Genomic DNA, 72,089 nt, shown 5'->3' with positions numbered 1-72,089 from the left:
ACTAGGATTCACGTCCTCCCCCTCCTCCTTGGGTTCGGCCACACCAAGTAAGGTAATGGCCTTGCACTCTCTTTTTGGATTCTCTTCTGTATTGCTTGGGAGAGTACTAGGAGGAGTTTCAGTGACCCTTTTACTCAGCTGGCCCACTTGTGCCTCCAAATTTCTAATGGAGGACCTTGTTTCATTCATGAAACTTAAAGTGGCCTTAGATAGATCAGAAACTATATTTGCTAAGCTAGATGGATTATGCTCAGAATTCTCTGTCTGTTGCTGAGTGGATGATGGAAAAGGCTTGCTATTGCTAAACCTGTTTCTTCCACCATTATTAAAGCCTTGTTGAGGCTTTTGTTGATCCTTCCATGAGAAATTTGGACGATTTCTCCATGAGGGATTATAGGTGTTTCCATAGGGTTCCCCCATGTAATTCACCTCTACTATTGTAGGGTTCTCAGGATCATAAGCTTCTTCTTCAGAAGATGCCTCTTGAGTACTGTTGGATGCAGCTTACAATCCATTCAGACTCTGAGAAATCATATTGACTTGCTGAGTCAATATTTTGTTCTGAGCCAATATGGCATTCAGAGTATCAATTTCAAGACCTCCCTTCCTTTGAGGCGTCCCATAGCTCACAGGATTCCTTTCAGAAGTGTATATGAACTGGTTATTTGCAACCATGTCAATGAGTTCTTGAGCTTCTGCAGGCGTTTTCTTTAGGTGAATGGATTCACCTGCAGAATGGTCCAATGACATCTTTGATAATTCAGACAGACCATCATAGAATATATCCAGGATGGTCCATTCTGAAAGCATGTCAGAAGGACACTTTTTGGTCCGTTGCTTATATCTCTCCCAAGCTTCATAGAGGGATTCACCTTCTTTCTGTTTGAAGGTTTGAACATCCACTCTAAGCTTGCTAAGCTTTTGAGGAGGAAAGAACTTGTCTAAGAAAGTTGTGACCAGCTTATCCCAAGAGTTCAGGCTATCTTTAGGTTGAGAGTCCAACCATATTCTAGCTCTGTCTCTTACAGCAAACGGGAAAAGAATAAGCCTGTAGACCTCGGAGTCAACCCCATTAGTCTTAATGGTATCACAGATCTACAAGAATTCAGTTAAGAACTGAAAAGGATCTTCTGATGGAAGTCCATGAAACTTGCAGTTCTGTTGCATCAGAGAAACTAATTGAGGCTTTAGCTCAAAATTATTTACTCCAATGGCAGGGATTGAGATGCTTCTTCCATGTAAATTGGAATTTGGTACAGTAAAGTCACCAAGCATCTTCCTTGCATTGTTATTATTTTCGGCCATGTCTCCTTCTTTTTCAAAAATTTCTATCAGATTTTCTCTAAAGAGTTGTGCTTTAGCTTCCCTTAGCTTCCTCTTCAGAGTCCTTTCAGGTTCAGGATCAGCCTCAACAAGAATGTTCTTATCCTTGTTCCTGCTCATATGAAAAAGAAGAAAATAGAAAAGAAAATATGGAATCCTCTATGTCACAGTACAGAGATTCCTTATGTAAGTATAAGAAGAGAAGAATAGAGGAAGGAAAAGATAAGAATCCAAACACAGAGGGAAAGAGTGGGTTCGAATTCTTGGGTGGAAGAGAAGTGTTAGTAGATGAATAAATAATTAGAAGGAGGTGAGAGAGAAGAATTTTAAAAAATTAAATAAATTAAAATAAAAGTATTTTTGTTTTAATTTAAAAATCAAAGTTAAAATTCGAAACTAAGAAAAGAAATAAAATTAAAATTAAAAATTAAAATAATTAGTTAATTAAAAAGGAATTTTGAAAAAGAGGAAGGTGATTTTCAAAAATTAGAGAGAGAATTAGTTAGGTAGTTTTGAAAAAGATATGATTGAAATAGGATAAGATTAATTGAAAAAGATTTAAAAATCGATTTTGAAAAGATAAGAGGTTAGAAAAGATTTTGAAATTGATTTTGAAAAAGATGTGATTGAAACTTATTTTGAAAAAGATTTGAAAAAGAATTTTAAAAAGATTTAATTTTTGAAATCAAAGTTTATTACTTGACTAACAAGAAAATAAAAAGATATGATTCTAGAGTTTAAAGATTGAACCTTTCTTACTAGGCAAGTAACAAACTTAAAATTTTTGAATCAATCACATTAATTGTTAGCATTAATTTCGAAAATATGAAATAGAAATAAGAAAAAGATTTTGAAATTATGAAACAAAATAAGAAAAATATTTTGAAAATTAATCATAAAGTTTTCGAAAATATAAAAGAAAAAATGAAAAAGATTTGATTTTAGAAAAAGATTTGAAAAAGATATAATTTTTAAATTGAAAATTTGATTTGACTCATAAGAAACAACTAGATTTTAAAAATTTTTGAAAAAGTCTACTCAAATTTATGGTGTGTAGAAACTCTACCGTTGAAAATACATAAGAACAAGGTCCAGGCATGGCCGAATGGCCAGCCTCCCCAAATAGCATATGAATTCGAAAATTAGGGAAAAAACCCCTAGTACAATAGTAAAGAGTTCTATTTATCTTAAACTAGTTACTAGGGTTACAGAATTGAGTAAATGATGCAGAAAATTACTTCCGGGCCCACTTGGTGTGTGCTTGGGCTGAGCATTGAAGCTTTCACGTGTAGAGGTCTTCCTTGGAGTTGAACACTAGTTTGTAACCTGTTTCTGGCGTTTAACTCTGCTTTGCAACCTGTTTCTGGCGTTTAACTCCAGAATAGGGTAGAGAGCTGGTGTTGAACGCCGGTTTGTGTCATCTAAAAATGGGAAAAGCATAGACTATTATATATTTCTGGAAGGCCCTGGATGTCTACTTTCCAACGCAATTGAGAGCGTGCCATTTGGACTCTTGTAGCTCCAGAAAATCCACTTTGAGTGCAGGGAGGTCAGAATCTAACAGCATCTGCAGTCCTTCTTCAACCTTTGAATTTGATTTTTGCTCAAGTCCCTCAATTTCAGCCAAAAATTACCTGAAATCATAGAAAAATACACAAACTCATAGTAAAGTCTAGAAATGTAATTTTTATTTAAAAACTAATAAAAATATATTAAAAACTAACTAAATCATACTAAAAACTATGTAAAAATAATGCCAAAAAGCACATAAATTATCCGCTCATCAGTGGCCGCAAATGGCTCGTCAATCGGAGCTTCGGATCAAAAGTTATGTGGAATTGAAATTTGAGTTGAAAGATGAGTTAGGGTTTGAGGTTTGCTACTACTCCTCAACGTGTTTCAAGTGAAATGAAGGGGATGGAGGCTGAATTTGGCTTCTTATATGTTGGGCCATGGGCCCAATTCTGGCCCCGTCCAACCGGTTTAGCCCAATCTTGGGCCAAATTCTTTAAAATTAGTGTCAAGATTCTCGTTTTAATTTCCTCTATTATATTAAGCCATACAAATCACATTTTTAATTTTCTAGAATAAATTTTAATTTATGGGTTAATTGTTTATTAAATAACCGGGATTTACATTCTACCCACCTAATTAGGAATTTTGCCCACAAAATTCGAGTTCAGTTACTTGAAAATAGGTGAAGGTAGTCTATCCCCATTTCTAATTCAAATTCTTCGGTGTGCTCCTCTATCCTGACTTGATTTCCAAGTCACTTTCTCTTAATGAGACTTCTTTTTCTTAGAGTTCCTTATGTTTACGTCATCAATCCTGATTGGGGTTACCTGAGACTTCATATCCTTTTTGAATTAAACTGTTTTAAATTGTTCTAGCACTTCAGATGGCCCATCATCCTCGCAATAAACCCCGTTAGGTCGATCGTTCTTCTCTTACCGTTCACTGAAGTAGTCTCCAATAATACACAGCTTCCTCTTTTAAACTCTCTCTAGGCTCACTCCGTTAGTCTGCGTAACTTTTAGGTCGGCTTGCGCTGTTAGAACTTTAACTCGATTTTTGCTTACTCTTTCCACATAGTTTTCAGCTATTCGTTTAGAACCTGAGATGCTTGATCCCCTTGTTCAACATGCTTCAACATTCTTAGTAGCTCTTTATCCTCTTACTGCACATCTCAAACTCTCGGTTTTACTACTCCTTAAAATTTGCCACCGATTCGGTCTGATACCTCAAGCCACTGCCTCGACATCCAGCTTTAGACTACAACCTTACTTAATGGTTCTTTCTCCTTAATCATTCTCCAACAACACTCAGGATCTTTTTACTAAAGACGCTAGTCACCACTTTACGATGTTGTCTCCACATGCATCCAGAACCCCTTCGATGTTGCACCACAGCAGTTTTAAATGGTTCATTAGGCTCAAGTGTCGTGAGTACTGGTAGTGAGAAATTCAAAAGTTTTCTTTGCCTGTCTCCACACACACACACACGGTGCACCCTAGCGTGTCAATATAACTTCAGGCAATACGGTCGGCAAGAATTAAGGCTCCAAAAGTCCTCTTGATATTGCACGCATGCACGCTTCATCTCCCGCGTTCAGGAGTCTTGCTCTAAGGGACCAATATCTCGACGGTTACAACTAGAGGTTATACGTGATACTAGTTTAGATTTGAACTGATTCTTAAACCGATGTTAAGCTCGAATGGTAAACGATCAACACGAACGGTGTTCGCGAGAAGTCAGAAAGATGTTTTGTATAGTAATTAAACAAAAGTGGCAGGTGAATAACGAAATGCACAAGGAGAAGAATTCAAGGTGCATATCGAGAAAAGAGTTCAAATTAAAATCGTGATAGGGAGAACAAGGCATATCAAATTAATTTCAGACTCATTCTGGAAAAATAGGATTCATGCGAGTAAAAGTAGTATTGAAAGGAGGATCAATTCATTAAGAATGCCAAGAAGCTTGTGAAATATTTGCGATAATCTACAGATGTTTTGTATGACCAATTGATGAGAATTGATGAAGTTGGGAATCATGGGCGATAGCGAGTATGTTTGATTATGATGAGATTGATTCTAGTTGGTTTGATGGCATTGTAAGGGTTGAATTCGCGATTGATTACAATAAAAGTTGACTACATGTGAGTTGAGAACAAGTACACGATTGTATTTAAAATGTGTGTTTAAAATGTGTAGTTAAGGCATAGAGGTGTTGAGTAAATTGAAAGAACAATCAAGTGGATGAAGATGTGAACTAAGAATTAGGAATGAGAGTGAGATCGAATAGTCAACTATGGTATTGAAATGAGCTTGAGCAATGATTATGGGAACATTTGGATTGCTAAGTTGGGTTGTCACCATGGTACACGAACGATTTGACAAAGTTGATATTGCGAGTGGTTGTTATGGTGAATTGTGATAAGTTGATTATCAAAAGTCTTCTGTCTGTTAATTCGTTGAAAATTCAAGTAGGAATTTATAATAGAATTCCCAATGTAAGTTACAAAAGAAAGGCTGAGTTGGGTCGCACAGATTTCGTTGGCACACTCCCCCTCACATAAAGCCTTCTGCTGTTCTCTTCCTTCTTCACTGGCATAACCGGTGCACCTCACAGGAAGACACTTAGTCGGACAGTTTTCTCCTCTAATACTCCCTTCAACTCGATCCTAGGTTCTACCGATTATAATGGTGTCTTCAGTTACGGCATGATCAAAACTGATCCGGCTTCCGGCACTAAGTCTATCGCAAACTTACTTTCTCTTCGAGATGGAGGCTTTGGTACACCTTTAGGATTGTCCCGAAAACTCTCTCGCAATAGCGATTTGGTCTCATCTTCACTCGCCTCTCAAACGATTAGCAACTAAAGGTTAAATCCGTTCCATTCCTCTTCCTCGTTGTTCACCGTCACTAGGGTTTAAACAATAACTTCGCACAATTGTCAACACTTCTGATCCCTTAGATATAATCCAACCCGCTTCTGCTGCGTCACTCTAATTCTTAACCTTCAAGAGCCTAGCCACTCCTCTAAGTTAACTAAATATCGCTCCGTCTCAACAGCTAATAGTCTTCGACTAATCACCAACTTGGACTTTATGATTATCAAAACTTGTCATGCATCACGAATGAATGTTACATATCATTGGTATGCAAGGTAGTTAAAGATTCAACTGCTAATTGGCAATTACCTTGAGTCTGAGAATTAGATTCGGCTATGTCCCAGCATTTCCTGTGTGGACAATCTCGATCTATATCCCTTGGCTTCCCGCACTTGTAACACACACCTAGCCCGGCCCTGCATGGTCTATTTTGATGGTATTTCTTGCATCTCCACACTTTAAGTCTTCTGGTTGAGTACTAATCTGTCCTTCTAAATTCAGACTCTGACGACTGTCGTTCCTTCGGTCATTATTCCGGCATTGAGAATGTGAAATGGCATAACGGCCCCTCTTGAAACTTTAGCCCCTTGGTGTAATCTTCGTCCTCTTTCCCTCTTTCTTGGTGAAAGATTTTCGGCAGTCACTCCTAGCCAGCTCGGTCCTTCTTGAGCTTTCGCTCGCTGTTTGACCCGTGTTAGTTAACCTGGGATAACTCACTATTTCCACTGGTGCCACTGTACTCGGGACATCATTTCCGCCTTTATTTCCGTCACCACTTTCGCTGCCAACACTAACTTGTTTTCCCATCCTACCCCTTGCTCGGCTAGTCGCAGCAGCCACAGCGCCAATGACAGCAACAACACTCGCCATCGTGGTCATGAAATTGGTCAAGGTACCTACCGGTATGGTCACATCATTACCTCTCTGTCCTCTACCCCGATTACGCCCCGATCGCATCCACGAGGCGCCATTTTGTTCCTTTTCACACCAAACAAGTGATATCAAGGTGATCAGTCTCAATATCGCAAGTCTAGTGCCTCAAAGTTCTAAATATATGCTCGTGAACTTATGCTATGTATATCAAGCAGATATCCTAAATAGCACATAAACACGAATCAGAGTATGCTCAGAAGCATAGTCAGTCCGTCCCTTAGGCTCTATAGGAACGAACTGCTCAGATACCATAATGTAACACCCTACGACACAGAGCTTTACACCTAGGATGTAAAATAGAGGTGGCGAGGTGCTACGACCTACTAAAAATAAAAATTTAATATATAATATACTGAAAAAGACTCATATCTAGGAGCCTTTGAAGAAAGGGATAAAACGAAAATCGATAAATTGAAAAGCGTAACGCTCACGAAGCGATAAAGCAGACAACACAAGATAGAACAAGCTAAGGAGTTGATATACCAAGAGTTCCAAAATACATATAACAAAACTCAAGACTTGGCTCGCGAAGATAAACCGGCTTGAGCGAATAAGTGTATATACATATATTGATATATAGGACCCAAAAGAAAACCCAAAATACAGAGTTATAAAGCCTGAGTCTCCAAAATCACCTCTAAGAGGAATTAATACAACATATATATAATAGGCGGAGACAATAAGTATCTAAAAATATACGAATAACCAAAATAAACCCAAAAGATAAAGATCTTCGCAACATCAGAAGATCCCAGCATGCTTCAGTGACGTGCTGCCTATCCTGCATCTGAAAACCACAAAATCCGTATGGATGAGAACCGGAGGTTCTCAGCATGGTAACAGTGCCCACATATCTAACATATAATGTCCTGCGAAAGCTGAAGGCAATCCTAGAACTTCCAACATATAATTAAAGCTTAAAACATAACTAAACCATGAAATTAAAATAGGCAGCTAGTTAAGGGTCTTCAGAGCTATCTAAAACTCTCCGTTCCAACTCCTCCGAACCTCCCAACCACCAACGGAACCAAATGCAACAAACACAATTATTACAAACAGAGAAATCACAAATAGGAATCAAATATAGCTGATAATCAAGTAGCATTTAGTTATGCAATCACTTAGGCAATCCAAATAAGACATATAGATGCATATGATGCATGCCTATCCTAGTGGCTGATGAGTTTCATCTGTCGGTTATAGAGCCAACCCGACAAGTCCTAGTAGCTAACCTTTGGATGGTCCCTCTGTCGTGCCTCCTCAACTCGAGAAATTCTCAATCATAACATATTTATAATCATAATCATAATCACACTGATACACGAAAACTTGTCTCTCAACAAATTTCCACCGGCAAGTGCACCAGATTGTCGTCAAGTAAAAACTCACAATAGAGTGAGGTCGAATCCCACACGGATTGATTGGTTGAGCAATTTTAATTGAAGGAGTGTTCTAGTTGAACTAAATCAGAATTTGAATTGAGGATTGCAAAATGTAAATTGGCGAGAAACATAAAGAGCAAGAAATGTAAATGACAGAATTTAAATTGCAGAAAGTAAAGACAATAACTAAATGACAGAAGATAAATTGCAAGTAATTAAAGTATGGAAGCTTAAATTGCAAGAAATTAAATGGGAATGGGGATTGAGCATCAAATTAAACAACAGAATGTAAAAGAATGGGTGAGATCAGAATGGGGGATTCATTGGGCTTTAGGAGATATTAAATTCTCTAGATCAAATCATTTTCATCTCTTCGTCAATCAATGCATTCATTGACTTTGCTTGGCAATCTTAGGTGATTGGATCCCAATGTCTTGGCTCACCAATCTCTCTAAGCTTGAATAATTGCCCAATGTCTTGATTTAATTGCTCATGGGAAGAGATGAAGTTTGGTCACTGATTATACTACACAAATTCATAGATCAAAGTATTGGTAGGATTACATGTCTCGATATCCATCCAACCCCTAATCAAATCCAATGTGAGAAAGCATTTCTAGCATGATTTCCTCATCCCTCTCTCAAAGATCAGAGGAAATCCAATTATGAATAGCTTCTCTGTTAAGACAACTATTCAATTGAATTAAGATCGAAAGCTTTCTAACAAAATCAAGAGAAAAGATAGAAGAAGAAGATGAAAACTACTATTGATCCATTGAATTACAACAGAGCTCCCTAACCCAATGAAGAGGGGTTTAGTTGTTCATAGCTCTAGAAATGGAAATTGAAATTGGAAAGTACATTGCAAAATTAAACTAAACCTGCAGAAAAGAGAATTGTGCAGAGAGTTCCCCAAATTGGGTTCCTCACTAGCTAACCTCCCAACTAACTTAGACTCTAAGCTATTTATATACTTCTTCAATTGATCTTCAAGTCTCTAGATTGGGCTCTTGGGCTTTGTTGAAGTGGGTTGAAGTGGCTGATGAATGATTTTTGACGGTTTAGAATTTCACAAATGAAATCTCATTGCAAGTATAGTTTCTAAACCATCAATAATGCTTTCATACAAACATTTATTTGTCACAAGTAACAAACCCCTAAAATTAATAACCGAAGTATTCAAACCTCGGGTAGTTCTCCCTAGGAATTGCAATAAAGTGTTCTTGTTATTGGTTATGAAGTATGTTTGGGGTTTTTGAAGTAATAGACAAGGAATATAAATGGCAAAGGAAATAAACTAACAACTAACAAAGCTCTTGGCAAGGTATGAGAACTAGAAGTCCTATCCTCATTATCCTCCTCAATTGTGACAACAATTGTCCATTGCTCCCACTTAGTTAACCTCTAACTATGAAGGAAAGTCAAGTAGATGAATTAACTTGATTCCACAGGTCCTAGCCTAATCATGATGAAAGACTAGCTTTAGTGGCATTCAAGTTAATTAGCAACTTCTAATTATCAATCAACAAAGGGGTTTGATAACTCAAGAGTGACCAATTACTCTACCTAGGCCAAGAGGAATAAAATCTTACTCATAACTAAAAGAGGCATTTCATCAAACACATAAAAGGCAATAAAGATAAACAACATGAATTGCAAGAATTAAGGAGAGATCTAACTACAAAGGCAATAAATCCATAATAGAAATCAAAGCAACATGAAAAGACATGGAAATCATAAATTGCATTGAAAGAGAAATAGAGATCTACATAAGAATTCATAAAGCAAAATGAAATTTGAAGCAAAAGAAGAAGTAGATCTAGATCTAAGAAATTAACCTAAACCTAATCCTAATTCTAGAGAGAAGAGAGAGCTTCTCTCTCTAGAAACTAACTTTTCCTCCAAAACTAAACTAAACTAAACTAATGTGATAACTAGATTGTTGATCCCCCTTCAATCCTTGGGTTAAATAGCATCAGAGGTGAGTTGGGTTTATGCCTGGGAAGCCCAGAAATCGCCCCCAGCAGATTTCCTTGAAGTGAGTTGTGTGCAAGCACCGACGCGTACGCGTCGCTTGGCAATTTGCGTTCCACGCGTACGCGTCATGTACGCGTACACGTCGCCATGAGACCTCATCATTTCACGCGTGCGCATCTGCTGCGCGTGCACGTTGAGTGAATTTCTTCCAATCCTTGATTTTCCATGATTTGTCTACTTTGCATGCTTTTCTCTCCATCCCTTTGATCCATCCCTAGCCTTATCAACCTGAAATCACTCAACAAGCACATCAAGGTATCTAGTGGGATCAAAGGTGAATCAAAATTAGCAATTGGTGCACAAAATTGTGATCTCTAAAACGGTGCCAAAAACATGGTACGCACGAATATAATCTCACTTCTTTTTCCCAACTCCACACAACTAACCAGCAAGTGCACTGGGTCATCCAAGTAATAAACCTTACGTGAGTAAGGGGTAGATCCCATGGAGATTGTCGGCTTGAAGCAAGCTATGGTCATCTTGTAAATCTCAGTCAGGTAGATTCAAATGGTTATGAGGTTTTGATAATTAAAATATAAATAAAATATAGAATAAGATAGAAATACTTATGTAAATTCATTGGTGGGATTTCAGATAAGCGTATGGAGATGCTTGTTGCTTCTGAATCTCTGCTTTCCTACTGCCTTCATTCAATCATTCATACTCCTTTCCATGGCAAGCTGTATGTTGGGGGATCACCGTTGTCAATGGCTACCGTCCGTCCTCTCAGTGAAAATGGTCCAAATGCGCTGTCACTACACGGCTAATCATCTGTCAGTTCTCACTCATGTTGGAATAGGATCCATTGATCCTTTTGCGTCTGTCACTACGCCCAACACTCGCGAGTTTGAATCTCGTCACAGTCATCCCATCCCAGATCCTACTCAGAATACCACAGACAAGGTTTAGACTTTTCGGATCTCAAGAATGCTACCAATTGATTCTAGCTTATACTACCAAGACTCCGATCTTTCGGAATGGAGGCTAAGAAATACGCATTCAAGCTCTTTTTCATGTATAACGAAAGTGGTTGTCAGGCACGCGTTCATAGGTGAGAAGGGTGATGAGTGCCACGTAATCATCACATTCATCATCTTCTTGGGTGCAAATGAATATCTTAGAATAAGAATAAGCTTGAATTAAATAGAAAAACAATAGTACTTTGCATTAATTCATGAGGAACAGCAGAGCTCCACACCTTAATCCATGGGGTGTAGAAACTCCACCATTGAAAATACATAAGTGATAATGGTGTTCATTGGCTTCGGCTCCAGAGAGGGAACCAGAATGACCAAGACGTAAAAGTGGTCAAAAGACTCTAGAATAAATCACTAAAAGAAGTTTTTATACTAAACTAGTAGCTAGGGTTACAGAAAATAAGTAACTAAGTGCAAATAGTGCAGAAATCCACTTCTGAGGCCCACTTGGTGTGTGCTTGGGCTGAGCATTGAGCTTTACACGTGTAGAGACTTCTCTTGGATTTAAACACCAGGTTGCAGCCTGTTTGTGGTGTTTAACTCTGGTTTGTAACCTGTTTATGGTGTTTAACTTTAGAATAGGGCAGGAAGTTGGCGTTTGAACGCCAGTTTGCATCATCAAAACTCAAGGAAAGTATAGACTATTATATATTGCTGGAAAGCCCTGGATGTCTAATTTCCAACGCAATTAAGAGCGCGCCAATTGGATTTCTGTAGCTCTAGAAAATCCATTTCGAGTGCAGAGAGGTCAGAATCTAACAGCATCTGCAGTCCTTTTTCAGCCTCTGAATCAGATTTTTGCTCAGGTCCCTCAATTTCAGCCATAAAATACATGAAATCACAGAAAAACACACAAACTCATAGTAAAGTCCAGAAATGTGAATTTTGCTTAAAAACTAATAAAAACATAGTAAAAACTAACTAAATCATACTAAAAACTTGTGTTCTTCAATGAAAGATTTTCACTCAAATCAATTGGGATGTCAATGTCCTATAGATAATTTCTCAAAAAAATTTTATTATTTTGACTAAGTTTATTATGTATATATATGTGATGACTTGCATTATCTACCCCTTTTTCTTATCTAAAAGGACCACAAAAAGAGCATAATCTCATTGAATCAATGCAATTTCATGAACCAAATGATAGATATTATGGAACATTGCTTTGAAATGGGTTTGTGTTGAATTTCAGGTGAAAAGAGTAACAAAAAGGGAAGAAAACAACAAATAAGGTTGGGCGTGTGAAGCTGGGCGTGCCGCTTGAAGCTCTGGGCGTGCCGTGCCAAGCTTTTGAAGCCAAGTCTCAAAGAGGGCGTGCCACTTGGTGTTATGGGCGTGGCACGCAAAGTTTTTGAAGCAAAGTCTCAAAGAGGACGTGCCACTTAGTGCTATGGGCGTGGCACGCCAAGTTTATGAAGCCAAATCTCAAAGAGGGCATGCCACTTAGTATTTTGGGCGTGACACGCCAGGCTTAAGTTCCAGAGGAGTGATTTTGAGCCCCACTATGGGCGTGGCACGCCAAGCATTGGGAGTGGCACGCCAGGGCATATGCCAGCCTGACCTCCTCTCATTCAAACGAAAATATCATAAGCTGCACAACTCTAAATGAAATTATTCTAAAAACATTAGAAAGGGCTTTCCAACCATATATAACACTTTATGATGGACACTTAAATTGAGGAAGATATTGACCCCGAAAACACAAGGAGAAAAACACATCACTGCAGAGTTACCAGCCTGACCTCTTCATCACTGCAGAGGTCTAAATGATCTGAATTTGGTGGCGTTTGAAAGCTGACATCAAAAGCTTTCCAATGATATATAACACTCTAGGGTGGACGTTAAAACTGGAGGTGAAAAAGGCCATTATTTCAGCATTGCAAAACGTGGGCGTTCCACTTGATATCGAAGGCGTGGCACGCCAGCTCTATTTTCATAATGGGCATGGCACGCCAGGTTCTGGGCGTGGCACGCCAGTTCTGATGGCCATAGAGGAATATTTTGTGCATCATTGAAGGTGTGGCACCCTAAAGAATGGGCGTGGCATGCCAGTTTCATAACATATGGGCGTGGCACGCCAGATGGTGGGCGTGGCATGCCGGGGTACATGACAGACTGACTGATTCACCTTCAAATGGGCATAAGTTGAGCTACAGAGGTCCAAATGAGTTGCTTTCAAAAGCTTTGGAAAACTAACATCTAGGGCTTTCCAACAATTTATTATACATCATAGTGGACATTCAATTTGAGGCCTAAACAACTCCAACATTTCAGCGTGTCAAATGGGTCACAATTCAAAGAGCAAAATCAAGTGGGAGTGGCACTTGAAACCACACGCCAACTTCTCCCTGCAGCCTCCAACCTTCAACCAAGCTCACTCCAACTCTCATTCAAGGCACACTCATCAATCAATCAAGGCCACAAGAAGCATCTAGAATAGTTTATTTTTATTTTATTGTAATTTACTTTTAATTTCATTTAAGTTTGTAATTTAGGAGAGCCTATATAAAGGCCTTAGTTTCATAGAATTAGGATGCTAGGCTGGACACATTTGGAGGAGTGAGTCTTCATACCCTCCTTCCCACCATTCTCTTATCCTCTTCCACTTTCTTACTTTGTAAATATTTTAGTTATGAATTACTAACTCTTTCCATTGGGAAAGAGAGCTCTATTGCTATTTGATGGATTGATTGTTTTTATTCTTCTTCTTCTATTCATCTCACTTTGATTTACTAGAAAGAATTTCTTTCTTCATTCTAGCATTCAATTATCTTGGAAAAGAGATTGAATGTAATTGGGTTTTATAGGAACCTTGGAAGAGCAAACATAAAACCATGCTTGAAATTCTTTGTCACACTTGAATAGATTTGGGTTTTGGTGATTGGATATGGTGACATATAATCCACCCACTATTTGGGTCTAGGAAAGTGTGTGGTATAATCAGGGATCATTCTTCATCTCTTCTCATGAGCAATTAGACCAAGAAATTGGCTATTGATCAATATTTGAGAGATTGAGTCACCAAGGAATTGGGGCTCAATCAATCATAATTGCCAAGAGGTCAATGAGTTGCATGATTGAAGATGGGATGAAGTCAATTAATCTGGAGGATGCAATATCTCTTGATCCCAATGTTTATTTTATCTTTCTTTCTTTTATTTACTTTATGGTTATTTACATTTTCTGCACTTTACATTTCCAGCACTTTACTTTCTTGTACTTTACCTTCCTTGCCATTTACTTTCTTGCACTTTATTGCTTTCCTTTACTTTTATGTCATTTACATTTCCTGTTTGAATATCACTCCAATCTGAATAGTCTAACTAGAATAATTAATCAACTATTGTTTGCCTTAATCCGTTAATTTCTGTGGGATTCAACCCCGCTGCTAGTGGGTTATTACTTGACGATATTTGGTGCGCTTGCCAAAGAACGGATTCATTTTATATGGGGAGTGAATTCCGGTCATCAAGTTTTATGGCGCCATTGCCGAGGATTAATTGTGATTAACAAACTACCGGTTGATTGATTACCTAGATTAGACACTTTTCTTTTTGTTTTTGACATTTATTTTCGTTTAATTTTCTCTTGCTAGTAAGGTGTTTGTGTTATTGCCTCACTAAGAATCCCTCATCTGTGACAATGGGGATTCCAATTTCTTTTGGTGATTATTATTTGAGACAGAGCATTTTGCAAGTAAGAATGGAGTTTACCTCACATTTTGATCAATCATGTCATATGGGGTATTGCCCACCACTACAAAATGATTCTAGTCATTATCCTAATGGTGGCTGGGAATATCACCAAGGAATGATATAGTATGAGCAGTCAAATAAAATGGAATACCTTCCAGAGCCACAAAACAGTTCATATTGTTATGACACCTACAGAAATTTTGGCTTTGGAAGGGATTTTAATGCTGCATACCCCATTCTTCAAGGATTATCATCCCGTAATTGTCCAACCTATGGACCTCCACAAAATCTTCTAGAATTTGCAATAGAAGAACTCTCCAAGGGATATCTCTTCATTGCCCAACTCAGTGAGTTTTTAAGGCAAAATGTAAAAGAGGTGATTGAAGATTTGGAAATCTCAAGGAGAAATCAAGAAGAAAAAATTAGACAATTGGCACAACATTTTGTTGATGAACTAACCAATATCTTCCCTTGGCCAGGGGAAGAATATTATACCATCAGTCTAAGGAGTGGAGAAGTGCTTAATGAGGGTGGAAATGAGGAATTGGTAGAGCAAGAAGAAGAGATCCTTGTACCAAGTGAGCCACCATTACAAGAAGTTCTTGATAAAGGGGATACTCCAACCATCTCACAACACCCAAGTTTTGAGAACAAAGAAGTGAAGGCAATCAACCAAAGAACTGGAATAAGGATTGTGACCAAGAAACAAATGACTATATCCATGAAAAAGAGAGGGTCAAAGAACAATCCAACCTCTACTCCAACAAGCAAGTTCACTCAAGCTAATAACAAAAGAAAGCTTGCTGGGAGGAACTCAAAATAGGGGGCACCAAGCTTTTCCTCTGCTCCTTAGAGGTCATTTCTATTAATCAATTAGAAGAAGAGGAAGAAAGTTGAGAACAACATGTCAAGCTAATGACATTAAAAGAGCGCTTGTTGGGAGGCAACCCAACCGTAGGTAACATTTTCTTTTCTTGCTTAGTTTACTTTCAATAATTTGTCATATGATTGCATTCTAAGTTTGGTGTTGCGATGCAACATTTTGATTTTCATTCTTCACTGGGTACTTGCTTCATTCTAAAATGAAGGTATCACACTAAGTTTGGTGTTGCCACTTATCTTTCATGCTATGTACCACGCACACCACTTATTAATGCAATCACATTGTCTCTCTTTTTACTTCTTGTGCCTTTATTGTATCCTTAATTTTGCTTGCCTAAGCACATGCACTACTCACATTTCATTGTTTGAGACATTCATGACCCCTCATGAACCCCATCACCATTGTTTTATTTGTTGCTTGAGGACAAGCAATCATTCTAAGTTTGGTGTGGGAAGGGGAAGAATAGGAGAAAAAGGACAACAACAATGAAGATAAACTACAAGGTGGTAATGTTTCTTTTTCTTCTTACTTATTTCCATCACTTTAAATTGCATGATTGTCTTCTATTTTCTCTGTATGCATGTGTGTTGTGAATAAGCAAAGCTTGATTGTTGAATTGTAACATGTGCTATGACATTACGACTACCATCTTGAGTTTTCTGAGTTCAAAAGCAATTTAGTTTCATGATCAAAAACAAACAAGGTAATTAAAGAAGAAGTTAGCATGAGCTTATAAGCATTGGGAAGCTAGCATGACTATTGTTGCTCAATTGCATTTGAATTTATTTAATTGAAGTTTTCATCTAGGACATTTTATGAAATTTTTAAAATCATGAAAACCTTGAAGAAGCAAATGCAAATAAGGCAAGAAAAGAAAAGGGAAAAAATGAGAAAGCTGAAGGCTCTGAGTACCAATGACAATTCATTTGTTAAGTACTTGTGGTATTTATGTATCAAGCAAAAAGCTTGAAAACAAAACACTTAGAGTCAAGGCTAGGCTCAAGTGTAAAAGCACTCCCTCAAAGCTCAAGGCTCTGAGCATCAATGATTAGAGAGTAAAGAAAAGAAACAAATGAGCTTAAAGAGTCCTTTAGTTAAATGCTTGTGGTGCTTATGTATCAAGTGGTAATACTTGAAAACAAAGCATTTAGAGTCGTAGCTTTCAACACATGGTGCAAAGCACCTAAGAAGCTAAGATAAGAAAAGAATTAAAAGCTTGCTTCAAGGAAGGAACATAAAGAAAAAGATTTTATAAAATGAGCTAGATAGAGGCATCAATCACTTAAATCTCTTTTGTAATTGTAGCATGCATAAGAAACTATCCAACCATGAACAAAAAAATTGCTACTCTTCACACCATGGTTTGTCAAACTTTATTGCAAGATTCTTTATTTGCTTGAGGACAAGCAAAGTTTAAGTTTGGTGTTGTGATGACTTGCATTATCTACCCTTTTTTCTTATCTAAAAGGACCACAAAAAGAGCATAATCTCATTGAATTAATGCAATTTCATGAACCAAATGATAGATATTATGGTACATTGCTTTGAAATGGGTTTGTCTTAAATTTCAGGTGAAAAGAGTAACAAAAAGGGAAGAAAACAACAAATAAAGTTGGGCGTGTGAAGCTGGGCATGCCACTTGAAGCTCTGGGCGTGGCACGCCAAACCCAAGTCTCAAAGAGGGCGTGCCACTTGGTGTTATGGGCGTGGCACGCCAAGCTTTTGAAGCAAAGTCTCAAAGAGGGCGTGCCACTTGGTGCTATGGACGTGGCACGCCAAGTTTGTGAAGCCAAATCTCAAAGAGGGCGTGCCACTTAGTATTTTGGGCATGACACACCAGGCTTAAGTTCTAGAGGAGTGATTTTAAGCCCTACTATGGGCGTGGCACGCCAAGCATTGGGCGTGGCACGCCAGGGCATATGCCAGCCTGACCTCCTCTCATTCAAACGAAAATATCATGAGCTACACAACTCCAAATGAAATGATTCTAGTGCCATTAGTAAGTAGACATCCAGGGCTTTCTAACCATATATAACACTTTATGATGGACACTAAAATTGAGGATGATATTGACCCCGAAAACACAAGGAGAAAAATACGTCACCGCAGAGTTACCAGCCTGACCTCTTCATCTTGAAAGGAACATAACTTGAGTTGTAGAGGTCCAAATGATCTGATTTTGGTGGCGTTCGAAAGCTGACATCAAAACAATTACAACAATATATAACACTCTAAGATGGACATTAAAACTGGAGGTGAAAAAGGCCATTATTTCAGCGTTGCAAAACCTGGACGTGCCACTTGATATTGAAGGCGTGGCATGCCAGTTCTAATGGCCAGAGAGGAAGATTTTGTGCATCACTAAAGGTGTGGCACACCAAAGAGTGGGCGTGGCACGCCAGAGAGTGGGCGTGGCACGCCGGGGTACTTGACAGACTAACCGTTTCACTTTCAAATGGGCATAACTTGAGCTACAGAGGTCGAAATGAGTTGCTTTCAAAAGCGTTGCAAAGCTAACATCCAGGGCTTTCCATCAATTTATAATACTTCATAGTGGACATTCAATTTGAGGCCCAAACAACTCCATCATTTCAGCGTGTCAAATGGGTCACAGTCCAAAGAGCAAAATCAAGTGGGAGTGGCACTTGAAACCATACACCAACTTCTCCCTGCAGCCTCCAACCTTCAACCAAGCCTACTCCAACTATCATTCAAGCTACACTCATCAATCAATCAAGGCCACAAGAAGCATCTAGAATAATTTATTTTTATTTCATTATAATTTGCTTTTAATTTCATTTAAGTTTGTAATTTAGGAGTGCCTATATAAAGGCCTTAGTTTCATAGAATTAGGATGCTAGGCTGGACACAATGGAGTGAGTCTTCAGACCCTCCTTCCCACCATTCTTTTCTCCTCTTCTACTTTCTTACATTGTAAATATTTTAGTTATGAATTACTAACTCTTTCCATTGGGAAAGAGAGCTCTATTGCTATTTGATGTATTGATTGTTTTTATTCTTCTTCTTCTATTCATCTCCTTTTGATTTACTAGAAAGAATTTCGTTCTTCGTTCTAGCATTCAATTATCTTGGAAAAGAGATTGAATGTAATTGGGTTTTATGGAAACCTTGGAAGAGGAAACATAAAACCATGCTTGAAATTCTTTCTCACACTTGAATAGATTTGGGTTTTGGTGATTGGATATGGTAACATATAATCCACCCACTATTTGGGTCTAGAAAAGTGTGTGGTATAATCAGGGACCATTCTTCATCTCTTCTCATGAGCAATTAGACCAAGGAATTGACTATTGATCAAGATTTGAGAGATTGAGTCACCAAGGAATTGGGGCTCAATCAATCATGATTGCCAAGAGGTCAATGAGTTGCATGATTGAAGATGAGATGAAGTCAATTAATCTGGAGGATGCAATATCTCTTGATCCCAATGTTTATTTTATCTTTCTTTCTTTTATTTACTTTATGGTTATTTACATTTTCTGCAATTTACATTTCCAGCACTTTACTTTCTTGTACTTTACCTTCCTTGCCATTTACTTTCTTGCACTTTATTGCTTTCCTTTACTTTTATGTCATTTACATTTCCTGTTTGAATATCACTCCAATCTGAATAGTATAACTAGGATAATTAATCAACTATTGTTTGCCTTAATCCATTAATCTCTGTGGGATTCGACCCCACTCCTAGTGGGTTATTATTTGACGATATTTGGTGCACTTGCCAAAGAACGGATTCATTTTGTATAGGGAGTGAATTCCAGTCATCAATACGCAAAATAAGAAAATACAACTAGAAATCCTAAAAAAACTAAAAATAATACAAAAGTGTTGGGATTAGAAATTTGTCACCCAAAAGCGCCGACTGGTCGGACAACCTCCCCACACTTAAAATTTTGCACCGTCCTCGGTGCATCCAAAGATGAGCTAGGGGGTACGGTGACTCTCCGGATTGCCACCTTCAGCTTGTGGATCAACCGGTGCTGCGTGCTCTTTCTTCCGCTTCCGTTTTAGCTTATAGTGCATCATTCATGAAAAGTAGAAAATAACACCGTAAGATGAGAAAACACAAAATCAAGGAAGCATACGTTGTTGGAATGAGGTAAATCACTAGAATGAGGTGAGTGAATTAGTGTGACATTAATGACAAATAGGTGTGTGAATTCTAAGATGCATACAGTCTAGAACACACACTAGAATAAAAAGTGATGTCACCAAAGAAGCATGCATGTCACTCATCCTAATGTGCTTGAAATGCTCTAAACTTGTAGGTTAAGACACTCAAAAAAGCAATAAAGAAGCATGAGAGCATTCAAGCCAAAAGCATATGGATGTATATAATCAAGAAGCACAATGCATTAAGGTAAATGCACAACATCCAATATCAAGAAATTGCCCAATTAAAGAAAAGGATTCAAATAACATGATGGCTAGCTACAACATGCAATTCAAAAAGATTTAGAGTACTTGAAAGCAATTCTCATTCACTTGGTATGAAAAGATATCAAACATGAAAAACTCAAAACCAAGTAACAAAATATAACCTCAACAATGGAATCCAACAATGGATATTAACAACAATAATGTTAAAATAACATCTTATCAATGATTAGCAACAAGAAATAGTACACAAAATTAGTAATCCAACACTTATAATGAGAAACGAAAAGTTAAATGAAAATTAAACTAACTAAACAACTAATTATCTAAAAGGAATAGTTATAAATGGTGTTTGGTAGTGTTGGATGATGGGTAACAGAATGGAAGAAGAGAAGGGAAGGAAAGAAATGGAAAGTAGAGGAGAAAAGAAGTGTAGTGAAGGAAGGGCATCTATCCACATGCGCGCGTCATGTACGCAAATGTGTGGGCGGTGAAATAGGGCGCGACGCGTACACGTGTGTCACGCATGCGTGTCGATGGCTTATTTGGAGAGCGACGCGTACGCGTCGTGTACGTGCACGTGTGAGTTGGCTTGCGTGAAAGGCACAATGTTCGCACAATGCAGGCACAACTCTCGGGAAAATGGCTTGGAGGTGAAATTTTTGCATCCACGCGTACGCGTGGGTGACGCGTGCACATGGATGATTGAAAATGCTTGTGGCATGTGTACGCTTGGGGCACGCGTATGCGTGGATGCTGCTCTATTTTTCAAAATTTTTCTATGTTTTTGCACCAAACCAAGCCTTCCAAACCTCCAAACAGCTACCAAAACACCATAAAACCTTATTCAACATATTAGACTACCAAATGAACTCAACAAACTAATCAAAACATGAAATCAGGCTAATTTTACCAATATATACAAAAGAGAAAAACTGAAAAGATTTTACCATGGTGGGGTGTCTCCCACCTAGCACTTTTATTTATTTTCCTTAACTTGGACTTACGAGGAGCTCCTCTCAAGGTGGCTTGTGCCTAAATTTTTCTTGGAACTTCCAATAATGCTTGGTTCTCCATTGTGCCCCAAGATTTCTCATGAGTTGCACCAAGTCTTGATGGAGTTTTTCACAAGCTTGGAGCTCCCAAGGTCGATCCTCTTCTTGTAATCCAGGATCCCACACTTTATTTTCACACCCGTCTTGAAGTTGATCATTATTAGTCCATCCGGGTCTTAGAATTCTCAATTAAACGACCAAACAACTTCCTAAACCCCTTCAATGTAGCATGACTCCAACCTTTACGATTCAACTTTGATGATCCAACCATAATGAGCCGAACATCATTTTTCCAACTACTACACCACTCCCTCTTACTCTTAATTCCACAAAGAGTTCTAAGTTGCCCATCCGTTTCAATCAAACCATATTCAAGGAGGATAATAAAGCTTAAGTATAAGGAATTTACCCACTTGAATGAAATAATGGATGGTGATGGCTTGGGGAGAGGTATTTCCAATGTTCTTGCAAGCTTAACTCCCTTGTGTTCTTCCTTGGTTACCTCCACCTCTTCATAAACTTCTTCACTTCCAACCCTTTGTTCATCAATTTCATCTAACTCTTCTCCATCACTCAAATCATAAATGGGAGGATGAGAAAAATCTACCTCCACATTGCTTTCTATCTCATTGGGAGAAGGTTCTTCAAGTTCAAAGGATTCACCACCAAGAAGATTAGATGCATGATCTTCATCTCCAAGGGAACTCAATCCTTGCTTCATTCCTTCCAAGTCTTCATTCAAGAATTGTTTTGGAGGTTGTGCACTCTCCTCCTCAACATCAAATTCAATCTTCTTAGAGGACTTCTTTATGATTTTAGCTTCCCATGGAGGTTTCGCATCTCCTAGGTCTTCAACCACTTCTCCCTTTTCTTCAACAAGCATAGGTTCCTCCAATTGTTCTAATATAAAGTGGCATACCTTATCACCCACCGGAGTTTCCAATCTTTCCTTCATGCTATGCTCCTCAATTGATTCTCCACATGTGGCTATGGGAGTGCTTTGAGTGCTCAAGCATTGGAAGGCTAATCGGCTTACTACCTCGGTCAAGGTAGCCACAAATTCTAATGTCTCCCTTTGCATTTCTCCTTGCCCTTGAAGTATAAGGCCAAGGGTTTCATCCATTGAGGATTGGGGTGGGTAGGAGGGTTCATCATTTTGGAAAAAGGGTTCATGGTAGGAAGGTGGTTCATTATGATAAGGATGTGGTGGTGTATATTGAGGTGGTTCTTGGAAGTATTGATATTAGGATGGTGGTTCCATGTATGGCTCATATGGTTCAAAAGGTGGTTGGTATGGTGGATATAGGTCAAGATCATATGGAGGTGTTTGGTGAAAAGAGGCTTGTGAGTGTGGTAGATGGCTATGTTGAGGATATGGCTCATAGGCATATGGTGGTGGTTCTTGAAAGTCACAAGGAACTTATCATCAAGATGCTAGAATAATTGATGAGTCCATACATGTTAGATTTTGTGACACTAACATGGTTCAAAGAATTTTAGAAGATTGTGATGCAGGTAATCAGGTTCAAAAGGATGACGAAAAAGGGCAAAATCATGATAGTGAAAATTTTAAACGAAATGAATCTGAAACTGCAGCTGCAGAAAATCATGTAGGAGACAATTATGTTTTGTCTCATGAATCAGGTGAACATCCTGAAACCACCAGTTCATTGAATCCCTTAGTGACCGAATCTGGTTCTAAGTCCACAAAACCTCGTAAATGGAGATTCCTCAAGAACTATCCTCAGGAGTTTGTCATTGGGGACGTCTCACAAGGTGTCAAAACTCGTTCCTCCACTAGAAAAATAAATGAAGAAACAAACATTACTTTTCTCTCTCAAATGAAGTCTCAAATCATCAAGGAAGCTCTTGATGACCCCTCTTGGGTAAAGGAAATGGAGGAAGAGCTTCATGAGTTTGAAAAGAACCAAGTTTAGACATTAGTTCCAAAGCCAAGAGACAAGAAAGTGATAGGCACCAAGTGGATATTCAGGAATAATTGGGTGAAGATAGAACCATTGCTAGAAATAAAGCAAGATTGGTGGCACAAGGATATGACCAAGAAGAGGGAATAGATTTTGATGAATCCTTTGTCCCTGTTGCCCAAATGGAAGCCATAAGACTTCTTCTTGCTTATGCTGCTTATTGTGGTTTCAAATTGTATCAAATGGATGTGAAATCTGCATTCTTAAATGGTGTGATAGATAGAGAAGTGTATGTGGCACAGTCACTTGGTTTTGAAAATAAGAAATTTTCTAACCATGTTTTCAAACTTTCTAAATCTCTCTATGGATTAAGACAAGCTCCTAGGGCTTTGTATGAGAGACTTAGTTCTTTTCTTTTGAAAAATGGTTTTCAAAGAGGCATCAGAGACACTACTCTATTTATTAAGAATTCTAATGATTCTTTCATTCTAGTCCAAATTTATGTTGATAACATTATTTTTGGATCAGTAAATGAATCCCTTTGTACTGAATTTGGAAAACTCATGATAAGTGAATCTGACATGAGTATGATAGGTGAACTTAATTTTTTCCTTGGGCTTCAAATTAAGCAAACAGAAAATGGTATTTTTATTCATCAAGAGAAGTATGCCAAGGAACTAATTAAGAAATTTGGTATGAAAAATACCAAACCTATGGGAACTCCCATGCACCCTTACTCAAATTAGAAAAGGGCAAAACAGAGAAAGATGTAGATGAGACTAGGTATGGAGGAATGATTGGCTCTCTTATGTACTTAACTTCCTCTAACCTGATATTGTGCAAAGTGTTGGGATGTGTTCAAGATTCCAATCAAAACCAAGAGAGTCACATCTTTTAGCAGTTAAGAGGATCATTAGATATGTTCGTGGCACATCTAATTTTGGCTTATGGTACCCTAAGATTGATGATTTTTCTGCAATTGGTTACTGTGATGCAGATTTTGCTGGAGATAGAGTGGATAGAAGGAGCACATCAGGCATATGCTGCTTTCTTGGGAAGTCCCTAAACGTTTGGTCAAGTAAGAAGCAGTCCACAGTAGCCTTATCCACTACAGAGGCTGAGTATATTACCATTGGATTGATATGCATCATAGAATGGCTCTTGTTCATAGTGTATTGGTGGAGGTTGTTGCCATGAAGATTGATCATATGCATATGGCTCCTCCCACCTCTGATTGTCCCATCCTTGATACACATCCTCATTGTAGCCCTCATTTCCTACAACATAGTTAGAACTAAACTCAAGCCAAAGTGAGAATTCATAATGAAAAGAGAAAATAAGAAACAAAAGCTAATAAGAAATAATGAAACAAAGTCCTAAAACTAGCAAAAACTAACAAGCGATCCAAAAATCAAGCTATTCACAATATTCACATATATACAATAACCAAAACATAACACCATTGCAACTCACCGGCAACGGCGCCATTTTGATGAATGATTTTTGACGGTTTAGAACTTCACAAATGAAATCTCGTTGCAAGTATAGTTTTTAAACCAACAATAATGCTTTCATACAAAAATTTATTTGTCACAAGTAACAAACCCCTAAAATTAATAACCGAAGTATTCAAACCTTGGGTCGTTCTCCCTAGGAATTGCAATAGACAAGGAATATAAATGGCAAAAGAAATAAACTAACAACTAACAAAGCTCTTGGCAAGGTATGAGAACTAGAAGTCGTATCCTCATTATCCTCCTCAATTGTGACAACAATTGTCCATTGCTCCCACTTAGTTAACCTTTAACTATGAAGGAAAGTTAAGTGGATGAATTAACTTGATTCCACAAGTCCTAGCCTAATCATGATGAAAGACTAGCTTTAGCGGAATTCAAGTTAATTAGCAACTTCTAATTATCAATCAACAAAGGGGTTTGATAACTCAAGAGTCACCAATTACTCTACTGATGAACGGATAATTTATACGCTTTTTGGCATTGTTTTTAGGTAGTTTTTAGTAGGATCTAGCTACTTTTTAATATATTTTTATTAGTTTTTATGCAAAATTCACATTTCTGGACTTTACTATTAGTTTTTGTGTTTTTCAGTGATTTTAGGTATTTTCCAGCTGAAATTGAGGGACCTGAGCAAAAATCTGATTCAGAGGTTGAAAAAGGACTGCAGATGCTGTTGGATTCTGACCTCCCTGCACTCGAAATGGATTTTCTGGAGTTACAGAAACCCAATTGGTGCGCTCTCAATTGCGTTGGAAAATAGACATCATGGGCTTTCCAGCAATATATATTAGTCCATACTTTGCCCCAGTTTTGATAACACAAACTGGCATTTGAACGCCCACTTTCTACCCTATTCTTGCGTTAAACGATAGAACTGGCATAAAAGCTGGAGTTAAACGCCCAAACTGGCACCAAAGCTGGCCTTTAACTCCAAGAAAAGTCTCTACATGTGAAAGCTTCAATGCTCAGCCCAAGCACACACCAAGTGGGCCCAGAAGTAGATTTCTGCATCATTTATTCATTTCTGTTAACCTTAGCTACTAGTTTAGTATAAAAACTACTTTTAGAGATTTATTTTATGTCTTTTGACCATCCTTGATCAGTTTTATGCTATCATAGATCATATTGTACACGTTTGGAGGCTGGCCATTTGGCCGTGCCTGGACCTTCATTACTTATATATTTTCAACAATGAAGTTTCTACACCCCATAGAGTAAGGTGTGGAGCTCTGCTGTTCCTCATGAATTAATGCAAAGTACTATTGTTTTTCTATTCAACTCAAGCTTATTATTATTCTAAGAAATTCATTCACACACAAGAACATGATGAATGTGATGATCAAGTGACACTCATCACCATTCTTACTTATGAACGCGTGCCTGACAAACACTTCCGTTCTACATGAAAGCAAGCTTGAATGCATATCTCTTGGATTCCTGATCCATGCGTTTGATTGTCTCTCCTGACAACAGAGCCTTCAATTCCTTGAGATCAGAGTCTTCGTGGTATAAGCTAGAATCAATTGGCAGCATTCTTGAGATCCAAAAAGTCTAAACCTTGTCTGTGGTATTCCGAGTAAGATCTGGGATGGGATGACTGTGACGAGCTTCAAACTCGTGAGTGTTGGGCGTAGTGACAGATGCAAAAGGATCAATGGATCCTATTCCAACATGAGTGTGAACCGACAGATGATTAGCCGTGCGGTGACAGCGCATTTGGACCATTTTCACTGAGAAGACGGACGGTAGCCAATGACAACGGTGATCCCCCAACATACAGCTTGCCATGGAAAGGAGTATGAATGATTGAATGAAGACAGTAGGAAAGTAGAGATTCAGAAGCAATAAGCATCTCCATACGCTTATCTGAAATCCCACCAATGAATTACATAAGTATCTCTATCTTTATTTTATATTTTATTTATATTTTAATTATCAAAACCTCATAACCATTTGAATCTACCTGACTGAGATTTACAAGATGACCATAGCTTGCTTCTAGCCGACAATCTCCGTGGGATCGACCCTTACTCACGTAAGGTTTATTACTTAGATGACCCAGTGCACTTGCTGGTTAGTTGTGCGGAGTTTTGAAAAGGAGTTGAGATTACAATCGTGCGTACCAAGTTTTTGGCGCCGTTGAGATCACAATTTCGTGCATCAAGTTTTTGGCGCCGTTGCCGGGGATTGTTCGAGTTTGGACAACTGACGGTTCATCTTGTTGCTCAGATTAGGTAATTTTTTTTTTATTTTTAAAGCTTTTTATTTTCAAAAAATTGTCAAAAAAATATATTATTCTTTGTTCTTCAGAATTTTTAAGAATGAATTCTAGAGTTTTAGATGATGCTTTTATCATCACAGGAGCTAGTTGATTCCCATCAAATTGGCTGTTGTATGTAATGTCCTGCTGAAGCTTGGCTAGCCATGTCTAATCTTTTTTAGACTGAAGCTTTAGACTAACATTGCATGATTCCTGGAATTCTTATTAAAAATTTTGAAATCCTTATTTTTTCCTTTTCCAAATTATTTTCGAAAAATCCAAAAAAAATTTTAAAATCATAAAACCAAAAAGAATTTTGTTTCTTGTTTGAGTCTAGTGTCAATTTTTTAAGTTTGGTGTCAATTGCATCTTTCTAATTTTTCTTAAAATTTTTGAAAAATACATACATTGAGTTCTTCATAATCTTCAAGTTGTTCTTGCATATTTTCCTTGTTTGATCTTTACATTTTCTTGTTTTGTGTCTTTTCTTGTTTTTCATATGCATTTTTAAATTATTAGTGTCTAAAGTCCAAAAAATTTTAAGTTTGGTGTCTTGCATGTTTTTCTTTTCTTAAAAATTTTCAAAAATAAGTTCTTGGTGTTCATCTTGACACTCAAAGTGTTCTTCGTGTTCATCTTGACATTCAAAGTGTTCTTGCATGCATTGTGTGTTTTGATTCATAATTTTCATGTTTTGAGTCTTTTTGTTGTTTTTCTATCTCTTCATAAAAATTCAAAAACTCAAAAAAATATCTTTCCCTTATTCTTCTCATAAATTTCGAAAATTTTGAATTGATTTAGTAAAAACGTTTTAAAACTTAGTTGTTTCTTATGAGTCAAGTCAAATTTTCAATTTAAAAATCCTATCTTTTCAAAAATAAAATCTTTTTTCATTTTTTTTCGAAATTTTAAAAAATTGACTTTCAAAATCTTTTTCTTATTTTTATGTCATATTTTCCAAAATCTTTACCAACAATTAATGTGGTTGATTCAAAATTTTAAGTTATTACTTGCCTATTAAGAAATGTTCAATCTTTAATTTTAGAATCATATCTTTTTGTTTCTTGTTAGTCAACTAATCAACTTTAATTTCAAAATCAAATCTTTTTAAATTTCTTTTTCAAATATTTTTCAAAATAAATTTCAATCATATCTTTTTCAAAACTTAATTTCAAAATTTTTTCTAACTTTTTATCTTTTCAAAATTGATTTTCAAAATCTTTTTCAATTAACCACTTAACTTTTTGTTTGATTTTAAAAAATTTTCTATTTCAATCATATCTTTTTCAAAAACACCTAACTACTTTTCTCTCTCTAACTTTCAAAAATCCCTTACCACTTTTTCAAAATTCCTTTCAAATTAACTAATTATTTTAAATTTTAATTTAATTTAATTTAATTTCTCTTTTTAAATTTCGAATTATAACTAATATTTAAAATAAAAACAAAATTTTTTTATTTTATTTTATTTAATTTTAGAATTCTTTCCTCTCTCATCTCTTTCTATTTATTTATTTATCTACTAACACTTCTCTTCTACTCATAATTCGAACGCCCTCTTCTTCTCTATGTTCGAATTTTTCTCTTTTCCTTCTTCTATTCTTCTCTTCTTCTACTCACATAAAGGAATCTCTATACTGTGACATAGAGGATTCCTCTTCTTTTCTGTTCTCTTCTTTTTCATATGAGCAGGAACAGGGATAAAGGCATTCTTATTGAAGCTGATCCTGAACCTGAAAGGAATCTTAACATGCTTTAACTTTGTAAAATGTCTATTTTTTTTACATTATTTTTAATATATACCTATTAAACTAAATCACAATTTTTTATGAATTGGGATCGTAGATAACTAGAAAAATACAAATTGAGAAGTAGCAATTGAAAACGAAATGAGTAGCGAAACTAATAAAAATTGTCGGAACGCAAAGTTTTATTAAATTCAATGAATTAAACGTGCTTATTGATACAATAATGTAATGTAATTTTGCTGATAAATGAAACCTACTGCTGGGGCTCCCACCCGAACAATAATAGAGCACTAACAACAGCAACTAGCAGTATTTGACGACAAGAAATTGGAAACACTACTAGCGCAATTATAGCTATACATGATTTAACTCTACCCTAAAAGGTATTAGTAAGTCCTAATTAAGGGTGCACTGATGCTCGGCTTCTCACACGGTATAGAATTTCCTCAATTTAATGAATTTTCGTTGTAAGTATAGTTCTACACCGACAAAGAATCCTCGCATACAAAAATTTTGGTTGTCACAAGTAACAAACCCCAAATAAGAATTAACCGAAGTATTTGAACTCCGGGTTGTCTCACAATGAATTGCAATGAAGTGTTCAATTATTGGCTATGAAGATCAAGGGGGTTTGATTTGGAAATTGGCAAGAGAAGTAAATAACAAGAAAGTAAAATGATAAGAACTACTAAAGAAATAAAAAGTACTCTTGGCTAGACATAGGTAATTGAGATCACCATCCTTGTCTACTGATGAGCGGATATTTTATACGCTTTTTGGGGATAATTTCATATAGTTTTGAGTATGTTTTAGTTAGTTTTTAGTCTATTTTTATTAGTTTCTAGGAAAAATTCATGTTTCTGGATTTTACTATGAGTTGTGTGTTTTTCTGTAATTTCAGGTATTTTTCTGGCTGAAATTGAAGGAGCTGAGCAAAAAATCTGATTCAGGCTGAAAAAGGACTGCTAATGCTGTTGGATTCTGACCTCCCTGCACTCAAAGTGGAGTTTCTGGAGCTACAGAACTCGAAATGGCGTGCTTCCAATTGCGTTGGAAAGTAGACATCCAGAGCTTTCCAGTAATATATAATAGTCCATACTTTGCACAAGAATAGACGACGTAAACTGGCGTTCAACGCCAGTCCTCTGCCCAATTCTGGCGTCCAGCGCCAGAAAAGGATCAAAAGCTGGAGTTGAACGCCCAAACTGGCATAAAAACTGGCGTTCAACTCCACAAATGGCCTCTGCACGTGAATTGCTTAAGTCTCAGCCCCAGCACACACCAAGTGGGCCCCAGCACACACCAAGTGGGCCCCAGAAGTGGATCTCTGCATCATCCATCATAGTTTATCCAATTTTTGTAAACCTAGGCTACTAGTTTAGTATTTAAACAACTTTTGGAGACTTATTTTGTATCTCATGACATTTCAGATCTAAACTTTGTATTCTCTAACGGCATGAGTCTCTAAACCCCATTGTTGGGGGTGAGGAGCTCTGCTGTGTCTCGATGAATTAATGCAAGTATTTCTGTTTTCTATTCAAACACGCTTGTTCCTATCTAAGATGTTCATTCGCGCTTAACTGTGATGAAGGTGATGATCAGTGACATTCATCACCTTCCTCAAACCATGAACGTGTGCCTGACAACCACCTCCGTTCTATATATGATTGAATGAGTATCTCTTAGATTCTTTAATCAGAATCTCCGTGGTATAAGCTAGAACTGATGGCAGCATTCATGAGAATCCGGAAAGTCTAAACCTTGTCTGTGGTATTCCGAGTAGGATTCAAGGATTGAATGACTGTGACGAGCTTCAAACTCCTGAAGGCTGGGCGTTAGTGACAGATGCAAAAGGATAGTAAATCCTATTCCAACCGGATCGAGAACCAGCCGGTGATTAGCCGTGCTGTGACAGAGCACGTGAGCGTAGTTTTCACTGGAAGGATGGAAGGTAGCCATTGACAACGGTGATCCACCAACACACAGCTTGCCATAGGGGGACGTGCGTGCGTGAACAAGAAGACAGAGGAAAGCAGAGATTCAGAAGACAAAGCATCTCCAAAACTCTAACATATTCTCCATTACTGCACAACAAGTAACTTTTAATTTATGCTCTACTGGTTACTCACAATTCAATTGATAAACATAATTGACTTCCTGACTAAGATTTACAAGATAACCATAGATTGCTTCAAACCAACAATCTCCGTGGGATTCGACCCTTACTCACGTAAGGTATTACTTGGACGACCCAGTGCACTTGCTGGTTAGTGGTACGAGTTGTGAAAAGTGTGATTCACAATTCGTGCACCAAGTTTTTGGCGCCGTTGCCGGGGATTGTTCGTGTTTGAACAACTGACGGATTATTTTGTTGCTTAGATTAGGAAAAATTTTTCTTTTTTTTTGGTTTAGAGTCTTTTATTATTTATCCCTTGTTAAAATACTTTAAACTTATAGCTCAGTTGTTTAGAACGTGGTGTTTATGTTCATGATAATTGGCTATCATATTTTTAAAAAAAAAAAAACCTTTTGCAAAAATAATTTTTCTATTAAATCCTGTGCCAAACTTTAAGTTTGGTGTTTTCAAAAATAATCTTTCTTAAAATTTTTGAAGGTCCCATAACTCATTTGGCTAGAGCGTTAATCTGTGTTCTTGGTAATTGGGTTAGAATCTTTTATACTCTTTTCAAAACCTTCTTTTTCAAAAATATTTTTTTCTATTAAATCTTGTGCCAAACTTTAAGTTTGGTGTTTTCTTGTTGATTTCCCTTTGATTTTCGAAAATTTTGGTTTGGTTTTCTAAAAATTTTAAGTTTGGTGTTCCTCCTTCATGTTCTTGTGTTCTTGTGAGCCTTCAAAGTGTTCTTGAGTTTTCTTGTGTCTTGATCTTAAAATTTTTAAGTTTGGTGTTCCTTGGTGTTTTCCCTCCAAAATTTTCAAAAACAAGGAGCATTAGATCTAAAAATTTTAAATCTTGTACTATCTTATTGTTTTTCTCTCTCCTCACTAAATTCAAAAATATCTTTTCAAAATTTGTTTCAACTAACTAACTAACTTTTTGTTTGTTTCTTAACTTTTTCAAAACTACCTAACTAACTCTCTCTCTCTAATTTTCGAAAATATCTTCCCTCTTTTTAAAAAATTTCCTTTTTTTTTTAACTAATTATTTTTTATTTTTTTTACGAAAAAAAAAATTTTTTTTTACTTCAAAATTCAAATTCTTTTTAGTTATTTTATTTTATTTAAGTATTTACTTCTTATAAAATAAAATAAATAAAAAGGTAAATCAGTCCAAGTTATATCCATAGATCCATCATGGACATAAGTGGAAATGAACAGTCCAGGAGGACTCTGGGGTCATATTCTAACCCCTCTACTGCTTCATATGGAAGTAGCATCTGCATACCCTCCGTTGGAGTCAGTAGCTTTGAGTTGAATCCTCAGCTCATTATCATGGTGCAGCAAAGTTGCCAGTATTCCGGTCTTCCACAAGAAGAACCTACAGAGTTTCTGGCACAATTTTTACAAATTGCTGACATAGTACATGATAAGGAAATAGATCAGGATGTCTACAGACTATTACTGTTTCCATTTGCTGTAAAAGATCAAGCCAAGAGGTGGTTAAATAACCAACCTAAGGCCAGCATAAGAACATGGAAACAGCTGACAGAAAAATTCCTGAATCAATATTTCCCTCTAAAAAGGATGACACAGCTAAGGCTGGACATCCAAGGCTTTAAACAAGGAGATAATGAATCTCTTTATGATGCCTGGGAGAGATACAGAGAGATGCTACGAAAATGCCCCTCTGAAATGTTTTCAGAGTGGGTTCAGTTAGACATCTTCTACTATGGGCTTGCAGAAGGAGCTCAGATGTCTTTAGATTACTCAGCTGGTGGATCTATCCATATGAGAAAGACAATTGAAGAAGCTCAAGAGCTCATTGATACAGTTGCCAGGAATCAGCATCTGTATCTAAGCAGCAACCCTTCCATGAATGAAGAGGTTAAAACAGTAACTGCTGAATTCAGTACTGTAAAACAAGCTGCTGAATTCAATCAGCAATTAGATTTTCTAACAAAACAGCTAGCTGAATTCAAAGACAGGTTACAGGAGACAAGGATAGCTAATATACATATGGACGAACAGTTTAAGCAAACAAAGCAGCAGCTATCAAAGCAAATAGCAGAAGAATGCCAAGCAGTTCAATTAAGAAGTGGGAAAACATTAAATACCCCACCTCAAGGCATCAAAAATTCAAGAAATGAGCGACCCACCAAAGATTCCCCTGAGGACAGTAAGAGCCCAGGGAAAAATAATTCTGGCACTAAAACGCCAGAAAATGGGTGGAAGGCTGGCGCTGAACGCCCAGACCATGCCCAAAACTGGCGTTCAGCGCCAGAAACAAGGCAGGATTGGCGTTCAACGCCCGAAATGGGCAAGAATCTGGCGTTAAACGCCCAAAGGGGGCATAATCCAGCGTTGAACGCCCAAAATGGGCACATTTCTGGCGTTCAGGCGCCAGGAACAGACAGTGAGTTGGCGTCTAACGTCACTCCAGCTTCTGACTCTGGTACTCAATTGCCAGTGAGGGATCAGACACACACAAGTGCTGATAACAATCCCTCTAAAAAGGCTTCTTTAACCACTAAGGTTGAGGAATATAAAGCCAAGATACCTTATCCTCAAAAACTCCGGAAAGAGGAGCAGGATAAGCAATTTGCTCGCTTTGCAGATTATCTAAGGACTCTTGAAATAAAGATTCCTTTTGCAGAGGCACTTGAGCAAATACCTTCTTATGCCAAGTTCATAAAAGAGATCTTGAGTCATAAAAAGGAGTGGAGAGAAACAGAAAGAGTTCTCCTCACTGAAGAATGCAGTGCAGTCATTCTGAAAAGCTTTCCTGAAAAGCTTAAAGACCCTGGGAGTTTTCTGATACCATGCATACTGGAAGGTGATTGCACCAAGACAGCCTTATGCGATCTTGGGGCAAGCATCAACCTAATACCTGCATCCACTATCAGGAAGCTTGGCTTAACTGAAGAAGTTAAACCAACCCGGATATGTCTCCAACTTGCTGATGGTTCCACTAAATACCCATCAGGCGTGATTGAGGACATGATTGTCAGAGTTGGGCCATTCGCCTTTCCCACTGACTTTGTTGTGCTGGAAATGGAGGAGCACAAGAGTGCCACTCTCATTCTAGGAAGACCCTTCCTAGCAACTGGACGATCCCTCATTGACGTCCAACAGGGGGAAATCACCCTGAGAGTCAACGATGACGAGTTCAAGTTGAACGCTGTCAAAGCCATGCAGCATCCAGACACATCAACAGACTGCATGAAAGTTGACCTTATTGACTCTTTGGTAGAAGAGATCAACATGGCTGAGAGTCTCGAATCAGAGTTGGAAGACATCTTTAAAGATGTTCAGCCTGATTTGGAGGATTCAGGGGACATGAAAGAGCCTCTGAACTTTCTTCTGAAAGAGGAAAAACCTCCTAAACCAGAGCTCAAGCCACTGCCACCATCCTTGAAATATGCATTTCTAGGAGAAGGTGACACCTTTCCAGTGATCATAAGCTCTGCTTTAAATTCACAGGAAGAGGAAGCACTTATTCAAGTGCTAAGGACACACAAGACAGCTCTTGGGTGGTCCATAGGTGACCTTAAGGGCATAAGCCCAGCTAGATGCATGCACAAAATCCTACTGGAGGATAATGCCAAACCAGTGGTTCAACCACAGAGGCGGCTAAATCCAGCCATGAAGGAAGTGGTGCAGAAAGAGGTCACCAAATTACTAGAGGCTGGGATTATTTATCCCATTTCTGATAGCCCCTGGGTGAGCCCTGTTCAAGTCGTCCCAAAAAAGGGAGGCATGACAGTGATTCATAATGAAAAAAATGAACTGGTTCCTACAAGAACAGTTACAGGGTGGCGCATGTGTATTGACTACAGAAGGCTCAATACAGCCACCAGAAAGGATCATTTTCCTTTACCATTCATAGACCAGATGCTAGAGAGACTAGCAGGTCATGATTATTACTGCTTTTTGGATGGCTACTCAGGCTATAACCAGATTGCAGTAGATCCCCAGGATCAAGAGAAAACAGCATTCACATGTCCATCCGGAGTGTTTGCTTATAGAAGGATGCCCTTTGGGCTATGCAATGCACCTGCAACCTTCCAGAGATGCATGCTCTCTATTTTCTCTGATATGGTGGAAAAATTTCTGGAAGTCTTCATGGATGACTTCTCAGTATATGGAGACTCATTCAGCTCCTGTCTTGATCACCTGAAACTTGTTCTGAAAAGATGCCAAGAAACCAACCTAGTTTTAAACTGGGAAAAGTGTCACTTCATGGTGACTGAAGGAATTGTTCTTGGGCATAAAATCTCAAACAAGGGAATAGAGGTGGATCAAGCAAAAATAGAGGTAATTGAAAAATTACCACCACTTGCCAATGTTAAGGCAATCAGAAGCTTTCTGGGGCATGCAGGATTCTATAGGAGGTTTATAAAGGATTTTTCAAAAATCGCAAAACCTCTAAGCAATCTGCTAGCTGCTGATACGCCATTTGTGTTTGACACAGCATGCCTGCAGGCGTTTGAAACGCTGAAACCTAAGCTGGTCACAGCACCAGTCATTTCTGCACCAGACTGGACATTGCCATTTGAGTTAATGTGTGATGCCAGTGATCGTGCCATTGGTGTAGTATTGGGACAGAGGCATGACAAGCTTCTGCATGTCATTTATTATGCCAGTCGCGTTCTAAATGATGCCCAGAAAAATTACACAACCACAGAAAAAGAACTACTTGCAGTGGTTTACGCCATTGACAAGTTCAGATCATACTTAGTAGGATCAAAAGTGATTGTGTATACTGACCATGCTGCTCTTAAATATCTACTCACAAAGCAGGATTCAAAACCTAGGCTCATCAGATGGGTATTGCTTCTGCAAGAGTTTGATATAGAAATAAGAGACAGAAAAGGGACAGAGAACCAAGTGGCTGATCATCTGTCCCGGATAGAGCCAGTGGAAGGGACGTCCCTCCCCTTTCTTGAGATCTCTGAGACGTTCCCTGATGAGCATCTATTTGCCATTCAGGAAGCACCATGGTTTGCCGATATTGCAAACTATAAAGCTGCACGGTTCATACCCAAGGAGTACAATAGAATACAAAAGAAGAAATTAGTAACTGATGCAAAGTGCTACTTGTGGGATGAACCCTATCTCTTTAAGAGATGTGCAGACGGAATTATCCGTAGGTGTGTCCCCAGAGAGGAAGCACAGAGAATCCTATGGCATTGCCACGGATCTCAATATGGAGGCCATTTCGGAGGTGAGCGAACAGCCACCAAGGTCCTCCAATGTGGCTTCTATTGGCCCACACTCTATAAAGATTCCCGAGAGTTTGTACGTGATTGTGACAGTTGCCAAAGAGCTGGTAATCTGCCTCATGGTTACGCCATGCCTCAACAAGGAATCTTGGAAATTGAGTTGTTTGACGTATGGGGAATTGACTTCATGGGACCTTTTCCACCATCATATTCAAACACTTATATTCTGGTGGCAGTTGACTATGTATCAAAATGGGTCGAGGCTATTGCCACACCCACCAATGATACTAAAACAGTGCTGAAGTTCCTCCAGAAACATATCTTTAGCAGGTTTGGTGTCCCTAGAGTGTTAATCAGTGATGGGGGCACTCACTTCTGCAATAAACAGCTTTACTCTGCCATGGTTCGGTATGGAATTCGCCACAAAGTGGCCACACCATATCATCCACAAACCAATGGGCAAGCTGAAGTCTCTAACAGAGAATTAAAGAGAATCCTGGAACGGACAGTAAATACCCGTAGAAAGGATTGGGCAAGGAGCTTGGATGATGCTCTGTGGGCTTACAGAACAGCATTCAAGACCCCTATAGGGACCTCTCCATACCAACTCGTGTATGGTAAGGCATGCCACTTGCCCGTGGAACTGGAACATAAGGCCTACTGGGCAACCAGATTCCTAAACTTTGATGCCAAATTAGCAGGAGAAAAAAGATTGCTCCAGTTAAATGAGCTAGAGGAGTTCAGATTCACAGCTTTCGAAAATGCCAAGCTATATAAAGAAAAATAAAAAAAGTGGCATGACAGAAAGCTGTCATCTAGAATCTTTGAACCAGGACAGAAGGTTCTGTTGTTTAACTCTAGACTCAGGCTATTCCCCGGGAAACTGAAATCCCGGTGGAGGGGACCATACGTGATTACAAGTGTATCACCATATGGTTATGTGGAGCTTCAAGATATTGATTCTGATAAGAAGTTCATTGTCAATGGACAGAGAATCAAGCATTATCTTGAAGGCAACACTGAGCAAGAATGCTCAAGGCTGAAGCTAGATTAAAAGCTCAGCAAAGTCCAGCTAAGGACAGTAAAGAAGCGCTTGTTGGGAGGCAACCCAATTTTTATTTATTCTTATGATTTTTCATGTTTTATTAGGTTCATGATCATATGGAGTCACAAAATAAATATTAAAAATTGAAAACGGAATCAAAAACAGCAGAAGAAAAATCACACCCTGGAGGAAGCACCTGTTTGGCGTTCAACGCCAGAACAGAGCATGGTTCTGGTGTTCAACGCCAGAAATGGCTAGTAAATAGGCATTGAACGCCCAAAATGGGCACCAACCTGACGCTGAACGCCCAGAGTTGTGTGCAATTCCCTCTTCTTTTGCTCGAGGGCGAGCAACAGTCTAAGTTTGGTGTGGTAAAACAATTATGTAAAGGATCTATAGCTCAGTGGTAGAACATGTGGCTGCAAATCAAGAGATACCTCAGGGGATGCACTTCCCTCCACATAATTATTGGAAGCAACTGAGGATAGAAATACCAAAAATCACTAGGAATCAAGCCACAAAGGCAAGGAAGAGACATAAAAGAGCTCAAGAACATCATTGGTGCCTCAAGAAGGAAATGCCATCATCACTAAGGTGGACTCATTCCTTGTTCTTACTTTCTCTGTTTTTCGTTTTCTCTATGATAAGTGCTTATCTATGTCTGTGTCTTCATTACATGATCATTAGTAGTAATTAGTGTCTAGTTTGATTTTATCCCCAATTAAGTTATAGTCTATTTTTCTCATCATCAGCAAACATGAATAAAATAGTAGATCTTTTGAATAAGAGGCAATAAAATTTCGAGTTTAATAAGAGAAATTCTAATTAGTTAAATGTGGTGGCAATGCTTTCTGTCTTCTGAATGAATGCTTGAACAGTGCATATGTCTTTTGAATTTGTTGTTTAAGACTGTTAAATATGTTGGCTCTTGAAAGAATGATGAACATGAGACATGTTATTGATAATCTGAAAATCATCAAAATGATTCTTGAAGCAAGAAAAAGCAGCAAAGAACAAAGCATGCAAAAAAAAAAAAAAAAAAAAGCAAGCAGAAAAAGCCAAAAGCTCTTAAAACCAAAAGGCAAGGGCAAATAAAAAGGATCCCAAGGCTTTGAGCATCAGTGGATAGGAGGGCCTAAAGGACTAAAATCCTGGTCTAAGCGGCTAACCCAAGCTGTCCCTAACCATGTGCTTATGGCGTGAAGGTGTCAAGTGAAAACTTGAGACTGAGCGGTTAAAGTCAAGGTCCAAAGCAAAAAGAAGAGTGTGCTTAAGAACTCTGGACACCTCTAATTGGGGACTTTAGCAAAGCTGAGTCACAATCTGAAAAGGTTCACCCAGTTATGTGTCTGTGGCATTTATGTATCCGGTAGTAATACTGGAAAACAAGGTGCTTAGGGCCACGGCCAAGACTCATAAAGAAGCTGTGTTCAAGAATCATCACACTGAACTAAGAGAATCAATAACACTATCTGAATTCTGAGCTCCTATAGATGCCAATCACTCTGAGCTTCAATGGATAAAGTGAGATGCCGAAACTGTTCAGAAGCAAAAAGCTACTAGTCCCGCTCATCTAATTAGGATCTGAGCTTCAATCAAAAACTCTGAGATATTATTGCTTCTCAACCTATTAGTCTTCTATTTTATTTGTCTAGTTGCTTGAGGACAAGCAACAGTTTAAGTTTGGTGTTGTGATGAGCGGATATTTTATACGCTTTTTGGGGATAATTTCATATAGTTTTGAGTATGTTTTAGTTAGTTTTTAGTCTATTTCTATTAGTTTCTAGGAAAAATTCATGTTTCTGGATTTTACTATGAGTTGTGTGTTTTTCTGTAATTTCAGGTATTTTTCTGGCTGAAATTGAAGGAGCTGAGCAAAAAATCTGATTCAGGCTGAAAAAGGACTGCTAATGCTGTTGGATTCTGACCTCCCTGCACTCAAAGTGGATTTTCTGGAGCTAAAGAACTCGAAAAGGCGTGCTTCCAATTTCGTTGGAAAGTAGACATCCAGGGCTTTCCAGCAATATATAATAGTCCATACTTTGCACAAGAATAGACGACGTAAACTGGCGTTCAACGCCAGTCCTTTGCCCAATTCTGGCGTCCAGCGCCAGAAAAGGATCAAAAGCTGGAGTTGAACGCCCAAACTGGCATAAAAACTGGCGTTCAACTCCACAAATGACCTCTGCACGTGAATTGCTTAAGTCTCAGCCCCAGCACACACCAAGTGGGCCCCAGCACACACCAAGTGGGCCCCAGAAGTGGATCTCTGCATCATCCATCATAGTTTATCCAATTTTTGTAAACCTAGGCTACTAGTTTAGTATTTAAACAACTTTTGGAGACTTATTTTGTATCTCATGACATTTCAGATCTAAACTTTGTATTCTCTAACGGCATGAGTCTCTAAACCCTATTGTTGGGGGTGAGGAGCTCTGCTGTGTCTCGATGAATTAATGCAAGTATTTCTGTTTTCTATTCAAACACGCTTGTTCCTATCTAAGATGTTCATTCGCGCTTAACTGTAATGAAGGTGATGATCAGTGACATTCATCACCTTCCTCAAAACATGAACGTGTGCCTGACAACCACCTCCGTTCTATATCTGATTGAATGAGTATCTCTTAGATTCTTTAATCAGAATCTCCGTGGTATAAGCTAGAACTGATGGCAACATTCATGAGAATCCGGAAAGTCTAAACCTTGTCTGTGGTATTCCGAGTAGGATTCAAGGATTGAATGACTGTGACGAGCTTCAAACTCCTGAAGGCTGGGCGTTAGTGACAGATGCAAAAGGATAGTAAATCCTATTCCAACCGGATCGAGAACCAACCGGTGATTAGCCGTGCTGTGACAGAGCACGTGAGCGTAGTTTTCACTGGAAGGATGGAAGGTAGCCATTGACAACGGTGATCCACCAACAAACAGCTTGCCATAGGGGGACGTGCGTGCGTGAACAAGAAGACAGAGGAAAGCAGAGATTCAGAAGACAAAGCATCTCCAAAACTCCAACATATTCTCCATTACTGCACAACAAGTAACTTTTAATTTATGGTCTACTGGTTACTCACAATTCAATTGATAAACATAATTGACTTCCTGACTAAGATTTACAAGATAACCATAGATTGCTTCAAACCAACAATCTCCGTGGGATTCGACCTTTACTCACGTAAGGTATTACTTGGACGACCTAGTGCACTTGCTGGTTAGTGGTACGAGTTGTGAAAAGTGTGATTCACAATTCGTGCACCATCTACAAACTATATATTGATAATTATGAGAGGTCAACCTATTAAGTCTACTTCCAAAAGCTTCAAGTACGTCAAATAGGCTTGATCACATCAACCCATAAGTCCTAACCTATCTACTAATTAGATTAGTAGTGGGTTAGTGTCAATGAGTATCAAATTGATCACCAAGAGTTCTCAAATCACCAAATCATTGAGACCCAATAACTCAAGGTCACTCAATTCTCTTAGCCTAGGCCAAGAGCAAAGAAAACTACTCAAAAACTAAAGGAAATATTCTATCAAACACCTAGTATGCAAGAAAAGTAAACATCACAAAATGCAAGAATCAATAAAATCTATCAACTACCAATTGCAAGAAAAGTAAGATCACAACTCAAATCAACAATAAAAGAACATCAAACCTTAAATTGTATTAAAGAAAAGATCCAAATCCAACAATAGTTTATGAACATAAAAGATGTATGAAAGTAAAATTAACACTACAAATTATGAGAATGAAAGAGTAGAAGCAAGAATTCATAAAGAAAATAAGATGAAAACATAAAATTGAACCTAGATCTAGAAGTGATTAACCTAACCTAATTCTAGAGAGAAGAGGGAACTTCTCTCTCTAGAAACTAACCTACATGATGCTAACACTTCAAACAATTACTCCCCCTTACTCAAGCTTGAATTCTATATGAAATAGCATCAGAAATGAGTTGGATTGGGCCCAAAATGAGCTGCAAAATCACTGGCCATGATTTCACTTTAGTGAACCACGTGCTCCATCAGTGCGCACGCGTACATGGCACGTGCGCGCCCCTATACATCAAGCAACTATGTCAAATTTTATATTATTTTAAAGCCCCGGATGTTAGCTTTCCAACACAACTGAAACCGCCTCATTTGGACCTTTGTAGATCAAGTTATGGTCGATTGAGTGCGAAGAGGTCAGGCTTGACAACTTTGTGGTTCCTTCATTTCTTCATGAGTTCTCCCACTTTGCATGCTTTTCTCCTCGCTTCTTCCATCCAATACTTGCCTTATGAACCTGAAATTACTCAACAAACATATCAAGGCATCGAAGCCATAGTTGATGTCTGTCCATGGTGGCCAATGTTGTTCCCACGGATGCCTTAAGGTACGTGGCTCCTCTATACATCCACTCATTCATTTCGTGCCTGTAAAACTCGTCGAAGCCCTCTCCACGCAGTGCACATCTACTCTGATCCTCTTTAGCAAGAACGCCTAACTCTTCCTCATTTTTCATTTCCTCTGTCTCCTCGGGAGCCAAAGACCCTGGAATCGATTCCTTTCCCGAAGACTCTGCACCACTTAGCCACATGCTCCCACTTACAAACTACTTTTGAGACCCCTTCTACTTCTGGCATTTTGACATTCAGTTCCTAGTCACGTGCCAATTCATATGTATACTATGCTCATCTTGCCTTTTGAATTGGAGACCGCAGCTCGTGCATTGTCTAGGAAGCTCAACATATAAGGCACTAATTACACCTTCATAACAAACCTTCAAGATATCTGCATCAAACTCCGTCACAATGGAATCCTAAAACACGAGTTCATTTAAATTACTATCTCAAATTAACAAACTAAAAAGGGAGGGAAACTAATGAAAGTATAGTTACCAGTCCAGTGGGTGGATTGGTGAGTGGATTAGTTACCGAGATCACACCATGGTTCACTAGTGAACTATTCAAATCAAGATATGCAGGTGAAGGTTGACTTATCAATGAAGCATCAGCATGGGGATGAGATGGGCGTAAAGGTGGCAAGGTTCCCCCATGTAAATGTAAACTTTGGCCCTACATATCAGGTAATGGATTTGAGATGGGTGTACTTATTGAGGCACCATCTCCTTGCAAAGATCTCCCAAGACTAATTTGTGTTGAAGATGGAACTTGAGGTGGAAGAAACTGTAGCTGAGGCGCTTGTCCATGATTTTGCATGTTAGAGGAAATTGGTCCAGGTTGATTAAGCAACTGGTCATGTATAAACAAAGTTCTATTTGTAAGAACCGGAGTTTTCACGAAAAATCGTTTAACTAGAATAGACTAATTTAATTGCCCGGAATAGGTCTGAAAATATAAAAATGTTTTTCTTAAAATATAAATCTGAGATTCGGATTCAGTGGATTTTTCTGAGTGGAAAAATATTCTCTTTTGAAAATTTTTGCGTAAAAATGCATACCGATAAAGTAGCCGGCAGTACCGGCTTAAGTCTGTCCAGTACCATATGAGAGAGAGTGAAAACAGTTGAAAACCTTAGAAATGTTTTTGGTTCAGCAAACCGGGCACCTATCCAAAAGGTTTGGCCCAAAGTTAGGCCAAACGAACCAAAAATCCTTCACAGTTGGACCGGGCCTAAGTTGAACCCAAGCCCAACATATATATAAGCTTAAATGATCCCAAATGAGTTCATTTACTCCCCCACAAACACAAAACATAGCTGCACATTGAGAGGAGAAGGAGAAGAGAGAAGCACTATTCACATAAAACTTCTTTCGCTTGTATCTCGAGCTACGGTGCTCCGATTTGTGTGCCGTCAGCGGATACGCGAAGCTCTCGCTGAGCTTGTCACATCTAGCTAAAGAAAGTAGGTAACAACTCGAATTTTATACTCCTCCTTTCAGCCCTAACAGATTTCACTTTTTGGGTATGGTGTTTGAGTAAATTTTGTGGATTTAGTTGTTTAGGTGATCTCTAGTGGTGGATAATTGTTGGGCTTTGCCCCAATCCCCTTTGGACAAGGTAAAGTTCCTCATATACCCTCGTAGTGTTATATGTTGTGGTTTCTAGGTTTTGATATTAGTGATATATGTGATATTAGCTTGAATATTTGAGCTTGTTGGTGATTGCTGATGCTTATTGGAGTGATTGGTGACTTGGATTGTAGTTGGAAGCTTAACTTGTGCTCATTTGGGGTTATGGTACATATTAGGAATCAGCCAAGGTATGGTTTTGATTTTCTCTATGTAATATATAACATTTCTGGACACTTAGGCTAATGACCCATAGGATAGGTTTGAATAGAATTGGATGTTGAGTTGTTGATTGATGATTTATGATGAATAATGATGAATTGATGATTTTTGAATATGTTGATAAATTATGATGTGAAATTGATAAAGATGGTGTGAAAGATATAGATTGAAATTAAATGAGATTAATTAAAATGCTTGGTATGGATAGATTTATGATTAATAAATGTGTTAGTCGAGGATTGTTTATAATGTTATGAATTTTATTATTGAGATTGAGAATAATGAAGTGTGAAGGAAAATTTGGTATGAATGGTGGAATGTGATACAAAGGGTAGATTTTGATGTAAGTTGGAGTTGGGAAGGGTTTTGGTTTGATTTTGGTGGAGGATTGTGGAAAATTGAAACTTTGTGAACTTTTGGTAAAACTAAAATTTTGGTGAACTTCCATGAATCATATCTTGAGCTACTGTGCTTGATATTCAATGTATTTTATATTAAATGAAATAAAATTGAATAAGCTTTAAAATGGTTTAAATTTTTTGGAAATCCGAATTTGGTAGAAAAAGATATGATTGTGGAAAGTTTGGTGTCAACATCTGAAATTCTACAATGTTGCAGAATTTTGTGATTCTGGTTTGTATGCGCACGCACAGCCTTGATCGTACGCACACACAGGGGAAAGCCTTCTTTTGAGAGCGCTAGCACAACCTGTGCGCGCACATAACCAATGAAGTTTTACAACCTGTGCACACGCACAGCCCTGTACGCACGCATACGTTGGGAGGTGCATTCTGTTGAGGGCGCTGGCACGCTTTGTGCAAGTGAACAGAATTGAATAATTTGGTACTTGTGCGTACGCACACTTTTTGAAAATCTCATTGGGCATGCAAACGCACACCCTTGTGCGTACGCACAGGCCCTGTTTTTCAACTAAAATCTTGTTTCTAACTGTTTCACCTTCCCAACAAGCTTGTAAACCTCTGTGACACCTATTTAAGACTCTTTGGCTTATTTTCGGGTATCGAAACATGGGAAAGGTCCTAGGAGATTTAATTTGGGTTTTACTTTGAAAAGTTAGAGAACGGAGGTTTAGGTTTCTGGTGTACTGAGGATGAGTTTGGTTGAGAAAGAAGGAAGAGTAATGAACTTGGTGATTATTGACAACGAGTTGAGAAACTGATGTACTAATGAGTTCGGATTAGAATTAAGAACTGATGATGGTTATTGTGATCTTGATGGATATTGAAGAAAAGTGTGCCAGGCACTAAATCCTTGGAATGTTGAGAATTGATAATTGAAAGTGATTTGAGATGAGAAATAGTGATGACTGGTGATGATTTGAGGTCAATGGAAAGTGGTTGAGATGAGTCGAGGACTCAGAGTTGTAATGATGAAGTTATTGGATTATATGAGAGTGTGCGGGGCCTATATTCCTGGCGTAGCAGATTCCTTTACTGCATGAGTAGATGTTGTTGAGAGTGTTCATGGCCTATATCCCTAGCGTAGCAGATTTCTCTACTGCATGAGTAGTTGTTGTTGTTTCCTTCTCTGCTGCATGAAGTATGCGGAGCCTACATCCCTGGTGTAGTAGACTCCCTAGTACATGAGTGTGTAGGGCACTATATCTCTAGCGTAGCAGATTTGCTACTGCATGAGTGTGTAGGGCACTATATCCCTGGCATGGCAGAAAAGACTACATCCGGAAAGATGCGTCGGGTTGGCATTTACGGACCGAAAGGTGATATCACGAGCCAATAGGACAGGCATTCATCATATATATGCATCTCTTATATGTTTGTTTGCTTTGATTACTTGAGTTTCCCTAATTGTATAATATTCTCTATTTGCTTCTTGAATTACTTGTTATATATGATTACTACCTGTGTATTACTTGCTTGCATTATTTGTGATTGTCTGGTGGTGAGGAGGTTAGGTAGGTGGTGGAGATGGGATCACACGGGGGTTAGGATGGCGAAGGCTGTGGGACAGCGGTGACTAGTTTTAGTTAGAAATTCCCTATGTTTAGATACCTTGTCCATTAGTTACTGTTTAAATTATTCATTTTGTTAGGCTTGAATATCTGTTTGGTATGAAGCTCCAGGATTGCCTCTGGCATCCAGGAGTCTTATATCTTACATCACTGGGCATTATTACCATACTGAGAACTTTCAGTTTTCATACCATATTCTGTTGTTGTTTTTCAGATGCAGGTCGCAACCCACCTCGATGAGTTATTTTGATAGTGACAGAGCGGAGGATCCTGGATACATTTTAGATGTCTTTTTTTGTTTATTTTATATCTCTCATATTTTGTATTTACTTTTTCCTAGAGGCTTATCTTTGAGAGAAACACTTGTATAAGCTGTTTTAACTTGTCAGGATTCTGTATGATTTGTATATAACTAGCCGGCTTAAACTCTGCGAGCTGTGGCTAGATTTTTATATTATTATACTCTTATCTTTTGTTATATTTTATCTATTTTCTTGTGCGTTAAGCTTGTAGCTTTGTGAATACGTTTTGCACTTTTCAAATCCTGATTTTGAGTTGTATCCTTCATCGGGCTTCTAGAATATATTATCTCTCCTATATAAATATGTATAAGCTTTAGAATTGTTGTAACCTTTGATTAACTTTTGCTTTATGACGCGAGGTAAGGGTTACGGTAATTAGGGAGTTACATTTAGTGGTATCAGAGCGGTTCGTCCTCGTGAGCCTGAGGGATGGACCGATTGTGCTTCATTGCATACTCTGTGTGTCTTTTCTTTGATGCTATTAGGTTATCTACTTGATATTGCATAGCATGCTTGTTTGTGAGTGCCTTTTGGGATAATTGAAGCACTAGGCTTTTGATATTGAGACTAATCACCTTGATATCGATTGTTTGGTGTAGACAGGAACCCTAATAGCCACTCGCAGATGAGGTCGTACACGTTCACGAGCCAATAGTAGAAATGCGCAACCGGCCGATAACCATGCCGAATTTATGGTAGAAATGGCGAATCTCACGAACACCATGGAGGCTAATGTTGCTGTGACTCTGCAAGCTGTGCAGAGGTTAGGCCAACCGGCTGGAAACGAGAACGGGAATGTCGAAGGAAACGCGAATGAAAATGTTGAAGGGAACGGTGATAACATGGGAGGTACTCCGATTACCTTGGCGACTTTTTTCAAGGTTCATCCGCCAAGTTTTCGAGGTTCAACCAACCCTACGGAAGCAGACAACTGGTTCCAGGCCATGGAGCGTGTGTTACAAGCACAGCATGTCCCGAACAACCAGTATGTAGAGTTTGCTGCGTATTAGCTTCTGGGAGAGGCTCATCATTGGTGGTAAGGAGAGTGTCGCTTGCTACAGCTTCAGAATGCCGATATCCCTTGGGATGTTTTCCAAACGGCTTTCTATAAGAAGTACTTTCCTGAGTCTGCAAGGGAAGCAAAGGAGATGTAACTTATGCAGCTGAAGCAAGGTTCCTTGTTTGTGGCAGACTATACTAGCCAATTTGAGGAGCTCTGTAGGTTCTCTAGGGCGTGTCAGGGTGCCCCGGAGACCTACGAAAGCTGGAAGTGCATTAAGTATCAAAGGGGCTTGAAGGATAACATCATGACTGCTGTGGCTCCTTTGGAGATTCGGATCTTCTCCGATCTTGTAAACAAGGTGAGAGTGGTTGAGGAGTATGCAAAGATGGTAGCCTCGTCAAGGGACACTCATGAAAGAAATACTAATAGGGAACGTGACGATTACCTTGCACCGAGGGGACAAAGCCTTACGAGAGATGGGAACTTTGGAAGGGACAACGATGCTCAGTTTCAACATATAAGGGGAGGTTGTCTGTGTTTTACTTGTGGGAAGCCTGGACATGTATTCAAGTATTGTCACCGTCGGAGGAACCGAGATGAGGGTCAGAATCAACAGCCAGGCCGTGTGTTTACCTTGGATGCACGTGATGTGACGGGGTCAGATCCTCCGATGAGAGGAAAGCGTATGCTTTGGATATTATCTTGCCTGGACCAGAGGGTAGCTTAGTTCTATCATTTGGAAAGTCGTTGTTAGGATTACAAGAGTTTAGAGTTTTGGTGGAAGTAAACCATGGGGAAGGAAGATTCTAATGGCAGTAGCCGAGGATTCCGAACTTGTGATGACGAACGATCAGAGTGATGCAGCGAAAGCATGTTGACAAGCATTTTCGAGGGCGAAAATCTTTTTAAGGAGGGGATGATGTAAGAACCGGAGTTTTCACAAAAAATCGCCTAACTAGAATAGAATAATTCAATTTCCTGGAATAGGTCCGAAAATATAAAAATATTTTTCTTAAAATATAAATGTGAGATTCGGATTCAGTGGATTTTTCGGAGTGAAAAAATGTTCTCTTTTAAAAATTTTCGCGTAGAAACGCATACCGATAGAGTAGTTGGTAGTACCGGCTTAAGTCTATCCAGTACTGCGTGAGAGAGTGAAAACAGTAAAAAACCTTAGAAAAGTTTTTGGTTCAGCAAACCGGGCACTTATCCAAATGGTTTGGCCCAAAGTTGGGCCAAACGAACCAAAATTGCCTCACGGTTGAACCGAGCCCAAGATGGGCCCAAGCCCAACATATATATAAGCTTAAACGAACGCAAATGAGTTCATTTACACCCCCACAAACACAAAACACAGCTGCACATTGAGAGGAGAAGGAGAAGAGAGAAGCACTATTCACATACAACTTCTTTCGCTTGTATCTCGAGCTACGATGCTCCGATTTGCATGCCGTCAGTGGCTACGCGAAGCTCTCACCGAGCCCATCACTACTAGCTAAAAAAAGTAGGTAACAACTCGAATTTCACACTCCTCCTTTCAGCCCTAACAGATTTCACGTTTTTGGGTATGGTGTTTGAGTAGATTTCGTGGTTTTGGTTGTTTAGGTGATCTCTAGTCGTAGATAATTTTTGGGATTTGCCTCAATCCCCTTTGGACAAGGAAAAGTTCCTCATATACCTTTGTAGTTTTGTATGTTTTGGTTTCTAGATTTTGATTTTGGTGATATATGTGATATTAGCTTGAATATTGGAGCTTGTTGGTGATTGCTGATGCTTGTTGGACTGATTGGTGACTTAGATTCTGGTTGGAAGCTTAACTTGTGCTTATTTGGGGTTTTGGTACATATTGGGAATCGGCCAAGGTATGGTTTCAGTTTTCTCTATGTAATATATAACATTTCTGGACACTTAGGCTTATTTTCATTAGTTTCTAGGAAAAATTCATATTTCTGGACTTTACTATGAGTTTGTGTATTTTTCTGTAATTTCAGGTATTTTCTGGCTGAAATTGAGGGAGCTGAGCAAAAATCTGATTTAGGTTGAAAAAGGACTGCTGATGCTGTTGGATCCTGATATCTCTGCACTCGGAATGGAATTTCTGGAGCTACAGGAGTCCAATTGATGCGCTTCTAATTTCGTTGGAAAGTTGACATCCAGGGCTTTCCAGCAATATATAATAGTCCATACTTTGCTCAAGGATAGACGATGTAAACTGGCGTTCAACGCCAGTTCCCTGTTGCAGTTTGGCGTCCAGCGCCAGAAACACGTTACAAGTTGAAGTTCAACGCCAGAAACAGGTTACATCCTGGCGTTGAATGCCCAAAACAGCCCAGGCACGTGAGAAGCTTTAGTCTCAGTCCCAGTACACACCAAGTGGACCCCAGAAGTGGATTTCTGCACTATCTATCATAGTTTACTCATTTTCTGTAAACCTAGGTTACTAGTTTAGTATTTAAACAACTTTTAGAGATTTATTTTGTATCTCATGATATTTTTAGATCTGAACTTTGTACTCTTTGACAGCATGAGTTTCTAAACTCCATTGTTGGGGGTTAGGAGCTCTGCTGTGTCTCGATGAATTAATGCAAGTATTTCTGTTTTCTATTCAAACATGCGTGTTTCTATCTAAGATATCCATTCGCACTTCAACATGAATGTGATGAACGTGACAATCATCATCATTCCCCCACGAATGCGTGCCTGACAACCACTTCCGTTCCACCGTAGAATGAATGAATATCTCTTGGATCTCTTAATCAGAATCCTCGTGGTATAAGCTAGATTGATGGCAGCATTCAAGAGAATCCAAAAAGTCTAAACCTTGTCTGTGGTATTCCGAGTAGGATTCAGGGATTGAATGACTGTGACGAGCTTCAAACTCGCAAGTGCTGGGCGTAGTGACAGACGCAAAAGGATAGTAAATCCTATTCTGGTACGATTGAGAACCTGCAGATGATTAGCCGTGCGGTGATAGCGCACCTGGACCCTTTTCACTGGAAGGATGGATGGTAGCCATTGACAACGGTGATCCACCAAAACACAGCTTGCCATAGGAGGACGTGCGTGCGTGAATCAGAAAACAAAGGAAAGCAGAATTTCAGAAGACAAAGCATCTCCAAAACTGCAACATATTCTCCATCATTGCACAATAAGTATTTATATTCATGCTCTTTTATTCCTTGCAATCAAATTTGATAAGTGAATTGTTTTATTGTTTTCCTGACTAAGAGTTACAAGGTAACCATAGATTGCTTCAAGCCAACAATCTTCGTGGGATCGACCCTTACTCACGTAAGGTATTACTTGGACGACCCAGTGCACTTGCTGGTTAGTTGTGCGAAGTTGTAAGAGAGTAATGTGAACATTGACATTACAATTTCGTGCACCAAGTTTTTGGCGCCGTTGCCGGGGATTGTTTGAGTTTGAACAACTGACGGTGAATCCTGTTGCTTAGATTAGGAAAATTTTGTCTTTTGAGTCAGAGTATTTTATATTCTTTTCAAAAAAAAATAATATTTTTTCTTAGTTATTAAAAATACTTTTTCAAAACAAGTGTTACATTTACTGCCCAATTGGCTAGAGCGTTGGTCTGTGTTCTTGGTAATTGGGTACCTTCTTTTTAAAAAATTCTTTTTCAAAAATAATTTTTACATTAAATCTTGTGCCAAAATTTAAGTTTGGTGTTTTCTTGTTGATTTTTCTTTGGTTTTCGAAAATCTTCACCCATTTTTATTTATTTTATTTTAATTTATTTTATTTTCAAAATAAATAAATAAATAAATAAATAAATAAACAAAAATAATTTTTTTTTATTTTACATCATCTCCCTTTCTCCATCATGGATTTAAGTAGAAATGAACAGTCCAGGAGGACTCTGGGGTCATATGCTAACCCCTCTACTGCTTCATATGGGTGTAATATCTGCATACCCTCCGTTGGAGTCAATAGCTTTGAGTTGAATCCTCAGCTCATTATCATGGTGCAGCAAAGCTGCCAGTATTCTGGTCTTCCACAGGAAGAACCTACAGAGTTTCTGGCACAATTTTTACAAATTGCTGACACAGTACATGATAAGAAAGTGGATCAGGATGTCTACAGATTATTACTGTTTCCATTTGCTGTAAAAGACCAAGCCAAGAGATGGTTAAATAACCAACCTAAGGCTAGCATAAAGACATGGAAACAGCTGACAGAGAAATTCCTGAATCAATACTTTCCTCCAAAACGGATGACACAGCTAAGGCTGGACATCCAAGGCTTTAAACAAGGAGATAATGAATCTCTTTATGATGCCAGGGAAAGATACAGAGAGATGCTAAGAAAATGCCCCTCTGAAATGTTTTCAGAGTGGGTTCAGTTAGACATCTTCTATTATGGGCTTGCAGAAAGAGCTCAGATGTCTCTAGATTACTCAGCTGGTGGATCTATCCACAAGAGAAAGACAATTGAAGAAGCTCAAGAGCTCATTGATACAGATGCCAGAAATCAGCATCTGTACCTAAGCAGCGAATCTTCCATGAAAGAAGAGGCTAAAACAGTAACTACTGAATTTAGTCCTGCTGAACAAGCTACTGAATTCAATCAACAATTGGACTTTCTAACACAGCAGTTAGCCGAATTCAAAGATAGACTACAAGAGACAAGGATGGCTAATATAAATATGGAAGAACAATTGAAGAAAACAAAACAGCAGCTGTCAAACAAATAACCGAAGAATGCCAAGCAGTTCAATTAAGAAGTGGGAAAACATTAAATACCTCACCTCAAGGCAGCAGGAAGTCAAGAAATGAGCAAACCACCCAAAATCCATCTGAGGAGAGTAAGAGCCCAGAAAAAAATAATTCTGGCGTTAAAACGCCAGAAATTGGGTGGAAGGCTGGCGCTGAACGCCCAGACCATGCTCAGGACTGGCGTTCAACGCCAGAAACAAGCAAGGAACTGGCGTTGAATGCCCAAAAGAAGCACAGTTCTAGCGTTCAGACGCCAGGAACAGATGAGGAGTTGGCGTCCAACGTCACTCCAGCTTCTAACTCTGGCACTCAATTGCCAGAGAGGGATCAGACACACACAAGTGCTGATGACAACCCATCTAAAAAGGCTTCTTCAACCACTTCTATAGGAAATAAACCTCCAGCAACCATACCTTATCCTCAAAAATTCTACCAAGAGGAGCAGGATAAGCAATTTGCTCGCTTTGCAGATTATCTCAGGACTCTTGAAATAAAGATTCCATTTGCAGAAGCACTTGAGCAAATACCTTCTTACGCTAAGTTCATGAAAGAGATCTTGAGTCATAAGAAGGATTGGAGAGAAACTGAAAGAGTTCTCCTCACTGAAGAATGCAGTGCAGTCATTCTGAAAAGCTTTTCTGAAAAGCTCAAAGATCCCGGAAGCTTTCTGATACCATGCACATTAGAGGGAAATTACACCAGGACAGTTTTATGCGATCTTGGGGCAAGCATCAACCTAATACCTGCATCCACCATCAGAACACTTAGTTTAACTGAAGAAGTTAAACCAACCCGGATATGTCTCCAACTTGCTGATGGTTCCATTAAATACCCATCAGGCGTGATTGAGGACATGATTGTCAGGGTTGGGCCATTCGCCTTTCCCACTGACTTTGTTGTGCTGGAAATGGAGGAGCACAAGAGTTCTACTCTCATTCTAGGAAAACCTTTCCTAGCAACTGGACGAACTCTCATTGATGTCCAAAAAGGGGAAGTCACCCTGAGAGTCAATGAGGATGAGTTTAAGTTGAATGCTGTCAATGCCATGCAACATCCAGACACACCAAAAGACTGCATGAAAGTTGATCTTATTGACTCTCTGGTGGAGGAGATCAACATGGCTGAGAGTCTCGAATCAGAGCTGGAAGACATCTTTAAAGATGTTCCGTCTGATCTAGAGGATTCAGAGGAATTAAAAGAGCCTCTGAAATTTCCTCAGGGAGAGGAAAAACCTCCTAAACCCGAGCTCAAACCATTACCACCATCCCTGAAATATGCATTTATGGGAGAAGGTGATACTTTTCCAGTGATCATAAGCTCTGCTTTAAATCCACAGGAAGAGGAAGCACTAATCCAAGTGCTAAGGACACACAAGGCAGCTCTTGGGTGGTCCATAAGTGACCTTAGGGGCATAAGCCCAGCTAGATGCATGCACAAAATCCTATTGGAGGATGATGCTAAGCCAGTGGTTCAACCACAGAGGCGGCTGAATCCAGCCATGAAGGAAGTGGTGCAGAAAGAGGTCACTAAATTACTGGAGGCTGAGATTATTTATCCTATTTCTGATAGCCCCTGGGTGAGTCCTGTTCAAGTTGTCCCTAAAAAGGGAGGCATGATAGTGGTTCATAATGAAAAAAATAAACTGGTTTTGAAAAGATGCCAATGAGACCAACCTAGTTTTAAATTGGGAAAAATCTCACTTTATAGTGACTGAAGGGATTGTCCTTGGGCATAAAATTTCAAACAAGGGAATAGAGGTGGATCAAGCTAAAATAGAGGTAATTGAAAAATTACCACCACCTGCCAATGTTAAGGCAATCAGAAGCTTTCTGGGGCATGCAGGATTCTTTAGGAGGTTTATAAAGGATTTTTCAAAAATTGCAAAACCTCTAAGCAACCTGCTAGCTGCTGACACGCCATTTGTGTTTGACACAGAGTGCCTGCAAGCGTTTGAAACTCTTAAAGCTAAACTGGTCACAGCACCAGTTATCTCTGCACCAGACTGGACATTACCATTCGAATTAATGTGTGATGCCAGTGATCACGCCATTGGTGCAATACTGGGGCAGAGGCATGACAAGCTTCTACATGTCATTTATTATGCTAGCCGTGTTTTGAATGATGCCCAGAAAAATTACACAACCACGGAAAAAGAATTGCTTGCAGTGGTTTATGCCATTGACAAGTTTAGATCATACTTAGTAGGATCAAAAGTGATTGTGTACACAGATCATGCTGCTCTTAAATATCTACTCACAAAGCAGGATTCAAAACCCAGACTCATAAGATGGGTGTTGCTTCTGCAAGAGTTTGATATAGAAATAAGAGACAGAAAAGGGATAGAGAACCAAGTGGCCGACCATCTGTCCCGGATAGAACCAGTGGGAGGGGCGTCCTCCCCCTCTATTGAGATCTCTGAAACCTTTTCGGATGAGTATTTGTTCGCCATTAAGGAATTACCATTGTTTGCAGACATTGCAAACTACAAAGCTGCAAGGTTCATTCCCAAGGAGTACAGCAGGCAACAAAAGAAAAAATTAATTACTGATGCAAAGTACTACTTGTGGGGTGAACCCTATCTCTTTAAGAGATGTGCAGACGGCATAATCCGTAGGTGTGTGCCTAAGGAAGAAGCACAAAGGATCTTATGGCATTGCCATGGGTCACAATATGGAGGTCATTTCGGAGGTGAGCGAACAGCCACCAAGGTCCTCCAATGTGGTTTCTACTGGCCTACACTTTACAGAGATTCCCGAGAGTTTGTACGTAACTGTGACAGTTGCCAGAGAGCTCGTAATTTGCCTCACAGTTACGCCATGCCTCAACAAGGAATCTTGGAGATTGAGTTGTTTGATGTATGGGGTATTGATTTTATGGGCCCTTTTCCACCATCATACTCAAACACTTATATTCTGGTGGCAGTTGACTATGTATCAAAATGGGTAGAGGCCATTGCCACACCCACCAATGATACTAAAACAGTACTCAAGTTCCCCCAAAAATATATATTCAGTAGATTTGGTGTCCCTAGGGTACTAATCAGTGATGGGGGCACTCACTTCTGCAACAAACAGCTTTACTCTGCCATGGTCCGGTATGGGATTCGCCATAAGGTGGCAACTCCATATCATCCGCAGACAAATGGACAAGCTGAAGTTTCTAACAGAGAACTAAAAAGAATCCTGGAACAGACTGTAAGTACCCGTAGAAAGGATTGGGCACGAAGCTTGGATGATGCTCTGTGGGCTTACAGAAAAGCATTCAAGACTCCTATAGGGAACTCTCCGTACCAACTTGTGTATGGTAAGGCATGCCACCTGCCTGTGGAACTGGAACATAAAGCCTACTGGGCAACCAGATTCTTAAACTTTGATGCCAAATTAGCTGGAGAAAAAAGATTGCTCCAGCTGAATGAGCTAGAGGAATTCAAATTCACTGCTTTCAAAAATGCCAAGCTTTATAAAGAAAAATCAAAAAGGTGGCATGACAGAAAGCTGTCATCTAGAATCTTTGAACCAGGACAAAAGGTTCTGTTGTTTAACTCTAGGCTCAGGCTATTCCCCGGAAAACTGAAGTCCCGGTGGAAGGGACCATATGTGATTACAAGTGTATCACTATATGGTTATGTGGAGCTTCAAGATATTGATTCTGATAAGAAGTTCATTGTTAATGGATAGAGAATCAAGCACTATCTTGAAGGCAATGTAGAGCAAGAGTGCTCAAGGCTGAGGCTAGATGAAAAACTCAGCAAAGTCCAGCTAAAGACAATAAAGAAGCGCTTGCTGGGAGGCAACCCAGCCATGGGGCATCACTTCCTCTAAGCATTTTGCCCTATTCTTGATTTTATTTGTTTATATAAAGTTCATTGATACTAAGGTAAAGAGTCAATTGTATAAGTTTACAGGGTTACAGAAGGATTCTGCACACAAAACAGAGAAAAAAGAGCACACTGGCAAGAAAATGCCAGTAAAAGTCTGTTTTGGGCGTTCAACGCCCAAAAGAAGAATCCACTGGGCGTTGAACGCCAGTAAGGATAGCCATCTGGGCGTTGAACGCCAGAAAGAAGCTCCTTCTGGGCGTTTAACGCCAGATTTACAGCGTCCTGGGCGTTCAGAAAAACGCCCAGTGACAAAGGAGTTCCTGGCGTTCAACGCCAGAAAGAAGCAACAGCTGGGCGTTGAACGCCCAGGAGAAGCAGCAGTTGGGCGTTGAGCGCCCAAAACATGCAGCGTTTGGGCGTTCAAACGCCAGAATGGTGGGGAGGAGGTAATTTCGTTTTTACTTCATATTTTTCATTTTTATCTTAATTTTCATGTTTCAATTCATGATTTCTTGCATAAATATGTTACAAACCCTGATTTCTAAAATCCCTAATTTCTAAAAACCCTACTTTAAAAATATCAAATGTATCTTAATCCATAAGCACAAATCCTTTTTTTCAATCCAATTCAACTCTTTTTCAAATTTTCAAAACAAATCTATCTCTTTTCATTCTAAAATCTTTTCAACTAATTAATATCTTTTTTTAAATCTCCATATTATCTTTTTCAAAAATCCAAATTTATCTTTTTCAAATATCTTTCATATCTCTTCAATTTTAAATTATATCTTTTCTTATCATACTTATCTCTTTTTAAATCATATCTTATATCTTATCTTTCTCCCTATTTTCGAAAACCCACCCCCCTCCCTTTTAAAAACACATTCGACCTCCTTCCTCTCATCCACCATTCAACACTAGCTCTCCTTCTATCCCTCTCCTTTCTTTTCTTTTGCTTGAGGACAAGCAATCCTCTAAGTGTGGTGTGTTTATCCATGATCACTAAACCATACCCACTAAGATCATGGCTTCTAAAGGAAAACAACCCACTCCAAGAGGCAAGAAAGAGAGTGTTCCAAAACCACTTTGGAAACAAGGGAGGTTCTTAACCAAAGAACATTCAGACCATTACTACAAAATAATGGGTCTAAGATCTGTGATCCCGGAAGTCAAGTTCGATCTGAAAGAAGATGAATATCCGGAGATCCAAGAGCAGATTCGAGACAGGAACTGGGAAGTCCTAGCTAATCTTGAAACGAAAGTGGGAAGGAATATGGTTTAGGAATTCTACGCTAATCTGTGGCAAACAGACAGGCAGAGAATATCTGGAGTTGCCCTCTATGACTATAGGACTGTGGTCAGAGGAAAGATTGTTCACATCCACCCTGACAAAATCAGGGAGATCTTTAAGCTACCTCAGCTGAAAGATGACCCAGACTCCTTCAATAGGAGAATGATGAGAACAAACAAGGGCCTGGATAAGATTCTAGAGGATATATGCATCCCTGGAGCCAGGTGGACCACCAGCACGAGGGGTGTCCCAAATCAACTCAAGAGAGAAGATCTCAAACCAGTCGCCAGAGGATGGTTGGACTTCATTGGGCATTCTATATTGCCCACCAGCAACCGTTCTGAAGTCAATATTAGAAGAGCAGTAATGATCCATTGCATTATGTTGGGAAAAGAAGTAGAAGTTCATCAACTGATCCCATCTGAGTTCTACATACTTGCCAACAAGAACTCCAAGGATGCCAGGTTGGCTTATCCAAGCCTAATCTCTATGCTCTGCAAAGACGCTGGAGTAAAGATGGGAATAACAGAGTATATCTCAGTGGAGCAACCAATCACTAAAATCACAATGGAAAAACAACAAATGAAGGATGACCCCATCAAGAGGAGGGCGCAAGAATTCCTACCAGAACTCTCTCAATTTGAATACTGGGAGCATCTTGAGGCATCTGTCACTAAGTTGCAAGAAACCATGGACCAAATGAAGGAAGAACAGCAAAATCAAAACAGCATGCTTTGCAAACTGCTCAGAGAACAAGAAGTGCAAGGGCGTGAATTAAGAGAACTAAAGCGTCAGAAACTATCTCTTGAAGGGTCAAGCACTCCACAGACTAAAGAGGCATCTGCTTCCCAAAGTCAAGGTTGTTGAGTTCTGATCTTAACCTTAACCTGTGATAATTTTTTTTATTTGAGTTTTACCCTAGGAGTCATATAGTAGTAATTAGTATCTATATTTTGATTTTATCTCCAATTAAGCTATAATTTATTTTTCTCATCATCATTAAACATGAATAAAATAGAAGATTTTCTTTAGGATAAGGAGGCAATATTTCTCGAGTTTTTAATACAAGAAATTCTGATTAATTAGATATGGTGGCGATGCTTTCTGCCTTCTGAATGAATGTTTGAACAGTGCATATGTCTTTGGAATTTGATGTTCTTGAATGTTAAATATGTTGGCTCTTGAAAGAATGATAAACATGAGACATGTTATTGGTAATCTGAAAAATCATAAAAATGATTCTTGAAGCAAGAAAAAGCAGTGAATACAAAGCTTGCAAAAAAAAAAAAGCAAGCAGAAAAAGCCAATAACCCTTAAAACCAAAAGGCAAGGGTAATAAAAAGGATCCAAGGCTTTGAGCATCAGTGGATAGGAGGGCCTAAGGAAATCAAATCCTGGTCTAAGCGGCTAAACCAAGCTGTCCCTAACCATGTGCTTGTGGCGTGAAGGTGTCAAGTGAAAACTTGAGACTGAGCGGTTAAAGTCAAGGTCCAAAGCAAAGAGAAGAGTGTGCTTAAGAACCCTGGACACCTCTAATTGGGGGCTTTAGCAAAGCTGAGTCACAATCTGAAAAGGTTCACCCAATTATGTGTCTGTGGCATTTATGTATCCGGTGGTAATACTGGAAAACAAAGTGCTTAGGGCCACGGCCAAGACTCATAAAAGTAGCTGTGTTCAAGAATCAACATACTGAACTAGGAGAATCAATAACACTATCTGAATTTTAAATTCCTATAGATGCCAATCATTTTGAGATTCAATGGATAAAGTGAGATGCCAAAACTGTTCGAAAGCAAAAAGCTGCTAGCCCCGCTCATTTAATTAGAATCTGAGCTTCACTCAAAAACTTTAAGATATTATTATTTCTTGACTCATTTGTATTCTATTTTATTTATCTAGTTGCTTGAGGACAAGCAACAGTTTAAGTTTGGTGTTGTGATGAGCGGATATTTTATACGCTTTTTGGGGTTAATTTCATATAGTTTTTAGTATGTTTTAGTTAGTTTTTAGTTTATTTTCATTAGTTTCTAGGAAAAATTCATATTTCCGGACTTTACTATGAGTTTGTGTGTTTTCCTGTAATTTCAGGTATTTTCTGGCTGAAATTGAGGGAGCTGAGCAAAAATCTGACTTAGGCTGAAAAAGGACTACTGATGCTGTTGGATCCTGACCTCTCTGCACTCGGAATGGAATTTCCGGAGCTACAAGAGTCCAATTGACGCGCTTCCAATTTTGTTGGAAAGTAGACATCCAGGGCTTTCCAGCAATATATAATCGTCTATACTTTGCTCAAAGATAGACGACGTAAATTGGCGTTCAACGCCAGTTCCATGTTGCAGTCTAGCGTCCAGCGCCAGAAACACGTTACAAGTTGAAGTTCAACGCCAGAAACAGGTTACAGCCTGGTGTTGAACGCCCAAAACAGCCCAGGCACGTGAGAAGCTTTAGTCTCAGCCCCAGCACACACCAAGTGGGCCCCAAAAGTGGATTTCTGCACTATCTATCATAGTTTACTCATTTTCTGTAAACCTAGGTTACTAGTTTAGTATTTAAACAACTTTTAGAGATTTATTTTGTATCTCATGACATTTTTAGATCTGAACTTTGTACTCTTTGAAAGCATGAGTTTCTAAACTCCATTGTTGGGGGTGAAGAGCTCTGCTGTGTCTCGATGAATTAATGAGTATTTCTGTTTTCTATTCAAACATGCGTGTTCCTATCTAAGATATCCATTCGCACTTCAACATGAATGTGATGAACGTGACAATCATCATCATTCCCCCACGAACGCGTGCCTGACAACCACTTCCGTTCCACCGTAGAATGAATGAATATCTCTTGGATCTCTTAATCAGAATCCTCGTGGTATAAGCTAGATTGATGGCAGCATTCAAGAGAATCCGGAATGTCTAAACCTTGTCTGTGGTATTCCGAGTAGGATTCAGGAATTGAATGACTGTGATGAGCTTCAAACTCGCGAGTGCTGGACGTATGATGCCAAGGCATCATAGGCTAGTTTCACTAGCATTTTTCTGTTAGTTTTAGTTGTTTTATGCATTTTCTTGAGCTTAAAGTAACCAAAAATGGTTAAATGAAGAACAAAGCAATGAACCATCCAAACAACATGATTTTGATGCATATTCCATGAGTTTTAGTTATAATACTTAAATGCTATGAATGGAAGATTTCTCATGAAATTTTGCAAGACTTTGATGCAATTGCTTGGATGATTTCAGGGAAGAAGAGGCTAGGCAAGGAAGCAACAAAATCAATAAAGGAAGCTTGAATATCACATGTGGAGTTTAAGTTCCAGTTTAAGCCTAAACTAGAGCTTAAACGCCAAAAATCATGAAGGATAAGAAATGCTGGAATTGAAGTTTAACCTCCAGTTTGACCTCAAACTGGAGGTTAAACGCCAGAATGAAAAGCCTCACTAAAGAAGCATTCCACGTTTAACCTCCAGTTTGACCTCAAACTGGAGGTTAAACGCCAGAATGAGTATGCCACCCAGGGAGGAGTTCCACGTTTAACCTCCAGTTTGACCTCAAACTGGAGGTTAAACGCCAGAACCAGGAAGAGTACCAGGGAGCCATTCCACGTTTAAGCTCCAGTTTGACCTCAAACTGGAGCTTAAACGTGTTCGACAGCTTTTCTACTCCAGGGTTGCTCTCTCCATTTCCACGTTTAACCTCCAGTTTGACCTCAAACTGGAGGTTAAACGTGTTCGACACCTCCAGGGCCACCATTCTAAGCTTCCACGTTTAACCTCCAGTTTGACCTCAAACTGGAGGTTAAACGTGTTCGACCTCCAGTATGCCTCCACCCTTTTCCACGTTTAACCTCCAGTTTAACCTCAAACTGGAGGTTAAACGTGTTCGACCTCCAGGGCTGCCCTTCCTATCTCCACGTTTAAGCTTCAGTTTAACCTTAAACTGAAGCTTAAACGTGTTCGACTACATGACTCTCTAGGGCTACCTTCTTCCATTTCCACGTTTAAGCTTCAGTTTAACCTTAAACTGAAGCTTAAACGTGCTTCTACAAAAGGCCTCACTGGAAGTGTCTGGCGTTTAAGCTGCAGTTTAAGCTTAAACTACAACTTAAACGCCACTCTTGGAAAAGGTTTCTGGGCCAAAAATATTGTGATTTAAGTTAGTCTTTGAGCACAAATATTAACTTAAACTTACTTTGGTATGAAACCCAATTGAATATCATGGTTTATGGGATTGGGCCTGAAGGATTGATGAGTTTGAAATCTCAATTTATTGAGTCATGTGTCATTATTTGATTATCACTAAGTTGGCTCAATAAATGTTACAGGATTTGGATCAACAACCTCATCAAGATTATGGATCATAAACCCAAGGCAAAAGGAAAGCAAGGAGAGGCCTCAAAGCCCAAGAAGCACAACTGAAGCTCAATATAGAAAGTGTATAAATAGGATAGAAGTTAAGTTAGAGAGGACTTTAACTTTCACTTTTAGCTAGTTTTCCTTTTCTTTGTAATTGAATTCAGAGCTATGATTCACTAAACCCCCTTTCATTGGGTTAGGGAGCTCTATTGTAATTCAATGAATCAATAATAGTTTATCTTCTTCTTCAATCTTTTCTCTTGAATTTTGTTAGAAAGCTTCTCGATCTAATTCCATTGAGTAGTTGTCTTGGGAAAGAAACTACTCATACTTGGAATCCTTCGGAGCCTTGGGAAAGGAATGGAGGATTCATGCTAGAGAAGCTTTCTCACAGTGGATTGGATTGGGGTTTGGATGGATATTGTGACATGTAATCCTACCAAATTGTGGTTCATGAAATTGTGTGGTATAATCAGTGATCAAGCATCATCTCTTCTTATGAACATTTAAACCAAGGGATTGGGAATTTGTTTGTTTTTAGAGAGCATTGGTGAGCTAAGGAATTGGGATCCAATCATATAAGATTGCCAAGCAAAATTCAATGAACGCATTGGTTGAGGAAGAGATAAACATGTTTTGATTCGGAGATCTCAATATCTCCTATAACCCAATGAATTCCCATTTCTGATTTCCATTTTCTCTTTACATTCTGCAACTCAATTCTTGCAATCACCCCCATTCCCTTTTAATTTCAGCAATTTACATTCTGCTCTTTAATTCATGCAATTTAAGATTCCGCCATTTAATTTTCTTGTTATTTACTTTTCCCGCCAATTTTACATTCCGCAATTCTCATCTCAAACCTTGATTCCGCTCAACTAGAACACACTTCTAATCCGAATTGCTCATTCAACCAATCCTTGTGGGATTCGACCTCACTCTATTGTGAGTTTTTACTTGACGATAACCGGTGCACTTGCCGGAAGGAATTTTGCCGATCGTGCAATTTCCTAAATCGTAGCATAACTAGTTTATGTGCATCAAGTTTATGGCGCCGTTGCCGGGAATTAGTTTTCGATTGACAATTCTCAAATTGGAAGCTAACTAGATTGAGCAATTTTCTCTTGCTTTGTTAATTCTGTTCAAGATACTTGTTGAATTTTAATTTCTGCACTTGGTTACATGCTTTCCTTCTTTATGCCTTTAAATTCATTCAACTAACTCACTGACTCACTAACTGTTTGAATTAATTCCTCAATTGAGCTAACCATACTCTTCCATTAACCAATAGTATTTCACTTGTTTGTGTTTGAGCTGTGTTCTTGTATGACAGGTAGGAGAGGAGAGACATCAACTCCTCCATATACCGAACCAGAGAGGACCCTTCATAGACTTAGAAGGGAAGCAAGAGGGAAGAGAGTAGTGGGAGAAGAGGAATCTGAAGGAGAATCTGAGGACAATTTTGAGGAAGCTTTAGATCTCAACATGGATAGAGAAGTTCACAACCATGAGAGAGCTGATGGAAACGATGCCATCCCTGAGAGGAGGGTTCTTAGTTCATACATAAACCCAACCTCTGGGAATTGTGGTAGTAGCATCCAGAAACCACCCATTCAGGCCAACAATTTTGAGCTCAAGCCACAGCTAATATCACTTGTGGAAAATCATTGTTCCTTTGGAGGAAGTGCTAATGAAGACCCAAACCAACATCTCACAAAATTCCTGAGAATTTGTGACACTGTGAAGTCCAATGGAGTCCAGGAAGATGCCTATAAACTGCTTTTGTTCCCATTTTCACTTAGGGACAAAGCAGCTAAGTGGCTGGAATCATTCCCAAGGGGGAGTCTAACAACATGGGATGAGGTGGAAAGCAAGTTTCTGGCACGTTTCTACCCTCCACAAAAGGTCAATAGGCTTCGATCTGAGGTTCAGACTTTTAGACAACAAGATGGTGAAACTCTCTACGAGGCATGGGAGAGATTCAAGGACTTGACAAGGAAATGCCCACCAAACATGTTCCATGATTGGGTGCAACTGCACATCTTCTATGATGGGCTCTCTTATGAATCAAGGAAGGCTGTAGACCATTCATCAGGAGGTTCATTGAACAGGAAAAAGACTGTGGAAGAAGCCATTGAAGTGATCGAGACAGTGGCTGAGAATGAGTACTACTATGCATCAGAAAGGCACAACACTAAGGGAGTCATGGAGCTGAACCATGTTGATACAATTCTAGCCCAAAACAAGGTGTTTGCCAAGCAACTAGCAGAGCTTACCAGGCAATTAGAAACAAAGCAAGTGGCTGCAATACACACACAAGATCAAGAGGAAATAGGCATTGAAGGAGGTGATTGGGATGAGGCTAACTATGTGGGAAACCAACAAAGGCAATCATATGATCCACATTCCAACACTTACAACCCAGGCTGGAGAAACCACCCAAACTTTGGGTGGGGAAACCAACAAACCCAACCACAAAACCACAAACCTTACAACCACAACCAACATAACAATTCCACATACCAAAACTCCAACCAAAGATCATACCAAGCCACACAAAGCACCTACTCCCAACCACCATATCATGGCCAAAATAATCAACATACCCAACCTAATCCGAACCAACAATTTCAAGATCAATTAAACCGGATAGAAGGAATGCTTGCAACCATGAGCCAAGACATAATTGAATTGAAAGCTTTTAAGGAAGAAGTAAATTCTAACTTGCAAAACCAAGGAGCTGCCATCCAGAAGCTAGAAAATCAAATTTTGTATTTGACTAAGCAAGCCCCTGGGACAAGCGGTTCTCATGCTGCCAAGGCTATTGCAAGGGAAGAATGTAAGGCCATAACCCTCAGAAGTGGAAAGAATCTAAAGGAGATTTCAAGGGAAACCACAGAGGATGAAGCAAAGGAAAATGTGAAAGACAAAGAACAAGGACAATCTGTTACACCGTTTGCAACAAAAGAAAAAGAAAAAGAGGTCCTGAAGCCTTACACACCTAAAGCACCTTATCCTCAACGTTTGATGAAAAGTGAAAAGGATGGCCAATTCTCCAGGTTCTTGGAGATTTTCAAGAAGCTTCAAATCAACATTCCCTTTGCTGAGGCAATAGAGCAAATGCCACTCTATGCAAAATTCTTAAAAGAATTAATGACCAAGAAGAGAAGCTGGAGAAATGAGGAAACTGTGTTGTTAACTGAAGAATGCAGTGCCATCATTCAGCACAAATTGCCTCAGAAATTGAAGGACCCAGGCAGTTTCCAAATCCCCTGCATTATAGGAGAAGTCATGGTGGAGAAGGCCTTGTGTGATTTAGGGGCCAGCATCAATTTGATGTCGCTAACAATGATGAGAAGAATGAAGATTGAGGAAGCCAAACCAACAAGAATGGCCCTCCAATTGGCAGATCGAACTTTTAAATTCCCTCATGGGATAGTTGAGGATTTGTTGGTGAAAGTGGGAGAATTTATATTTCCTGCTGATTTTGTGGTGTTAGATATGGAGGAAGAAGCCAAAGCTTCAATAATTCTGGGAAGACCCTTCCTAGCTACTGCTGGAGCCATCATAGATGTACAAAAGGGTGAACTCACTCTTAGACTACATGATGAAAAATTGGTGTTTAATGTATTCAAGGCAATGAGCTATCCATCAGAATCACTAAGGGAATGCATGAGGGTTGATGTAGTGGACATTGCAGTACAAGAAACTTTTGAGGAAACAATAAAGGAATTGGCAGAGGAGGAGTTCACCAAGGACATTGAAGTTAGTGATATCAAGGGTGCTGACACAACCATGCTAAGCATGCCAGAGAGAGTGAAAGAAGAAAAGGAAGCACCAAAACCTGAGCTCAAAGCCTTGCCCCCTAATCTCAAGTATGCATACTTGGGTAGTGATGAGAGTCACCCTGTTATCATTAGCTCTGCCCTGAGCCAAGAACAGGAAGAAGAATTGATCAAGGTGCTGCAAACTCATCAAGATGCCATTGGATGGACCCTAGCTGATTTGAAGGGGATAAGTTCATCCATATGCATGCATAAAATCTTGTTAGAAGAGGATGCTAGACCCTCCATTCAAGCTCAGAGAAGATTGAATCCCGTCATGAAAGAAGTGGTACAAAAGGAAGTCAAGAAGTTATGGCAGGCAGGGGTAATCTACCCCATTTCTGATAGCCCATGGGTTAGTCCCATCCATGTAGTTCCTAAGAAAGGTGGCATAACTGTGGTACCAAATGAGAAGAACGAACTCATACCCACAAGAACCGTCACTGGGTGGAGGATGTGCATAGACTACAGGAAGCTCAATGAAGCCACCAGAAAGGATCATTTCCCACTCCCATTCATGGATCAGATGCTTGAAAGGCTTGCCGGACATGCTTACTATTGCTTCTTGGATGGATATTCAGGATACAACCAAATAGTAGTTGATCCGAGTGATCAAGAGAAAACATCATTTGTTTGTCCATATGGAGTTTTTGCTTATAGACGCATGCCCTTTGGATTGTGCAATGCACCTGCCACTTTCCAAAGATGCATGCTGTCCATCTTTTCAGACATGATTGAAAAATTTATTGAGGTCTTCATGGACGATTTTTCTGTATTTGGGGATTCTTTTCCCAGCTGCCTACACCACCTTGCCTTGGTGCTTAAGAGGTGCCAAGAGACTAACCTAGTATTAAACTGGGAAAAGTGTCATTTCATGGTCACAGAAGGAATAGTCCTTGGCCACAAAATCTCTAATAGAGGCATGGAGGTGGACAGAGCTAAGGTGGAAATCATTGAAAAACTACCTCCACCAAGTAATGTCAAGGCAGTTAGGAGTTTTTTGGGACACGCTGGTTTTTACAGAAGGTTTATTAGAGACTTTTCTAAAATAGCCAAACCTTTGAGTAACTTGCTTGTCTCTGATACACCCTTTGTATTTGATAAAAATTGTATGCTAGCCTATGAACTTTTGAAGCAAAAACTTTCCTCTGCACCTATCATTGCCCCACCTGATTGGAACTTACCTTTTGAACTGATGTGTGATGCATCAGACCTTGCTATTGGGGCCGTGTTAGGACAAAGGAAAGACAATTTGGTGCATGTGATTTATTATGCCAGTAAAGTCTTGAATGCTAACCAAAAGAATTACACAACCACTGAAAAAGAACTCTTGGCAATAGTCTTTGCATTTGACAAATTTAGATCTTATCTCATTGGATCTAAAGTCATTGTCTTCACTGATCATTCAGCTTTAAAATATTTACTTGCTAAACAAGAATCTAAACCAAGACTTATTAGATGGGTTCTTTTGTTGCAGGAATTTGACATTGAAATCAAAGACAAGAAGGGTGTAGAGAACAAGGTGGCAGATCATTTATCAAGGATACCATGTGAAGAAGGAAGCACACAAAGCACACATATAAATGAGTACTTTCCTGATGAACAACTCATGGTAATTCACAAAGCACCCTGGTTTGCAGACATAGCAAATTTCAAGGCCACTGGGAGTTTACCTTTGGAATTTAACAAACATCAAAGGAAGAAATTGGTAAATGATGCCAAATACTTCATCTGGGACGAACCATACTTGTTCAAAAAATGTTCCGATGGCATACTCAGAAGATGCATATCCGAGGAAGAAGGAAGGGAAGTTTTATGGGACTGCCATGGCTCCACTTATGGAGGGCACTTTGCAGGAGAAAGAACAGCAGCTAAGGTGTTGCAGTGTGGTTTTTATTGGCCCACTATCTTCAAAGATGCAAAAGAATTAGTGAAGCACTGCCATGAATGCCAGAAAGCTGGGAACTTGCCAAGAAGAAATGAAATGCCACAACAATTCATTCTGGAACTTGAATTGTTTGATGTATGGGGGATAGATTTCATGGGACCATTTCCCTCCTCATACTCAAATAATTACATTCTTGTGGCAGTAGACTATGTCTCCAAATGGGTTGAAGCAATAGCAACTCCAACCAATGATAATAAGGTAGTCATGAACTTCCTCAGAAAACACATTTTTTGCCGTTTTGGGGTTCCAAGAGCAATCATCAGTGATGGAGGAAGCCACTTCTGCAACAAACCATTAGAGGCATTGCTTCTAAAATATGGAGTCAAACACAGGGTAGCCACACCATACCATCCACAGACAAGTGGGCAAGCCGAAATATCTAACAGAGAACTCAAAAGGATCCTGGAAAAGACTGTGGGAACTTCAAGGAAGGACTGGTCGATTAAGCTAGATGATGCTCTTTGGGCATATAGGACAGCTTTCAAAACACCAATTGGAATGTCTCCTTACCAACTAGTATATGGAAAAGCTTGCCATCTGCCACTGGAGTTGGAGCACAAGGCATACTGGGCCTTGAAACTTCTGAACTTGGACAACAAAGCCGCTGGAGAAAGAAGGATGTTGCAAATTCAAGAGTTGGAAGAATTCAGAGCGGAAGCTTATGAGAATGCCAAAATTTACAAAGAAAGAGCAAAGAAGAAGCATGACAGCAACATAGCCCCAAGGAAATTTGAAGAAGGGCAAAAAGTATTGCTCTACAATTCTAGGCTGAAGCTATTTCCAGGAAAGCTAAAATCAAGGTGGTCTGGACCATTCCTTGTCACCAAGGTCTCCAATTATGGACAAGTAGAAATCATGGAAGAAAAGTCACAACGAACCTTCATTGTTAACGGTCAAAGACTCAAACATTACTTGGGAGATGTGGAGGAGAAGGACAAAGTCAAATATCACCTCAACTGAGGAAGCTGACCGTCAAGCTAATGACGTTAAAGAAGCGCTTGTTGGGAGGCAACCCAACCTGAGGTAATACCTTGTTGCTGTTTCTTTTATTTGTTTCAATAAAAAGGGTAAAGTAGTTTCTGTGCATTGCAAAGAATTAAGTTTGGTGTTTCACACCAAACAATGAATTCATGGATCAATAAGTCAAAGGGGAATGTGTGACTCTAAGTTTGGTGTTCCACCATAAAGATCAACTGAACACAACAACCTTTGAATTATATGAAAGGAACAACTATTCTAAGCAGTCACAGAAATGCTTAAAACCCTTAGTAGCGACATCATTCCAAGATAACTCAAGGATTCAAAGAACAGAGAGAAGTAAGTGGGAGACTAAGTTTGGTGTTCACACACCAACCTAAGAATCCGATACTTACCCACACATAGTTGAGCTAACCACTCAAGTGCTTGAGAAGCAAGCAACTTCATTACTCTTTGCAGGAAAGGAAACAAGAACCTTAAAGCATGAAGCAACATTTAGGAAGAAGAAGGAGAAATCAAATTGTTTCCTGACAACAAAGAGAAAACAAGGAATTTCACAAGGTGGTATTGTTCCTTGATAATTCTTTAAAAAGGGCAAACAAAAGCATGCGTGTTCTGGTTTGAACTGTAAATGTTGAATCTTTCTGGAATGTGTAGTTTTTTTTTTTTTTTAGTATGTCTGTTTGTTAATTGCTTTGAATAAAGTGAATGCCTAGATGTTTGGATATAACTTCACCTTCTTAAACAAGTGCGTGCCATGCTTGTTCTGTTTCCAAAAATAAAAGAAAAGTTTGAACAAAAGTAACTTGGCTAAATTAGTGACAAATCAAGTAGAATTAAGTGGTGGTATGCATGCTTGATTGTTTAGTCAGATCACTAAAATTAGAGTGTAGAATTATCATTTTTTATGTAGAAAGTGAAAATTGTCTATGGATCTTGATGAATAAATGTCTTTGGCCATGAAAAAGAAAGAAAAAGAAAAAGAAAAAGCCACGGAAAAAGGCAACCAAAAAGCAAAAAAAAAAAAATTGAGAAAATAAGCTAGGTACCAATGGTTTGAACTTCTGAGACAAATGCCTGTGGTGTTTATGTATTAAGGATATGCTTGGATGAATAGGTTCTGAGGAGTGTTTCAACACTTGGTAACTTGGGTTAACTAACCCGGGATTATCAACCAAAAGTCCATTGTCAAGAGCAACCTAAATACAAAACATTTAGTCACACAAAGAGGTGCTGGGCACCAATGTCTCAAGAAGAAATGTGAACTAAAATGCCTAAAGTGGATATGTGTAGTACACTGATAAGAAAAAGAAAATGCCAAAGGCTTGTGCAACACATGACACTAAGCAAACAAGGAGCAAAAGAAGCTCTAAGAAAAAGAAAAGAAAAACAAAGAAGAGAAAAGTGCCAAAGACATAAGAATAACAAGAGGCCATAGCAATGTTTGATGGATGCAATGAAAAAGTGATAATCCTACCTGATAAGTATGAAAAAGTGATGCTGCAACTTTCTGCATAAAACCCTTCTGATGAACTTCAAATGCTTGCTAATATAGCCAATGGAATTGCTTTCTGTTTCATACTTTCTTCTCAAATAACTCAGGACTTGCTTAGGGACAAGCAAGTATTAAGTTTGGTGTTGTGATGCCAAGGCATCATAGGCTAGTTTCACTAGCATTTTTCTGTTAGTTTTAGTTGTTTTATGCATTTTCTTGAGCTTAAAGTAACCAAAAATGGTTAAATGAAGAACAAAGCAATGAACCATCCAAACAACATGATTTTGATGCATATTCCATGAGTTTTAGTTATAATACTTAAATGCTATGAATGGAAGATTTCTCATGAAATTTTGCAAGACTTTGATGCAATTGCTTGGATGATTTCAGGGAAGAAGAGGCTAGGCAAGGAAGCAACAAAATCAATAAAGGAAGCTTGAATATCACATGTGGAGTTTAAGTTCCAGTTTAAGCCTAAACTAGAGCTTAAACGCCAAAAATCATGAAGGATAAGAAATGCTGGAATTGAAGTTTAACCTCCAGTTTGACCTCAAACTGGAGGTTAAACGCCAGAATGAAAAGCCTCACTAAAGAAGCATTCCACGTTTAACCTCCAGTTTGACCTCAAACTGGAGGTTAAACGCCAGAATGAGTATGCCACCCAGGGAGGAGTTCCACATTTAACCTCCAGTTTGACCTCAAACTGGAGGTTAAACGCCAGAACCAGGAAGAGTACCAGGGAGCCATTCCACGTTTAAGCTCCAGTTTGACCTCAAACTGGAGCTTAAACGTGTTCGACAGCTTTTCTACTCCAGGGTTGCTCTCTCCATTTCCACGTTTAACCTCCAGTTTGACCTCAAACTGGAGGTTAAACGTGTTCGACACCTCCAGGGCCACCATTCTAAGCTTCCACGTTTAACCTCCAGTTTGACCTCAAACTGGAGGTTAAACGTGTTCGACCTCCAGTATGCCTCCACCCTTTTCCACGTTTAACCTCCAGTTTAACCTCAAACTGGAGGTTAAACGTGTTCGACCTCCAGGGCTGCCCTTCCTATCTCCACGTTTAAGCTTCAGTTTAACCTTAAACTGAAGCTTAAACGTGTTCGACTACATGACTCTCCAGGGCTACCTTCTTCCATTTCCACGTTTAAGCTTCAGTTTAACCTTAAACTGAAGCTTAAACGTGCTTCTACAAAAGGCCTCACTGGAAGTGTCTGGCGTTTAAGCTGCAGTTTAAGCTTAAACTACAACTTAAACGCCACTCTTGGAAAAGGTTTCTGGGCCAAAAATATTGTGATTTAAGTTAGTCTTTGAGCACAAATATTAACTTAAACTTACTTTGGTATGAAACCCAATTGAATATCATGGTTTATGGGATTGGGCCTGAAGGATTGATGAGTTTGAAATCTCAATTTATTGAGTCATGTGTCATTATTTGATTATCACTAAGTTGGCTCAATAAATGTTACAGGATTTGGATCAACAACCTCATCAAGATTATGGATCATAAACCCAAGGCAAAAGGAAAGCAAGGAGAGGCCTCAAAGCCCAAGAAGCACAACTGAAGCTCAATATAGAAAGTGTATAAATAGGATAGAAGTTAAGTTAGAGAGGACTTTAACTTTCACTTTTAGCTAGTTTTCCTTTTCTTTGTAATTGAATTCAGAGCTATGATTCACTAAACCCCCTTTCATTGGGTTAGGGAGCTCTATTGTAATTCAATGAATCAATAATAGTTTATCTTCTTCTTCAATCTTTTCTCTTGAATTTTGTTAGAAAGCTTCTCGATCTAATTCCATTGAGTAGTTGTCTTGGGAAAGAAACTACTCATACTTGGAATCCTTCGGAGCCTTGGGAAAGGAATGGAGGATTCATGCTAGAGAAGCTTTCTCACAGTGGATTGGATTGGGGTTTGGATGGATATTGTGACATGTAATCCTACCAAATTGTGGTTCATGAAATTGTGTGGTATAATCAGTGATCAAGCATCATCTCTTCTTATGAACATTTAAACCAAGGGATTGGGAATTTGTTTGTTTTTAGAGAGCATTGGTGAGCCAAGGAATTGGGATCCAATCATATAAGATTGCCAAGCAAAATTCAATGAACGCATTGGTTGAGGAAGAGATAAACATGTTTTGATTCGGAGATCTCAATATCTCCTATAACCCAATGAATTCCCATTTCTGATTTCCATCTTCTCTTTACATTCTGCAACTCAATTCTTGCAATCACCCCCATTCCCTTTTAATTTCAGCAATTTACATTCTGCTCTTTAATTCATGCAATTTAAGATTCCGCCATTTAATTTTCTTGTTATTTACTTTTCCCGCCAATTTTACATTCCGCAATTCTCATCTCAAACCTTGATTCCGCTCAACTAGAACACACTTCTAATCCGAATTGCTCATTCAACCAATCCTTGTGGGATTCGACCTCACTCTATTGTGAGTTTTTACTTGACGATAACCGGTGCACTTGCCGGAAGGAATTTTGCCGATCGTGCAATTTCCTAAATCGTAGCATAACTAGTTTATGTGCATCAACGTAGTGACAGACGCAAAAGGATAGTAAATCCTATTCCGGTACGATTGAGAACCTGCAGATGATTAGCCGTGCGGTGATAGCGCACCTAGACCCCTTTCACTGGAAGGATGGATGGTAGCCATTGACAACAGTGATCCACCAACACACAGCTTGCCATTGGAGGACGTGCGTGCGTGAATCAGAAAACAGAAGAAAGCAGAATTTCAGAAGACAAAGCATCTCCAAAACTCCAACATATTCTCCATCATTGCACAATAAGTATTTATATTCATGCTCTTTTATTCCTTGCAATCAAATTTGATAAGTGAATTGTTTTATTGTTTTCCTGACTAAGAGTTACAAGGTAACCATAGATTACTTCAAGCCAACAATCTCCGTGGGATCGACCCTTACTCACGTAAGGTATTACTTGGACGACCCAGTACACTTGCTGGTTAGTTGTGCGAAGTTGTAAGAGAGTAATGTGAACATTGACATTACAATTTCGTGCACCAGATACCTTGTCCATTAGTTACGGTTTAAATTATTCATTTCGTTAAGCTTGAATATCTATTTGGTATGAAGCTCCAGGATTGCCTCTGGCGTCTAGGAGTCTTATATCTTACATCACTGGGCACTGTTACCATATTGAGAACTTTCGGTTCTTATACCATATTCTGTTGT

At 39.0% G+C, this 72,089-nt stretch overlaps 2 non-coding genes across 2 annotated transcripts; one reads left to right on the top strand and one right to left on the bottom strand.

Moving 5' to 3' along the window:
• The first annotated feature begins 804 nt into the window (after positions 1 to 804).
• Positions 805 to 912, top strand: LOC148577594 (small nucleolar RNA R71). Its single transcript, XR_015903449.1, has one exon. It is a non-coding gene; the product is annotated as a small nucleolar RNA R71 (small nucleolar RNA).
• Positions 913 to 62,545: 61,633 nt separating this feature from the next.
• On the bottom strand, positions 62,546 to 62,649 carry LOC148577593 (small nucleolar RNA R71). Its single transcript, XR_015904289.1, has one exon. It is a non-coding gene; the product is annotated as a small nucleolar RNA R71 (small nucleolar RNA).
• Positions 62,650 to 72,089: the final 9,440 nt, after the last annotated feature.

The sequence above is a fragment of the Arachis ipaensis genome, chromosome B1 (assembly GCF_059453495.1).
Source record: "Arachis ipaensis isolate K30076 ecotype BB chromosome B1, ASM5945349v1, whole genome shotgun sequence".
NCBI classification, from domain to species: domain Eukaryota; kingdom Viridiplantae; phylum Streptophyta; class Magnoliopsida; order Fabales; family Fabaceae; genus Arachis; species Arachis ipaensis.
Note: the sequence above shows the minus strand (reverse complement) of the source record. Positions and strands in the feature narration are given on the sequence as shown.